Source organism: Euwallacea fornicatus, chromosome 10 (genome assembly GCF_040115645.1).
Source record: "Euwallacea fornicatus isolate EFF26 chromosome 10, ASM4011564v1, whole genome shotgun sequence".
Lineage (NCBI taxonomy): Eukaryota > Metazoa > Arthropoda > Insecta > Coleoptera > Curculionidae > Euwallacea > Euwallacea fornicatus.
In genome coordinates this window covers 11221-83309 of record NC_089550.1, presented here as the reverse complement: position 1 = coordinate 83309, position 72089 = coordinate 11221, and the positions used below count along the sequence as shown (strand labels likewise).

The 72089-nt window shown below is 33.2% G+C and overlaps 2 protein-coding genes and 1 long non-coding RNA gene across 5 annotated transcripts; 2 read left to right on the top strand and 1 right to left on the bottom strand.

The window, feature by feature from the left end:
• Positions 1-23219: 23219 nt before the first annotated feature.
• Positions 23220-41510, bottom strand: LOC136341559 (uncharacterized). Of its 3 annotated transcripts, XM_066286680.1 has the most exons (5): positions 41401-41510; positions 26659-26911; positions 23653-23852; positions 23467-23580; positions 23220-23407 (listed from the first exon to the last, which is right to left on the bottom strand). In XM_066286680.1, exons 2-5 carry the CDS (start codon positions 26725-26727, stop codon positions 23242-23244), a joined length of 549 nt encoding a protein of 182 aa, XP_066142777.1. In that variant the 5' UTR covers positions 26728-26911; positions 41401-41510; the 3' UTR covers positions 23220-23241. The 3 variants fall into 3 exon arrangements, with proteins under 3 accessions (XP_066142777.1, XP_066142778.1, XP_066142776.1); XM_066286681.1 differs by lacking the exons at positions 26659-26911; positions 41401-41510 and adding an exon at positions 24618-25101; XM_066286679.1 differs by lacking the exons at positions 26659-26911; positions 41401-41510 and adding an exon at positions 23900-24594.
• A 15928-nt stretch (positions 41511-57438) lies between these two features.
• LOC136341354 (kappaPI-actitoxin-Avd3a-like) lies at positions 57439-60656 on the top strand. The gene is made up of 2 exons (XM_066286232.1): positions 57439-57761; positions 60072-60656. Exons 1-2 carry the CDS (start codon positions 57659-57661, stop codon positions 60248-60250), a joined length of 282 nt encoding a protein of 93 aa, XP_066142329.1. The 5' UTR covers positions 57439-57658; the 3' UTR covers positions 60251-60656.
• A 6184-nt stretch (positions 60657-66840) lies between these two features.
• On the top strand, positions 66841-68191 carry LOC136341468 (uncharacterized). The gene is made up of 2 exons (XR_010732504.1): positions 66841-67434; positions 67513-68191. It is a non-coding gene; the product is annotated as an uncharacterized lncRNA (long non-coding RNA).
• Positions 68192-72089: the final 3898 nt, after the last annotated feature.

The following is a 72089-nucleotide window of genomic DNA, read 5'->3' as shown; positions in this document are numbered from 1 at the left end:
ATCCCTAAAAGTCAAAATACATTGGCAAAGCCTCTTCAAAATTTATTCTTCCGTTAATAAATCTTCTTCCTTTGTCGACTTAGGTGGCCTCTAGGTGCGATATTCAGTTGCTTGTACGTATTGTCATCGAAGGTGACTCCCCCGCAGTGGTCTCGGTAACTTTTTTCTTGTCATTGTGAATGACCGAAACGTTTCATGACCCTGTATGGTACAGGTTAAAGCAAGGTAGTTCTGGCGTTTAGGAATTAGATTTATCGTGCGATTGGTGCGAATTGGCGCATAGTAAATTGGATTATTCACTTGATTTTGTGGTGTTTTTTCATTCAATTTATAGCATGTTAATCCTTGTTTCAAGAGCGTGTTTTGACAGATAGGATCGAGGCTGCTTCGTCATTAAGTGAACTATCAATCATTCAGAAAATGCATGCAGTAGGATAAGATAATTTCATGGTAGTTAATGCGTAAATGAATTTTTATACTCGGCCTGCAGTTTTATAAAAATGGTTAAGTTTTTTCTAAAAATGTAATGTACTTTGATGCGTGACATGCCTGCCTAAGAAATAGTGTAAAGAGGTGCATATAGAAGTAAATAAATATATCGAGGGTTATTCAAGCAAATGTTCTCAAATTCATTTCCTAATTTTACATATTACCTTCTTTTCCAATAAAACATGATTTAAACATCCCTGGCAAAAATACTAGAGATGTTATTATGGTGCATGATGAAGAACTATGATAAAATTTCGGACCTAACTCTTGCAGAGAAAATTGAACTATTCATACACTACTTTCAAACATTTTTGATTACAAATATTTTCTATTTATTAACGGAAATGGGGGTCAAGGAAATGATTGAGGTGGGTTTACAATTAATTATTTAATGAGGCGAACACTTGTTAGAAAATTATGAATGATAATTAAAGACAAGGAAATATCTGCCGGGGCACTGACCGATGATGCAAATAATAATGCATGTTTCTAAGATTAATAGAATGAGAACCAAGATTCACATTCACATAAGTTGGGCAGAAGTATATTTCGAATAAATCGATCGTAGGATGGGCTATATTAAAGATCCGGGTCCCTAAAAGATTTTCGAATTCTGTTGACCTTGTAATGTAAAACTATTAACACCAAATTTTACTAAGAAAATTCAAATAAGAATTTTGCGAAACATTTCCTTTGAATAAATTTCTTGCGAACCTCTGAAATTATATAACAATTTAGTTCTGCTTTTGCAGTGTTGGTTCTGTTAAGTCATGTGAATGTTAAGCAAAATCGAACATTAAACTCAACAAAAATTAGTGGCGCACTAGGTTATTATTTGAAATATAAACATCATCAGAAGCATTAAAAAAGTTCGTATAAAGGATTTGAAGAGTTATTTTAAAAGAATTCTTAGCAGGCCTTTGAAATTGGTTGAAATTGTAGTTCTAAGTGATTTACCGTAATGTGCAATTGTGAATAATTTCATTTTCGGCCTGATGATGTTTTTTTATGCCAAAACCTATTTTGCCTTTTCATTAAAATACTTTCATAAAACTACTAACTTTAAGAACATTCTTTCTGATTGTGATTTAAGCAATCGAATCGAGAGAAAAAATGGGCAGCTAGAATGAAGGAAACCACCGGATTTGACTAAATTCTGGCCCGAAGTAAAATAATACATTATAAACACAACGACCTCAATTAAAATCTTTATAAAATATTTTTTAATCTTAATTATTAGAAGAAAATCGTTGCATACAGCTGAAATTTTCCTATATGTTTATCTTCTAACTGTACCAAATTACATCAAGTGGTTTTTGAGTATATTGCGAAATTCCATATTTCCCGGGCATTACATGAAAATGGGATTTGTTCGGTGCCACTGCAGAGAGCAAACTTGGTTTCGTAGGTCATTTAGACGTCATTTGTGGAAAGTGGTCTTCAATCTAGATTCGACCATCTGGCTCCAAATTTTTAAATATTTTCTTAATATTCTTTATCCACTAATTAAGTGTATCTCGTTAACTTATAACATTGTCATTTTTATTCTATCCATTTCCCTTTTTTTGTTGATGTGTTACAAATAGACTGAAATATCCAAATATAACAAAATCCATTGAATATAGACAGTAATTGTTTTTCAGATTTAAAGGCAGTTGTCATCAGGTTTTTGGTGTGACGATAAGTTTGAGTGATATAATATGTCTATTATGTTCTGCGCACGTGTCGAAAAGTTGTTACCTTATTTGAAAGTTCAACATCCCATCAATACTCCTTAATAAATCAACGATCTCTTGTATTTCATAAATCCAACAATTACTTATTCAGATAAGATCACCCCTCGTGAGCTATCATTCTCAATACAAATAATTGATATTTGCAAGCTTTATTTCTTCCTGAAAAAGCGAATATGTTTACAAGCTAATATTATGACATTGTAAGTGAATCAATTTACATTATTATCAAACAATTGAATTGCGCAATGTTACAATACAAATTTTATTATTTATGAAAAATTAATGAACATCATGTGCTTATTTCATATAATTACCTCATTATTAATAGCATCTCCGAAAAATTACTTCTACGTATAAGAAAAATTATAATTAAAATGAAACAGAAATCCATGACATAGCATTCGCCGGTCGAACATACAGATTTAGATGTCTCATACAAATTCAATTCATCTAGCGCCATCTACCGATCACACCTCAAACGCGTGCCCACCAAGGTGATCAAAGAGCAAGAGGGGCCCACAACGTGTGTGGTCTTCTCAGCGCGAGCCGATTACCGAACCGCCGCTCTATCGATACGCGATGCTGATGATGATGATCCCGAGATGAAATGAGAAGGCAGGACCGGATTTGGACAGACAGCTAATTATCTTAAATTCCTTTTACGAGTGCGTGGTTTGTATGTTCAGTTTTTTTAGGGCTGCGGGCTAAATTTGGTTCGCAGTAACTAACCATCGATGGAATGTTGTCTCTTATCTGTACGCATGTACTCTTATTTGGACTGATAGATGATTTTTTGTTGACAAAGTTGACGGTTTATAATTACGTAATTAAGCTTAAATGTACGAGGATCTAAAGATTTATGGAGCTGATGGCAAATGTTAAATCAACGCCCATGTCCATGGCAATATACAAAACAATTTATATAAAGAAGCGCCGTCTAGTACATCACTACAATTTACACAGCTTCATTGCAACACCATTATTTCCTTATTTATCTACATTAGCAACATTAAAAAAAAATCGCCTCATAAATTTAAAAGGTTAGTGAAGATTTCCATTTTGCCTTAATGGTTTCTTCAAAACAGTTGCAACAAATGCAATTTGTTACTCAAACACCATATTTACACAATCTTCATCACCGAGATTTCAATAAAACAGCCTCAATTAGACCAATTTGCGCACATAAAACATCATTACCGTCCAAACAGAGTAATATCGGCGCGAATTCCTGCAATATACGTCGACCTGTTCGCATAGTTAAGCAGAATTACTCGACCAATAAAGGCATCTCTTTAATGGCCAATATAAAATTTCTAAGTTTTTCCCATATTTACGCTGCAATTATGGCACAATTATGCAGCACACGGTATAATTAAGAAGACATCTTGAATTATGTTGCCCATATTAATGCGAATATTTCCTCTACTTTCGCGTCCGAATAATTGAAGCTTGTAGAAATAGCTGAGATACTTATGATTCTTGAATAGAGACAATATGCTTGCTCTGTGCATCTAGGTAATATACAGAATTATGATTTACTTAGTTTTTTATTACATTCAACAGATATAAAAACAGATTGTCAACGGCTCTCCATAGTAATGGACAGCGTCTTTCTATATTTCATAGTTTTTCCAGGTCTTTTAGCACCGGTAGCTCTCTGGCTACCCGTAAGATTCCATTGCTCATATTTTTATACCAAGTGATTCTGGAAATTCTTGACTTTATTCTTTACCCTCCCAAATATCCAAATCGCCAATGATGTTAATTTTTTTCCTTCTAAATTTTCGTCACACTCATTTTATATTTAGAAGAGCTGACACGTTATGTGATCTCTAATCGTGTTCATGAGTTTTAAGAACATCTTTTTCATGACAGCAATTGTTTAGATTGAATGTATTTAAAATATACAATGTTAGAACGTATTACTTTAATGAAATATGTATGTATGTATGTAGATAATTATCACACTCAGGAAAACGATTAGATATAGTACAGCAAAATAAACTACAAAGAGAATCCCTAATAAATATAGCAACAATTTATATAAACTTTTTTGTGCTTCGATGGTCTTGATATCTCTTATTTGTTCTAATACAGGATTAAGGATCCGCATCAAAGACACTTGATATTTTTCCATTTTAAAATTTTTCTGGGGCCAGTAATAAATGAGATATCTATTCACTGACACATCTACAATCACTCTGTAATCAATGGCTTGATAAATTTAATAATAATTAGCAGAAAACAAAAACCTGATTGAAATTCCTCCAGGCAGTCCGCAAGTGAATAGCTGGGAGCCACAGAAGATTATTCTGAAATAGATTTCAGTGCATGAGACGTTGAACGACTATACTGCTTATATTGAGAGACTATAGCTGACTGAAGACTTAACATCAGGGTTATCTAATTCATGAGTCTTCATTGATAAGGTTTACAACGAGTTCGAAGAGACTAATGAAATGGAGAAAAATCAATGAAATAGTTACCAGCTATTCGAAATAACTTGCGTCGTTCCAGACAACATGCTTACGAGAAGTCATGAGTGAATCTACATTTCATTGTCTGGGCTTATTTGCTGAGGAGGCCTTCAATTTTAGAAATTGGAAAGAATGTTCAAATTGGGATAGTTTCAGCTCAAGAGTGCAAGTTCTTCTATTTTTGTTACTTTAACTCTATACTGGTATTACAAGCATAACTGTACTAGAAGAGAAAAAATTCTCATAATTAGCCCTTCGCTCTATTTAAGAATGTTCTGTTGTATCTATTTCATACCTCTCAATAACAAATTTGGAACCTACATTACTAAGAATCTTGTTCGGTTTTATTTCGTTCTATCATCCAGATCCAGAGAGCACTAAACATGTCCTGATAGCTAAAACTAATGATGAGAATTGTATCTGCATTTTACATGACTTTGTTGTTATTTTTCATTGTTCAATTTGAAATTCAGGTTTCTTTGTTAGGTTTCCTTGAAATTGTTACTCATTGTCAACGATTTCTGTACATTCTTTATCCATGTCTTTGGTCAAATAGGACCACTTTCTTGAAACCCGCGGGAGATTGTTGGAAAATCATGATTCTTCTTAATAATATTCTTTTTTGATATTCGATTCAGTGCATCATGCTTCATTAGTTATGTGAGATTAAAAACATATAATCTCCTTTCCCATTATCCACGTCCTCTATGTGTAGTATGTATTAATAATACAGCCTCCAAGCTTGAGGAAGCTGACATGCATGTCATTGTAGTATATGCTTATATCTTTCTCAATTGAGTATTGATCAAAACGATTACTTCAATTGCGATCATATCAAATTTACCTCATGATGGAATTTAGTGTTATCGATGCAGAAACTAATTTATGAGACTATGGAAAACATTCTTCCTAGGAGAATTTTATCGATCGACCTAAGTAATATGAAGTTTAAATTTCTTGAAAGAATAACTCATACTTATAATGTGCCCACTATTGTTGCACATGTAGACATATTATTATGATTAATTTAATTAAAACTCTCATTTTAAACATCTCTTTGTCACGAGAGTGTGAGCTCCAATGCCGATAGAGCACGATCTTCATATTAGGGATATATTGATGAGCAAATGGGGGCAAACATACTCCTCTATCTGGCTTTCGAATATTGCGTTATCATATAGTTTCCGGAGAAGATGATGAAGTGTAACATTTAGTGATCACTGTGGCAACAGGGTCGGGTTAGACAACGAATTCACATTGTACCAATAGTTAGTAAAAACTATTAAGTGCCATTGTTAATTGGTGAGAGAGATATTCAACAGAATTCTCAGATTAAAGAATGAAGAGAAAGATTAATTTCATCTTTATGGGTCAATTCTTGGAAAGTTTTCTCGTGGAAATAGCCGTGTATACTCATTTATTCACGTAATTTCTTGAAAAATTACGTAAATAGTTGCTACGTTTTTCTTCTTGTATCATCTTTTAGACGAAACCCTAGATAAAATCTTAGAGCAAAATCGAAATAATAACTACCTTTTATTGATCACAACAAAGTTGAAAGTTAATTATCTAGCTAAAGAGGTAAATTCAACGTTTAATAGCCCAAATAACATTATTTTATAGTTGCACTTATAATTTTATTTTATTTCATAGTCTTTACGTACAAAGTCAAAAATAATGAGCATCATCAATAAGTAAATTGCCATAGAGCAATAATTCCCTAAGCCATTAACTTTGTTCCTCAATACCGCGGCTTGTTTAGCCAAGAGTATCATCATACATTACCTACGCGCATAATGCATGGACTGTATCTAATTCGAGAGATGGAACAACAATGGTACCTAATGGGTACGTCAGGAAGATGGCTAAATAATGTGCATTCTAATTCCATAACAGTTTAAGCCGGAGGGATATGGTTAATGGTAATGAAACCGTAATGGTCGCACTCTGAGTGTATCGTTGACAGGTCGCAAATGCGCGTGTAAAACACATTGGCTGTTTTATAGTCTTGAGATAAATTGGTGTAATCAGCACTGACGAACGGGTCGGAAATATTCTCTCAGGATTGTCAGTAAAATGAGAGGCTCACATTATAAGCTTATTATATTACACTTTACGGCCTTTGGCCTTAAAATTATTTTATGTTACCTCAATTACAGTTCAGGCAGGTGTATACTGGAAATGCATGTAGAAACTGTGGATTATCTGGATTAGTTAATGTGATTGCATTAACGAACAATTTGTCCAAAAAAATATTTAGACTAAAGAAAAAGAGAGGGATAATCACTTTCGAAAGATTCTTTTACAAAAGGGAAACCGGATGTATTCATTCAAAAACTCAAAACTGGCAAGTGTATAATTTTATTTGCTCAATCTATAAAATTTTCAGTAATTTTAAAAAGCGATCGGAAGATTTTTTACATATCCCATAATAAATCACCACTTTGTATACGAGTTAAAAGGTTGAACCTCTTAAGTAGAAGTACCTCCCAACTCTAATTTCAACAATACTTGGATCTGCAGTTGATACGCGATACAGTCTTAATATCTTAATGTTCTGCAATAAAAGTTCCAAGAAAAGTAGATAATTCTCAGTTTGGAGACAGGAATACAGGACGTGAATACTAAAAGAAAAGTGTGACTGCGAAAAATCTATGTTAATTCTTCAAGAGATAAAGACGAGGGGGCCATAATTGAAAAACACTTAATATTTGCAAAAGAGGTGGATCAATCATTCAATACAAGAAGAGTAATAAAATGTAAGAAGCTTAAGATGAAAGTTAAGGCATGGGTTTGATATAAAAAATGAGACTAAATGTTATAATATTGGAAAAAAGCAGATTGAAACTAAACACAACGTATACCTATAAAAACCTATTTCTTAAATGAAATCTTTAGTATTGCATTATAGTTCACCTGATTCTTGTTGCTCTTTCTGCTTTTCAGCATTTGCAAGAATCTCTTAATTCACACTAACCCGAACAACTTCAAACTTAAACTCTATTTGCCCGGTCTATCCATACCATAAGACACCTATACCAGCAAGGAAGGCATATCAAGAGATTGATAAAATAGTGCCCACTTGAAACACGTCTCGCTGTAAGATAAGAGAAAGCATGGAGGCGAGTTAGATGGTACCCACTTAAGTGGGAGCCTATTTATTAAAAGGTTTTTCACTGAGAAACGGTTACGGCCTCCATTTAGGCCTATCTAAAATTCTAATTCGAAAAATAAATTAGAAACCGCCATTTGTTTTGTGGTTGTGATTGGCCCTACGCCTCCCGATGCTACCTAAAAATTCTTTATGCGTTTCTTGCTAATTAAAAGTCGGTCTATTTTTATCGCGTTGTTTATTTAGTGTTTACAAAATTGGTCAAACCAATATGCTAAACAAGGTTAATGGCCGAGCCTATTGTAAGTAATATCGTATCTTGTGGGCTACAATGTGTTTAAATTTATGCCAGAAACAACATATCTATCCATCAACTTATTAATTACCATAATTCCCCACTAACATTTAAATTAAAATAGACCAAACAATAAATCTCTAAATATTTATGAGCTGTCAAGTTGAAAATGGCTCCACCCAAAAAATTAAATTTTAGTTCCATAACAAATCAACTAGGCAGGTGGAATGTTTTGTTGTTCCCAGCGAAACATAGTTGTGGTGTATTTTAAGGTGATTGGTTTATTTTCATTATGGATTCACCTGTTTTTTCGTAATGGGATTCAAAGGAAATAAGGAGCTGTCAAACTGAAAAGAATTATCGCTGTGGTAGGACTTTGGCTTTTCTGGTCGGCAGGGAATGGCGGTTAATGACCGAGTTTTACATAAAATGGTTCTGAGCGATTTTATCTCTTATTCAGCCGTAAATTTCTCAGTTATATTTTCAATAATTTCATAAAATTTAGGTAATAGGTTCAAGAACTTAAGAATAATATTAAAATTTGCTAGCGGGATACGAGTAAATTTTTCTAAAGAAATGCATGAAGCAAGACCTAAAAATATACTGCCCTCTATACTAGTTGAAAGCAATTTACACTCGTATTAAGTAGTATCTATTACGCATATAAAGTTTGAAAAGTCTCTACTTTGTAAATATATGCAGAACATTAAATTGAATTTTTCTCAAAAACGGTGACAGAGACATTGTTCAAGAGTACCTTTTTTGAATAAAAAAATTCTAAGTTTACATATTTTTAGCAAAGATATATAAAATTTGCATCTACTAAAAAAAATGGCAGTTTTTGTAACAAAAACCCTCGCAATTACTGGTCTATGATTCACAATTAACTACTTTAATGAAATATTTGAATTAAGCGTGTCAAAATGATGAAAATACCGAAATTTCGTACATTTATGTTTAGTAGATTCGAAGTTATAGAGTAAAAGTAATCTCATTAGAAACACCTTCAAGGGGCTGTATTTCCGTTAAGCGGTACGTCAGGATATACATATGTTCATTTACCGATTTGGTATAATCTTTGCACATACATTACGCTATTTAAGGATTAGCACCTAATTATGGGACATCCTATATATTTTGACGTCATTCCGCGATATTGTACTACGCTACACTACTGCAGATTCAGGAATCTGGCTCCAGAAAAGCTGTAAGAAAATCTTTAAAATAATAGCATGCAAAGAACGGCAACGTTTTAGTGGTAGCGAAAACTAACCTGCAATGATAAACGAATCATATTAAAGTGCTGGTGATTTTCGAAGAAGTCGACCACCTATCTGTGTCCATATTTGTAGACAATTTTGTTCTAGTTTCAATTTTAGGAACCGAATTATTAGTCATTTATTATTACTTTTTTGAATAAGTAAAGGACCGACATATTGTTAACGAAGTCGGTCACTAGTCCCTAAAAGTAGGTTTTATTAATAAGTGGTTTACGGTGCTAATACTGCGAAGTCAATACAAGTAAACCCATATCTGAGTTGGTTTCCATTAGCACCTATTGTTTTATTAGTTGAACGGGTACTCCTTTTTAATTTGAGCCCAGTTGCCAAACGGCTGTTGTAATATTACTCAAATAATTTTCTTTCCAAATTAACACTTTTTGACTGGCTTCCGTCATTTATCTTCCCATTCGGTCTCAGTAAAATCTCCAACAAACGATGGGAATCACTGTTAAAAACTACGACTTTCCCAACTAAGACATCTGAAAGTGGTACTACATTCCTCAATCTGAATCTAGGAATACATTTAACTGCTAATAAAACCAAGAACTCGACTTAACAATTTTACTATAAACAGTCCGTACTAAAGTAGAAGCAATCTGAGTTCCTGAGAACCCTGCCTGCTGAAACAAACGCCGATCGCGGCCACCTAATCGCTCCAGCGATGCTCAGCTGTTTTTACCTCTTCGCGCCCAATGAGAGGCGCGATCACGCGCTCAACTTGGGTGGTCTGCGATGCCGTTTTGTTTTATGGCCGTTCGCGACGATCCTCGTTTGTTTCTTGTTCCATGATGCCGACCGACCGCGGCGGCGAGATGAAGGGTTGGCCTTGGTTTTCGGAATGACCGCAGGAATCGGTTCTCAGCACTCGGTGATAAGCGCTGGCATTAAAATTAACATTACAATTTCGAGCAGCATTAATTTCAGACATTACAATCGCCGAGGTGGAATTGAGATCGAATTATATTGAGAAATGACTTCGAGACTAGCAGTGACGTTCATGACTCAGTACTTAATGAGTTAATATCATTTTGAGAATAGGTGTATTTGCAAAAAACTTCTTTGTAACGTGGTACGGTTTAATGGTGACGTCGATTGATACACTTACAATAGTATTATTATTATTATAATTATTCCTAGGGGAAATTTAACCCATTCGTGATTCGGAGTTTCGTTCATGGTAGATTCCATTCACGAAATGCACCACAATGGGTTAATAAAATGAAACACAGTGGGGATCGAGTTCACATAAATTTTTTATCAACTTTTTGCTTGTGGTCAATATTCGCAGTAAATAGGTGTCTGATAAATTAATTGTCGACGCTCTCTAGTTTCATTCCACGTAAGGCCTAATCTGGAAACTTGAAAACCAATCAGTAAAATGTGTATATTTGTAGAATTCCTCCCATAAATGTAAATCAAAAGGAGTACGTAGGTGTCCTTTCGGCACTGCTGACTTATAGTTACAGGGCTTTCTAACCATAGTTTAATAATAGGCCAGGGTTAATATCTCCAGTTATTTTGCCTTTATTTGAAATGCATCGCTCCTGTTTCCACGCCAAAAACCGCCTCCCCAACACAACGACTTCCTAATTTTAAACAGATAAACTGCTTAATATACGTAGCAGAAAAAAAAACTTTATTCTCAAATCATCAAAGAATTTTATTATTAGGAATAGATGAAAAAGTTCTTCAACGAACTGATTTTGAGCAAAAATTCTTAGTGTGAATGGCAGAAAATCATCCGGAAATGAATCTTAAACGGTTATCAGGACGAAATGATTTCCTCTGGCCATCTACCGCCCACCATTCAAATTAGTTTTTACTAGGCGTTTCAGAAAGGTTAGACCCCCATTTGTTGTATATTTTTATTTTGTAGATACATAGTGAGAAAAATGTAGTCCGTGTAACATTTTCTTTCAATATTTTTTGTTTGAAATTGAAATTCTCCTATTTCTCAAAATTATTTATATGAGCTTTTAGAAATTGTTCCAAATTCAGAGAAAATTCCGCATTAACAAGAATTAGTTCCCTACATATGATTATCTAGCGACACTATGTTCAAAGTTAATAATAATTTAAGACTGTAGTGAGTTTAGACGATTACGGCATGCCTTAGGATTTAGAATGCTTTAATGAAACACTAATATTAAAGCCCAGCATCACAAGGCTGCATCATTGGAATTGTAATAAATATGACATCATGGCTGGAAGCCAGTCAATGCGTCAGGGATTTCTTAATATAATTTATAATCTAATGAAAATACATAAAGCAAGTTATTATAAACTAATTTGAACACTGTAAGAAGGATATAAGAGGTAATTGGAAAATAAGCAAAAAAGAAAAGATAGGAATATTAAAACAAAGTGGAAAGTATAACAAAACCTGAAATTTAGCTGATAACCGATATAGTCATAGATTAGAGCAATTGAAGTGTTTAATAGCAAGACATTATAAAATGTTAGGACATGTAGATCTTCACACTTGAGTTGAAATCCCACTAGCTAAGCACAAACACTTAATTTTTTTATCCTCATTATGGGGACAATTTTAGCAGAATAAGTTATTGCAAAACATTTATTTTAGTTTACCGTTGTATTCATCAATTTTAATTGTTTAAAGACAGTGTTTACCAGGAAAAGAAGCAATAACATCCTTCGCCAAACACCGATTCCAATCCCCGTATCCATTCCATTCCTTGACGAGCAAGTTCAATTAAAAACAGCAATTTCATTACCTGCACCTGACAAATGAGCGAAGATGTGCGATTTTATAACCACTAATTACCCGTTCCATCCTTTGTCGTCTGCTGGTTGGTATACGCTATGGGCAGAAACAAAATGGTTTATGAAATCCCAGACGTGTACTTTCAAGCCATACATTCCGTACGCCTCTATTTCTTTAATGTCAACGCTAGCACCTTCCCATCCATTAGATAAACATGGTAGTGTCGATTAAGTCCATCGGGTCGGTTTGCATGTGCGACTGATGTGACATGAGTTGTTAGTATTGACCATATAGGAATCAAATAGATGTTTTCTTGTTTTTCTTAGAGAGCGGTTCAGTAGAATTGCTTCAGTTGGTTGAAGATTAAAGTGAAAAAGTTGGTGAAAAAAATGCACAATTTCTGCAAGTTGAAGAAAATTCTAGTATTTCAAAAAACAAGAGAATTGATAAAATGTTTGATTTTTTTTTCGCAGAAAAGTTGAGATTTATTTTAAAGTAACCTTCCAAAGTTTCATCTTAACCCATCTGGAAAGATGGTTTTACGAGCGGTCCGAAAATATGCACTTTGTATCCAATATTTCTATAATCGAATATAAAGTTTTGCCTACATTTATCATCACTTTATGGTTTTATAACGTAAATAAATATTGTATTATTCGTATGATATTGTGAAACTTCCTTGAGGCTAGTGGGCGGATCGGGCTCTTTCCTATCCTTTATATAGGGTGTGCCATAAATAACAGTAATAATGAGTATACACTGCCAGAAGATAAAAGTAATTAACTACATTACGAAAGTAAATTAACTATATGCAAAAGACCAATATTGTCGCCAAAATGCAGATCCATAGGCATGTGTCTTGAAATGCTTAATCCTACGCCAATGATCTCAGCAGCAATTTAACAAATGTTTGAAATGGTTCCACCGAATTATGTCGGGACCCGAGGCACCCAAGGCTGTCTCAAAAAAATAAAGGAGACCCGTAGGTAATCAGGTCCCAAAAACACATTTCAGATCCTACCATTTTTTCGTCGTTTTTTAATGAGAAAAAGGTAATCAGCCATCTTGCATGGGGCAGATGTTCGGTTGTTCTCTAAATTATGATTGGACGGCGGAATAAATTAAAATGTCAGATGGAACATGGGTCTATTAATTATGGAATATCTTTCTGGGGCCCATAGGGCGGTTAATGGACACATCAAATTTATGGGGGAACCGTGAAATTATTGTACAATTGTTTTCATATTTTTTTTATAGCCAGGAGATGATGTGCCTGATGAAAAAGCCCAAGTTCTGATCAGTGTCAAGTTGCTTTAGGAAGCGCCATCTTATTTTCTTACCTGAGAAGCGCAGAGGCAGCTGTGGAATGTCTTATTAGCATAAATTACCGCCCTATCTTCCAAATAATTATAAACGTTTATCAGCGGCTATTAAAAGGAAAGCCTACCCAATAAAACATGAACTTTACATCTTATAAACGCGAGTAGGGCTGGTTGGTGTCTGGTTCTTAATTGAAATCACTCCGGAGGATCTGCGACGAAATCTGGTTGTGCCATTTAGCTATCTGACTATGGCAAAACTACGTGATTTCAGAGACGATACTCACTGATACTTTTCATAACAGGTGCTGACAGTACTAATTAGTACATGAAGTGTTTTTAGCTAAGGAGTGTCTCCGAAGACCCTGAGAGCCTATTTATAAATACTTTCCCCGGTTTTAATCTTTCGGATCAAAACTGTTAATAGCCTACTAAAAGCCAAAATGGCTCAGCATTTTTCCTTGTTTTATAGTCCACCACATGCGGTGGAACGTAGTCAAGTCCTCAGCGGTCTTTTTTTAGTATTTCGAGACATAAAAATGTTATCTATTACGTTACGAGGAATTTAATAAAGGTAATTTGACCTTATCTACTTACCGTGCGTTGCCAGACTATATAGGAGTAAGTTATGAGGATTGGGTCTAATTTCGAGTTAATCAGTTAATAGGATCGAGACCACAGTTCGACCAATGTCTAGTGTCAATGTATCGCCTTTAAGGCTAACTTATAATCCGGAGAAAAAACAGATAATTTTAGTGTTTATTAAAGAAACTATTCGTAATTTGTTTAAGGCCACATGTAAGATCCCATCAAACTTTGGTTGCAGACTAAATGATTAGATGAAATTCTGGTTCATAAGATGCCTGAAATTTCAGAGAATCGTCAGAGAAAAATCATTTATAAAGTAAAAAGAAAACATATTAACATTCAGAAATAAGATAATGTGTTAACTAAATCCAGGTCTACTTTATTAATTATTAGTAGAATCAACTTGATTAGACAACCACAGAGACTCGTTAGAGAAATGATTAACTCACTGGAAACCAAATCCATAGAAGAGCATTGAAATAAGATAAAATTGACAAGATGGATTGAAGGTCAAACTCAAAAATATTAAAATTAAAAATTATCTTTATATTGTATACTCATAGAAATGTAACGAGAAGCGAAGACATAAACAAAGTCATCATAAAATGTGCTCCGGAAACATGTAAAAAATTCAATATGTTTAAATATTGTTACAGATTCTCTTAATAACGTACGAACCGACGGTCTCGAAATACGTAAACAACCGAGCCCTTCATGTCAGAATTCTTGAAAGTGCAAAAATTCCATATCTTTAAAAAAAGTGTGGAAAATTATATGGTTCCGATATCTTGCAATAGCATGCGAGTGCTGAAATGTTTGAGAATCATATCGGAAATGTGTATGCAAAATTGCAATGTGATTTAAGCTGAAATCCTAGAAAGCAAAAATTTAAGAAATAATGAAAAACTAGAAATTTTTAACATTTAGTAATATTTTTAATATTATTAAGAGAATCTAAGTATCCTATAAAAGGAAATGGCGTTCCCTACAATTTTCATAATTTTTGAGAACTTTCTAAGCAATGAGCATTTTCTCAGTTTTTCAGATATCCTTGTTTGGATAAAGGAACAAAGTATTAATTTTAGTTCTTTAGTAAATTTATTTTTTATTGATTTTACATTTGGATTAGATTTATTATTGGTGGAAAAATTGAAGTTTTTCCACGTCATTGGCGATAAGCCGTAATCTTTTATTCCATAACGTTCTTTGATTAAATTATGGATTTCCAAAGATGCTACACAGTTAAAGGTAAGGAGGTAGGCAGGAGGATTTTGAAAAGAATAAAAAAAACGATTTTGATTAAATTGTTTTTTTTTTTTGGCTGAATTGAAACTACTTGTAGAAGAATGATGAATTGGAATAAATGTGGGTGAACTAGATGCTGAATAGAATAATGGTATGTGGGGTAAATGTGGAGTAGAATACTCTTCTTCACAACGCAGGCGGCACGTTCTGCGAAAAAAAAGAAAACTCCTATGAAGTGAAAAGGAGCAGATTACTACTACCTATATTGCTGGATCGATGGCACTATGTGGCATCGAAAAGAAGAATTGCACTAGAAAAGTTTGCCGTATAAAAAATATTTTAGGATATATTTTGTTATCATGGAATGGGCACCACCACTATTTGGTTAGTATAATACGTAAGACGACCTTGAATTAGATTCGTGTCTTTTATGCAAAGTTGATGGCCTTTAAAATTTTTTTTACAAAGTATGTTTATAGGAATATGAAGATAATTACCTTCCACTTCACTTTTTGAAGCTACCCAAAGCTACGTTGACTCAAAAGAACTGTTTGGAATCAGAATGACACTACTGATAGGTTATATGAGTAATGTAAGAAAACTGACACAGATGAAGCTCGAGAGTGAATTACTAAGGGAGGTTATTGGGACCTAATACCATCACTAAGATTAGTAAAATAGAGAAAGAAATATGTAAAACTAATTTTTAATAAAAACATGTGAATATCGCAACATAAGGTCTGTCATATAACATCTTAGGATGGAGGACATTTTCCTATTTTTTTTGGAGATTTTAAATTTGAATTTTATCAAAAGCGTAACTGAAAACTACAATATTTCCATATTTCTTGATAACAAAAATATTAACAAGGAAGAAAAAGGCAGCAAAGGTTATATAATAAACTATATTATCACAGAAAATTTTACTCCTTCATGTCTTAAAATCAAGATAATTTTGTAATCTGTGCAAGAAGAAATTACTCCTTCATGCAGTATCGCTTTCATCTTCGAGCAAACTCCAATCTGGTTAGATATTTTCTTTTCTCCGCCACTGCAACTGATGGCCATCTCACCAGTCCGATAACAGGTATACGAGTAGAACAACAAAAGAAAAACAAAAACGAACAAGATCACATCCAGTCCTGTAATGGCTTCTTTATAATTTACAGTTCGCCAAGGTATTATATTACCTGGGTCCGGTCGATAGCGCTGCTTTTATAGCAGAAGCCACTCTTATTAAGTTTTTATTTGTTGACATTACTTCGAATGAATTAGAACCAGTTCTGCGGACCGAGGTGGACTTGTTGGACATTTTAAGTTCTTTAGGAAAAAACACACGACCCTGTGTAGGTACCACGAGTGAGGACATTTAAATGTTTTGGATCCCTTGTAACTTTAATGTTTTTCAAGCTAAAAATAATGTATAGGGAACAGCTGTAATAAATAAGCCTATAGACAGTTGTTTATGTGGACTTACATCTAATTAATTAATAGGTATTGATAAACAATAGTATTATATTTTAATTTTAATAAAGTGAAAACCTGATGATTGTAGAATACTAGCTTTCATTCCCATATTGAACTTATATATGTGGAAGATGGAAATTAATGATAATAATGCAGTCGGTAACCTATCAAGTACCAGCAGCTATAAAGGCAAATCTTTACTTCACTAAGCTTGCCTAATATAGTAATGCCAATAGCATTACTTAAAACTCACATCTTCTGGAATACAGTATCTTAGCATCCTGAGAACATTTTCACATGGACTGATAAATTGAGAAAATTTTGCATTCCCGCAATTAACTTTAAGCCTCTTACTATTACCGAGATTTATGTTGAAATGGATTTTCTCAAATTACACAAAGGAAATTTTTTTTATCTTCTTTCTAATAAACGGAATTGTTTAGGGTCAGTAAACATAAATGTGTGTAACTAGCAAATCTGCAAAATGAGTAGTGTTCCAGTAGAAATGGAAAGAGTATGGTAGGCAATGGCATTAGACAAAGACGGAGATAAGCAGGTGAGGCTACAATGAGTTGAATTGATGCCTGCTTGTGGTTTACAATTTTTTCCACGTCCGTTTTTTCCAGGCTGTACCCGCAATAAATAAATAATAACATGTGTAAACGGGTTACCCAACACCCTTTTTCCATTTATACTTAAATGCTCTACTCCTTTGCAGATTTATCATTTCTACATTTATATTAAACCTTTCCATTGTTGAACATTCCTGGCCGATGGTGATGAGCTAATACTTCTTCATGATAACTTCTTTTTTCCATTCCATCCTTTTCAGGTTGTCCAGGTCTTCTGACATTCGTAACATGATGCGTCTGTGCTTCCTTATTTTCTTGCCATAAATTTTTCCTACATTTATTTTCAATTTTATAGAAATACTCAGGCCCAATCACCAATCCAATCCGTAATGAATTCTTCACTAAACCCTTATTAAGCAATCGATTTACTTCTCCTAATTGATGATAATATCTCATAGATTAATTATAACGCTCATTTTGTCGACTGATTGAATATAAATTAATTGCACCGGTTTCGATGATTTCAATGGTTTTTAAATGGCAAAGATGCGGATTGGGCGCGCGAAAAGAAGTTGTGGTTTTCTTTTAGAGGATACAAGGTTTGGTCAAGCATTACTGATGGTTTGATTAATTTATTATTTGTTTTTGTCTTTATATGAAAAAAGGTTAATTCAGTGTTTATATTCTTATAAATAAAGGTTTTTAATAATGTTGCAGGAATTTTGATTGTTATAATATTTCCAATTATATTTGATTTTTTATTTGAAAAATGATTGGTGGTTGTAAAAGATATGTTTATTTACTTAATGTTCTGATAAAAAAAAAAATATTTACCTAAGAAGTGTGGAAAGTGATACTTTACCCCACGCTTATTACAGTTGACTGAATGGCGCAAAGGCGAAATTCGGTAAGCTATCAAAAAAGACAGTTTCGTAGGTATCAAGTACAATATTTTTCCTACGAACAAATGATGTAGTGTTTGATAATGTGTCACACGAGTCAATAGTTAAAACACATGTATTTTAACTGTATTGACTTCTATAAGTTCAATAAAATAATAATATAAATTAAATAATAAAATTAATATGCTGTAAAATCTTTGGCCAATCAAATAAAGTAAAATACAAGTTTCTGTTCTCAAATGTTTGCGGTAAAGCCATTTTATCGCACATTTGCAGGAGAAAAATTTCTTTCAAGATAATGTAGGCGATGCAATTCTCCACTACATCTCATTAATATGCAAAGTAAGGATGGTTTACCGAGATATGAAATGATAAAAAGCCTCAAATACCTAGGATATATAGGAATATTAGGGGATATATAAGGTATAATCTAAGGAATTTTTCTGTAGGTATCCAGTGCATCTACCCTTCCATTTTCCTAGAAGGGTTCTAGTAAATAGTTTTATATCTGTTTGATTACCACCTCTATTACATTTTTCATTAAATAAACTATCTTTTTGATTGAATTGGCATAAAGGCATACGTATGTCCACATATTCAGCAATTCTAAATTGGCCGATAAATGTTGCACCCCCGGACTACTAACCTATTAACCAATAGTTAGTAATAGTTATTTTCCCCATTGAGTGTTCAGTTTTTTTACGACACTGACAGCAATGCCATTTTCTCTTTCTGAATGCGATCAGCTTTACTTTTAGGTACTCATTTGAAAAGATTAAAACGCTCATTTAGGTAAAAAACAATTACATATTTAATTTGTCAATTAAAAATATCAAAAAGTTATGATTAAATAATGTCTTTTTTTAGTAGATTTTGCCGAATTCAATATAAGTTAGCATTGGATTGAAAAATGTAATACTTAACAGATATTGTTTTTCTGCCTTCAACTAATCAGCGGCAGCATCGAATGAGAACTTATCACTTCCTATACTTGTTAGATAATGGTATATTAAGGAACAAGTTTCATAAATCCGAGTTCCCAATCCGACTTTGCAAAACGAGGCGCGAAGAGACCGGTTTTGCATTTTGGAACGGCACAACAATCCGCCCCATTAATTCTATACTTTTTTTTCTGTTTTTTATTTGTATTTGCAATAACAAGTGGGAACGTCAATAAATTTAGTTCCAAAATTTTGAAACTTGAAGTTTCGAGCATCATTTCGATATCGTTTTGATCTAAAAGCAATTCAGTAAAGTACAATATCAAATTTTAATAATATAAATTTAATATCACATTCTAATAATTTAATTTAATATTAATACATAATATTAAAAACTAAAAACATTCCAACGCTGGCTGCATTCCAATTAAATTACTTCAAGGTTATTGACACTTTCTCAACAATATCACTCGTAATTTGTTAATCGCACCATTAAGAAGTTATTTTGCTTTTCCTTTGAAAACAAAACGTGCATTGTTAATTGAATTCTGAGCTCACAGCGGTGAAACTAGACCCAGAAAACCACGCACATGTTAAATTACTCGAGTGTAATTGACACTTTGGGAATAAAATTAAATGGCTTTTAATAAATAATGGAAGTTTTATGATAGTTTAATGTCCGCACAATACCACCAGACAGGAAATAACTTTTTATAAAAACAGTCGTTGCATGGCGCTTTTTTAAGAAGTCCATTATTTTCTGTGGGCAATGTTGCTGAAAATTAAGAAAATATATTTTGTCAAAGAAAAATTAAAAAGGTATTTTGATTTGGTACATCATCATTTTGCATCTACACAATCGGTGCATACCGTGGCATAGCTAACAGCATACTGGCATGTCTCAGAGCGGTGTTAATAATCTCATTATAACTATATTGAAGAAATAAATAATCGTGATGGTAATAAAAATGTTACTCTTAATAAGACTATATATCCATTTTATCAATGTCATGCTTTTGGTACGACAAGCTAGAACATATATATTATACAAGATGAAGATGACTTTCGTAATCGCTGAATTGAGGAGTTAAAATTACCACCAAGGTTGAAACATGAAGCAAAACAAATTACTCGATTTGTTTGCAAAAATGTCCCCTTACTTAAATATACATATAAATACATTAATTTCTTAACACGGATAGTCACAGTAGATACTTTATTGAACACAATACGAATATTTTTATAGAACACTTGATTATGCAATGTTAAGACGTGATGAACAGTGTTTAATAAATTACTCTGTTTTTCGAAGCATGGCACGGTCATTAGTGGCCCATCGAGGGGCATGAGAGTGCCGTAAGGCAGGGCCCCTCCATTGGGAAACCACGCCCACGAACGCCATATGTGGTATATGACCAGGTAAAAAATTCAAAGATGAAGAAGCCCAAGAGAATAATAATGTTGTTTCAAAATTCATATACAGGTAGAAACAATGATCCTAAATTAAAATTGTTAATGATTCCGTTGTAGAATCTTTGCCACAAACCTGGCAAAAGTGCTTTATATTTTATGCATTAATTTACAGCTTCAATGAAATACAAAGAATTTCTTAATATAAACAAACATAACAAGGTATTGCTTGCAAAATGGATCGAGCTATCGATTGCTATCGTTCTCATAATGGGAACAAAAAGTGATTAAAGTAATGGCCACCATAAAAGGCATGAAAAGCTGTTTACATGAAAATTTATGATAGATAAGTCGGTTATAACTCACTCCAGTTCGATGGCGAATAATTTTATTAATGTCTTACACGCACTAGTCGTTGACTTATTGACCACTTGGGTACGGTCAACATGGTCGATTATGACTTTTTACGGTCACATACTGTATTTCATTTCAAGACCATTTAAGGCAATTTACTTAGACTCACAATACGTAGTACTAACTGTCGAGAATAATATCCGGTGCATAAAGTAGATGTACTTCAAAACAATAACATCAAAATTTATGTTGCCTACAATTTAATACGTGTATTCAATGTAGAAGGAGCACCTTTCGTAACACTACCTGAAGACATAAAGAAACATTTTATACGGAAAATATGAATACAATGAAATATTCCATTTGTGTATGTGTGAGTGTTAAAACTGAAAACTTCACGAAATTTTTATTCATGAATGTTTCCACCTCAATTTATTTTTCAAAAAATACCCTTTGTTTTTCACTGTTGGCTCAGCTATTCACATTGTAGGTATATACCAATAATTATTCAAGACGTAGTAAACATACCCGATAATTAGCCACCATAAAAGTGTAACCATTTTTTAAATGATTTACAGTAGGTAAGAATTCATCTCGAGTTAATTTTCCCGAAACTCATAACATCATCAACCATCGCCCATCTTCCTAAGAATCCTTGTTACATGCGACTGACAGGCGGAAATTTATATCCGCCATGTTTACATGCGTATAATTTACGGACGATCTCTTCGAAGTCAATTACGAAAAAGACCGAGATTGATGGGCCTGGTGCCCAACCTGAGAGCGGCAGCTGCTCTCAGAGAGCACTAAGAAAAGCCTGACAACACAAAACTCGTGTTTGGAGCTAACATCTTTCGAACAGCACATCACTTAGCTTTCTTGCTGATCATCCTTCACAAATTACTTTTGGGGCGTGTTCCCTTTTATGCAATCTTTCTAGTTTATCCACATAATGCGCCGGTAACTTGGAAAAATTTGCACCTACATATAATGCTCACTCAAGTATCGTCCCTTCTACAGCATCATAATTCCTTTGTGCATTTGCCTTCGGCTGTAAGTAAAATAAGGTGAGAAATAAAGGAGTATACGCACCAAAGAACTACTATTATGAAAGTTTTTTTGTACGCATGCCTGTCAAAATTAAGTAGATTCTTATAATTAAATGGACAAATCAACATAACTTTTTCCTCATCGCATGCCCTGTAAGGAGTCCTAATGGCCGCGGATACTTAGTTTTATAGCGATTACAATACGTAAAGGTATACTTATGTAATTTATTTAAAAACTGGCATGGAACTCGTCAAAGCGAAATGAGCCGTTTACACCGCGATATAGCTCTATAATTATAATCTCATTTATACGAGAACAGCCTATTTTCAGCATTAATCAATTTCAAGCACCTTGCTTTCTTATGAGGTCTTAGCTAACAGAATTATGAAAGACGAATATTTCCTTTGTGTATATCAGTAGGGATAGTTCACTTCTGTGAAATATTATAAAATAAAATTAATGTCACATCTAAAGGTAAAAATGGTTATCGTCTTTCTGCCCTTATCACAAAAAGTGATTGAAGGCCACAAGAAGCGCTACTGTTTTATTTGTCTTGTAAGGCAAAGAGGGTTCAAAGTAGACCAGTTATGACGATTAACTTTCCATCTTCCCAGAATTTGTTACAGTTTTTTTGTTATTCTTAGCATGCTTATGCATTTGTAGAGTAATTGGTTAGGTGTCTTATATTTGCAATCAGTCTTGGTGGAATACATTTATCATGGATCATATGTTGTTGATCTTGTAAGAAACAGGAAAAAAATATTTTAACATTTGCGAGGGAAAAAAACCATTATAAATGTAGATACTTATAAGTATTAGTGCGTCATGCATAGTTCAATAATAACATATTAGCACAATACGAACTATTCCTGGCTAATATTTAATAATTGACGCAATTTGCAATTACTAGGAGCGTTGTTAACGTCGAATCTCAATACGATGATGTTAACAGGGACAATCCTCACCCAAAGATATGCTTAATGATATCCCAAAATAATTCCTATCCCTTAAATAACGTAGATACTGAGGCCTCTTATGACTACTTTTTGTGTAGAACTTTCTTCACCCTTTGCGTTTCGTTTTTAGATTGATCATGTGTGAAAAATATAGTCTAGTGAATTTATTTTTTTATTTCTGGGTATTTTTTATTAAATTTTTTTTATCGAAAACTTCATAAATTTACATCATAATTTCATTCGCCACCTAACTGTTAGATTTCTTTCTGGAGGTTATTATCCATCAGAGAAAGTAGTGTTTAATTAAAAGGTCTTTATGTTCAGTCTTCAAATACATGATCTAATAAATTTGCAAACACACTAATATAATCTAGAAAATTTGTTGAACACTTTTTCGTGTACTTCTTGCAGTGTTTGTTCTTGTTTCCATAAGCCTCTGCCTGAGAGTATTCCAATGGCAAATTTGAGTTTACGGATGAACTGGGACTAAAAATTCAAAAGAATGTTGTCTATGCACATTCAACACTTCACCAAATATAATTTACCTTAAAAGGATATGTAGTAAATCCCCTAGAACATCAGTATCTTTAGTCGAATATAAGGTCATTTCACATATGATCCTCAACAGACAATTTCTGCCTTCATGGATTTTGGTGAAGCTAAAAACAAAAGACCAACAGAATGAGGTGCAGATAAAAAAAGACGTTTATAGCGTTAGCATAAATTCTTACGATTTCAGTTTGGTCTCCACCAGTTTATACAAAACAGCCCGATCAAAAATGCCTACCATTCTCGAGCTGTCGACAGGTATAATAGGTGGATAACTGTATTCAGTATCGTTCATTGGGAGCAAATAATTAGCTTCGACACTCCAAGCCATGTCTACGCTTAATTGTGTAGGTACCAATTTTATGTCAAATGCCACTATAAGCTGAAGTTAAAATAAGAAGCATTGTTAGTACTTAGTATCAAACTTACCCCCATAAATGGGCTAAAATTCTTAGAATACGGAAATCTGATTGCGTTTATAAAAGTGTATCCCCCATTTGTAACTTGACACCCAAAGAAATGCACAATTATCGAAATATGTAAGAAACACAGAATAGATTTTAAGTTCATGTTCTTATCTTGTCAAGAGGCCGTTAACACTAAGATTTCACACTACGAAATGTTTAGATATATGATTAGTAGGACGTAAAGATTTTGGCTTTAGCTTTCTAATTACTTGAATATTCGTTTGTTTTATAACTTACTTTATGTATCTCAAAAATACTGAGGTATTTTAAAGTGTGAAGGTTATAATTGTTTACAGCTATCCAGCAACACACAGTAAGTTATAAATACTTCAATATTTCGAGAAAATAACTGGTGTTGATAGTGGGTAGTTACCGGCAGCGTCGAAAGTTGAATTTTGTTAACGCTAATTTTGCCAAATTTGATGTATAAAATATGTAGGATAAAGTTTAACGCTTAAGTGATCGGATATAAAAGACAAAAACGGCTAAGGAAGGTACTATCTAATTTGTGTATTTGTCCCAATTTGGTTATGTTTTGTGCATTTTGTGTAAGAACTTTTGTTTTGAGATGCTTGAAAAATGTACTCAATTAAGTGAATATATCTTATAATTCACGAATCATGGCTATAATTTCTGACAAATCCCCAACGTAAAATTCAAAATTGTTTTTATTATGTTACCTCTCATCATGTTTTCGTTATGTTACCGAATATCCAATTAACTAATATAAAAGTTAACTCTTGTATTTATTATCTGCCCACTTCCGAAAATTGTCTTATTTAGACGTTAGTTACACGAAAACTGTTTAGAAGAATATGACTTCCTCCAGTAGTTCTTGCCCTCCAATCAGGCGTGAAACCTTATTCCCAAGGACGTTCTTCGTTTCCCTTCACTTTTCCATCGAAAACAGAACTCCGATTTTCAACTAATTCATTTGTTATATTCTCTACAGTTATAATTAGAGTCATTATAACGGGTGATCATTAAAACAACTCGCAGAAGGCGGGGAACCGTAAACGTAGGGTGTTGATTAAGCCATTTGCAATTTACCATTAAACAACTGACGAATAGATAACAGTTGATGAATTTATCTAAAACATGCCACTTATGTTTTAATACCTACTCGAGTTCTTTTTTAATGATCACCCATTATAAAATCATTGAGTATTTTCCACCAAAATAATATGGAACCTGGATATACGTGCCTTAAACTGAATAATAGAACTACGTCTTACCTATTTACAGAGGCTTCTCATTTTTTTTTATATTTAGTTTGAGCTCAAACTCTCGAACTAATTGAATCTAAACAGGTATTTTTTTTAAATGCATAGTTCGTAGCTGCATATCTGAAAATTGCATTCTATTCTATGAATATAAATTTTTTGAAGGGTTTGAAATTATGGCTAACGGCTATTTTATAATATCTCTATTAATATCTTTCATGGTGACCTAGTTACCCCAAATTGGGTTCAATTACTTTTTCTAAGAGTGATTGATACTACATGAGATTGAATGAATTTCTGATACGAGTTGGCTGTCTTGGGTCTTGGCTCTGATTAATTGATCAAAGGGTAATATAATTGAAGTATTTCCACACCAGATTAATTAAATTTCTTTATTGTCAAATAACATAAAATACCTATATATTTGTTAGCGCAGAGTACAGTAGATAATCACATTATAATGAACTGACCGAACTAATGACAATTTTCCCCTGCGACCATTTGTTGTGGCAAAAAATATAGAAGAAAGAAAAAAATTTAGAATTATAACATATATCAAATTATTTATTGTAATATATTCGGTCAAAAACAGAAATGAAATAAAATGATAAACTTAAATATTTCGCAATGGGTGGATTTACGCAAAAGAATTTATGCATTTTTTTGTATAGTGCCGTATTCTAAAATCTTATAATTGCTATGGTTTGGTGAAAAGATTATGATGAAGAAGGGATGAAAGTCCAAAAAAAAAGGATTTCAATTTTATCTGAATATTTATTTAAGATTGATACCTACTGTGAAGTGAACTTTATTGGCACATGAGAATTATAATTTAGTTTTTAATATGCTTTTTTATTATAATTTAAATTGCTATTTTACTGAAACAAAAAATTGCTATTTATACTGTCCTCAGGACAAGATTTCGGATAATCGGTGTTCTTGAGCAAAAATTTACGGAAGCCCTTAAGTCCTATGTAAATTTGCCTTCGTTTTCATTATCAAAGTATATGCGATATAAGAGCTTTGTTTCTACATTTATTGTAAACATGGACATATGGCGGTACCTTAATAATATATTGGGATACCGATCGAATATCGTAAGTATTACTCTGGTTATTATTCTTCAACTAGAAATAGAACGATTAGCTGCCCTTACTTGATAGGACGAACAGTCATTATACAGAAGAATTTTATATAAACTGCTTACAGAATATGAATTGTTTGTAATTCTTCAATTCATAATATATAAAATAATTAGAAAAGAGCGGAAATGTTGCACTTTGGAGGTGTAAAAATTGAGATGTTTATCAGACAATATTTCATTCCCAACTTCAAGGTAAAAATTGGAAAAGTAATAAGAAATTGCGTTGAATCAATCCTGGCAAATAGAAAAGCGGAAAGTTGAGTTAATTCAAAATATCACGTTCTTCATGAAGCTAGCCATAAATGAACCTGCCAAGTGGTAAAAATGCGTGAACGAAATGCAATAGATACCCACTTTACTCATATCACAAAGAAGAACCAATTGAGGACCAACCGTCTGGACATGCCGCAATGCAAACAACATTATAATTCAAAATTTTCTGATTGCAAGATACAATCGTAAGTTATTTCAGAATGACAGCCAACAACGGAGTATTATATATTTATGTTTCTGACCGAATGTGTTCAGTGATTTGTCGTGCTTCGTCTCGTTCTCTATCTTGATCGCACGTCGTAGGCTCTCGCTTTGTGCGAGCGAACTAGACAACCTGAAAGAAGAAGAAGAAATTATAAAAGTTATCTTATTTTCATATCAGTATCAATGATTTGTCTCAACGCACAACAATGACGTGGATACCACTGACACATGAAAATCAAACTCATGCTTTGGAGATGACCAAGTTTTCGTGAACCAACGTTACAACATCTTTCACTATTAAAGGTTAATCACAACTTGCAATGACCTCCTCCAAGTCACACGCAACAAACTAGTACCTAAATAAAACTTTCGATTGTTCCAAGCCCGCGTATAGTTTTCTGATTGGCAGGTACAATAAAGAGACAGATTATTTCAAAGAGATACAATCGTCATGCATTATTTATGAGTTATTGTGGCTCTTGACAAGTGATGACGTAAAGATATGGGTGTATATCTCCTCCCCCGTCTTGGGTGGTCAAATATTATTGCGCCTAGAACGCCTCAATCAGATTGAATTGATGTGGCAATAGATAAGGAACTTATAATGAGGAGGTATTCGCCCCTATGACCTCCACTAAGCTCAACTCAATGAGATTCAGGTCAGTATTAAATCTAATATTCGTTGCACTATCGTCCAGATTTCTTTACTCTTTTTGATGTAGATTCAATTCGATGATAAAAAAAAACTTGTTGCCAGACTTGAATATATCAACAGACAACAGAGAACAGCCAGAAGAGAAAATGACCTAGCATTACTGTCATTACATAGTAAACGTTATTAATGACGACGAATCAATGTTTGAAAACGTCTATGGAGTATAATAAACATTATAATGGCGGTGCAGGACGTTATTGTTAATATCTTTGCCAACAATCAATTGTTTTTACGGTCTTTTACTGGCCTTAAGTGTGGTGTACTTCGTCAAATTACTGGTTTGGAGACAAATAGAGAGGATGGTAATTGTAGTCATTGATGGAACTATTAATGATTTGAACAACGCTCTATAGAGTGCCTGTTCAATATGATTTGAAAATAATGAGTGGTTGTATATCGTATATTGCTTTTAAAGATTAGTAATTATCGAGGTTTTGTTATGCGTTGTCGTGAAAATTTTCCGCTCAGGAAAACTACAATGACAAGAAAAAATGAGTTTTATATTATTCCGAGCTGATAAGGAATTAATAGCTGAGTTGGTTGTAAATGTACTCTTTTCAACTTCAAAGGACAATGTATCAAAGGCTTGGTTTAGCTCAACCCGACAGTCATATATGTATAGTAATCATACAAGATCCGATATCATATCCAGGTTAATTTTCACCTAAATGCATTTCTTATGGATCTCAAAGTATACAAGGGTGTGGCGTAATTTGAATGTAGTTAGATATTGAATTATAATGGTGCAAATAAACCTTGAAGTCATAAGTTTACTTTGATACACAATTCACTATCACATCTAATTTTTCATGCAATCATACGATCATCTTACAACAAAATATTTTTATGGCACGCCTTTATGAATTTGGAGTCGCACCTTACCTCATATTAACAGTAAACTTTTTTTGCACGTAGATAAAAGTGATATGTGCCAAAACTTTTATTGAGTATTAGATACTTGTGCAATAAATTTTTTTGCCGCACGCTAATGTTTAATAGAATTTACAGAAATTAAAACTCATGTACTCATTTCAAAAATGTTGCATCTAACACATACAAAGGTATTTTTATCGTACTTAATTCCTTCAAACAACAACCGATGAAATATCGTTTTTAGTTTGTTTTCTGGAAATTTACTAATTTGCTTATCTCTTCAACTTTAATCTGTCCAGTATACAAAAATTTTATTTCATTTTCCAAACTCGCAAATCAATATTAAAAATTTTACTCCTACCTTAAGTCCTTGTTACTTATTTTACTCTGGAAGTTCAAGAATAGTTTATTTTACCATTAGAAAAATTTCATCTGTAAAAATAAAATTAATTTAAAGTCGACTCGTCTACTTTTGATAACATCATGACGTCAAGAATTCCTATGTGAAGACCCAGAAGACGGTGTTGGTAGATCGGTCGGCAAAAGACGCACCGTATGCCATTACGGCCTTATTTCAGCATATCGCTGGGACCGGTTGTTACCTGGGCCGGCGGCGGCCATTTTGAATTTTTCCCGGGTCGAATAAATAAGCCATAGAATTTCGTGCAGATTGTCAAGCGTTAAGCATTCACAATGAAGTAATTATTATCAGTACAGAGCGTGCTCGGTTCCGAAAGTAATTTATTCAGTTTTGTATGTAAGTTATTGGCGCGAGTGTTCTGGATTGGGATTTATCGCTTTATTTCGTTAAAAGGCATTATTGTGCCGTATCTGTGAGATTAAAAACTTCCTTATTTAAAGCGGAGTAGTACCGGTACGCGATATTTCAGTAAGAGAAAAACGAGACCGGAAGCTTTAAGAGGTCATCAACTAAAGTCTACTTATTGTGGAAAGTAGTGATTCAGATGTCACAAAATAACGTACTAATGGATACAAAATATACCAAATGAACCAGAGTTAGCTAACGATGTTTTGGAGGAGACATTTACGTTTTGACGCCATGCTGTGTGTCTGATTATTTGCAACCGTAGGCGTTTTTTGATCGTGTTTTGGCTATGCTTTTTCAAAACGCTCAAAATACAGTTTCTTTAATTGCTTTCTGGGGGTTTCAATACTGTAAAGGATTTTAAATAATTTCTAGTATTGTTTCTACCATATAATATATACTATATAAATACATTTCCGATGATATTTTTAAGGTTTTTTATTTTCCAAAATACATGTTTAGAGTATTGATAAAGTACTATTTCTTTTACTTTTTGATAAGAAACTAACGTTGTTTTATAAATTAATGATGTTTTTTTATCAATGTCAACTAAAAATGATAAATGGCAGATATCAAATCAAAGTAGCATATTTTACTACGAATCCCAAAAATAAGGTTTTCCCGTGCGCGCGTGACAATTTTCCATATGAGGCAAAGCCAAACATGGGAAATCGGATAAAGAAAGATACATATCGAAAAGTAACAAAATACATGTCGAACGTACAATGAACTATATTTATCATAAGACGTTATTATTAACAATAAGACTTTGACTTAAACCATTTGCCCCAGAAGTGCGATTGTTTTGATTTGTCAACAGCTACAAAATACTAGCTGTTTTGGTTTATCTCGCTATTATATTTCATACTTATACCATGAATTGACTCTATAATGCAAAAAGTTTCAGTTTAGTGCAATTTAATTTAGTTCAAGTTATTTCAGAGAATATCTATTTGCGGATAATCAAGGATTGCAAAGAACTCTATTTGTAACAGTTCCGTACTTTACAAAACTATATAATAAATTACTGGATTTTACTGTATCAATTAAAAATGTTTGCAATAAAATTCAAATTTCTATTATAATTATAAATTCTTCACTCTACTTGAATAGATTTTTTTCTTATAATTTAGAAGTTTTTAAAAAATATAAAGTTTGAAAATATAGAAAAGATAAAAAATAAGACTATATATATTTTTTGCGAGTTTCAGTATAGACCACAAACAACGAAAATAGGACCACGAAATGGGTAGTTCTTTTAAGAGTTTGAAGGGGGAAAAGGGGTGAAATAAAGAAAGAAGCGAACTTTTTAACTTAAGTGGTGCAGAATTGTTAGCCTTTTACGCCTAAAAACTTGCAATACATATGAAGCAACTAATAAAATAAAATTAAAATCCGCAAGCATATTTGCATTCCTACTATTCCGTTCATTTTAATTGATTGTTAAAGGTATATAGAAATTGAAAATGAACCTCAAAAATAGCTTCAAAATAAAGCAAATACTATGTAAGTATTGAAATTGTAAAATCACTGCTTGCGGGTGCCTAATTAGGCTTGTTTCGTCACTAACTTTTTTTAAAAACTAAATTTGAATAATAGATAAAAAGAAAATTTAAAAAAAAAGAAAAAGGAAAGGGGGAAGAAAAAGATAGAAGGACGTCAGCCACTGGCGAACTAGGCGTATTACGCAAAAAGTAATTTTACAGTCAGCCTATTTAAAAGTAAGTGTTTCATACATCTATACGATATATTGGCTTTGGTTCGGTTTTGAAAAAGTAAATTTCATTCTTTACTTTTCATCAATAATCTATTTTATATTCTTTCTATTTATGATCGATCACCTTCTTTCTCTATTTCTTTGTAATAACAATTGCTATCACTGAGATAACCGCTCATCGCAAAATAGATTTACCTGCAAATTTCCGTTTATGATTTTATTGCTTATTTTATATTCATTGTATTTCATAGGCTAATACTTCATATCAGTATTTGCAATTGCCAACGTCAGCTTTCAGGAATAAATAAAACAATTCACTATAATGATGTATATAATAGAGGTCATGCTATGATCTGTTTCATGTTTTATATGGGGTCTATATCTGGCATTGCATACACTCACACATCCATTCTGTAATAATGGTATAGCAAGAAAAGAATGCTATTCTGTATCGTGATTCTTCATGCGAACTCTCCGCTATATCATTAAGCTTGCTTTGCCTGTCAACTCGAAACTATTACTCCTCATCATCCTTGAAAGAATACAAAATAAACTCGTTTTACTAACGAGAACATGATAATTAAAGTTGTTATTATAAATATTAATATGGATTAGCGTTACTGAGTATTACTCTGGCAGAAATGAGCGTTCCTTAATAACTTTTTTGTAATAAGAAAGAGCGTTAATCGATTTAGTCGAACCAGCCTTTCTTGCGTAATGAACTTCTGGAAAACCTGTTCCCTACGACTTCATCATTAATCTATTAATATCAGCATTTTTATTGCTCCATAAACTAGAGAGTAGTTATTCGTTTATTTTTCTTTAAGGACCTTTAAGCAAATCTCAAAGAATTCAATTAAATCTCTTTCTACTCAAGTAACTATTTAGGCATTTAGGAATTTCTAAAATATGTTAATATCGGAATAACATATGTATAAACATAATGCATAATATAACGGTTATCGTCTTGATCGGGTGCATAATTCACACACGACCGACACCACATGCTACACGTAGGTTTCTCCAAAAGAAATATTCGTTTTTTAATCTGCTCCAGCAATATCACTGAAATCGAAACAAGTGAAATATAATTAAAATACCAGCGTGGAGGGCAATAAGAGACCAAATGCAAATTGTGCGTGCTAAAGTGGAATTTAGCTCATAAAAATATTTATATTATGAGAAGAGTTCTTTCGGGCCTACCGTAATGGGGATCGTTAGTTGAGTTAGTTTGTTGTTGATTGGCTTTTTTTGCATGGCAGTTGCCTGGTTCCAAAGGAATATAAATTTTATGTCTTCAGATGAAAATGTATAGGAAATAGTTATTTGTCATTTCAGATTGATTTAAATCAGTCTAGAATACTGCAAATATTCTATTCCTTTGATCACTTCGAGTTGATTCAAAATTCATATACGTTTCTAATTTTTCGCTCAGAGGAGTTCCAGATAGTTAAGGTTTCATATTTGATGATTCGGATTAGTCAACAGTTTGTTCTAGAACAGTCGAAAGTTTGAGGCTGGTGGTAGAAACTTTGTCTTAATCTATCGAATTCTACTGTAGTACATTATTCTTCATTACTTCTTATCTTGTGTACTATTTCTTAGTTATGAAAATCTCGAACTTGTAATGCAATCTAAGAAAATAACTGAATAATGTTAGATATTAACAACCACAATAACCTAATTTTAATCTGCGTTATTATTTACATTTTGTCCTTGTTTTCTTTTAGGTGAATTCACAAAACAAAATTAACCGATTACAATTCAAATTATTGTATTAAAATTAACTTTATATATTAACCTTATAAAAAAACTTCAGTCACAATATGGTTTTCTTTTTATTTAAATCTAACTATGGTATAACTTTTTAAAAATAACTAATAAATCAAAATTAATTTTCTAGACTTATTTGCATCATGAAACTACTCCTTCGAATGTGCATATTTCCACCCTCTTAAACCAAGTCTGTATGTATCATCGTCCGATACAAGATCCGCATAATAAATATCCTTATCTTAGCCATATTGTATTGTTAATTCAAACCAATTGTGTCCAAAATAAGAACGTCTTTAAAATGTGAATAATCGAAAAATCCAACATTGCGTCAATGAAAAGGCAGTCCTCTTTGAATCTAGCTATCCCGGGCCAAAAAAAAGAAAAAATACTAAAAGTCAATTCGAAAAATAATGGTACATGTACCGCCAAAGCACGAGAAGACATTTATTTCGGTGGTGACAGTGAGGCCCCCTTTCGGGGCCAAGAATACCACACAGCTCGCCCAGCGGGGTCGCTTTATGTTCCACAAATTATTCCCGGCTCGTTTTCTCTATCTATTTTGACACTAAAAGCAGGTATTTACCAAATATACAGGTGAGGCTAAGTCACAACATTTATACCAGTTCGCTTTAATAAACGCCGACCTATTGTGACCGATTTCGGAGATATTTTGGGTAATTTCGAAGGATTCTTATCTGATTTTTCGGACTTTGGGAAATTCTTTCTGAGAGACGTTTTGCTGTCGCTTGGATGATTAATTTAAAGTTTGTTTTAGTGCACGAATGACATTTCAATTTCTGTTTTTTTTTTTCAGGGTGAATAGTTATCAGCATTTGTATCTACGTAAAATTGTATGTATCTATTTAATTTGTGTGCAATACGATTTTTGACAAATTTGAAGCGAGATTTACCTTAACGTTGTTTAGTTTGATTTGCAGAAAGCTTTTGATTGTGTGCCTTATTCTAATTTAATTGCTAAACTTTGATTTTTTAATTTTTTTAGTATTTAAATAATTGTAAACTTTTGCTTTCATATTTGAAATATGGGATGAGACTGCAACGATTAGGGATACATAACATGGAATTCGGCAAGATTCGGTACTAGCGCAACTCCTTTCTTTCAACCTTACTAATGGTATTCAGGTGTGGGTTCTAGGTATCTCCACTGTATTGTCTGAGATAATATAGCTTTCATAACACTTCAGAATATCATGGCATCAAAGGCAATTGCAAGACCTGCTCTTTCGAACGTTGAATATATAGTCTGGCGTGTCTGTTCTCTTAAAAAATTTGTCTCTAAATAAAGAAAAAAAAAATGATCTTCAGTAAGTGTAAAATGGATTCATCAGATAATATAGAATATATTAGATGCTTGACAGTAACATATTAACGTTCTCATATTGACGTCTATATACTCTTATATATTTTAAAGACTTTACGTCATGTTGACTAAAAATAACGTGATATACCAGAAAAATCAAGATTTCTACCGTTACCCTACTCGAAGAGTGGGCAATGTTAAAGGTAAATATCTTAGACCACTTTCGGTGAAGATACTACCTCGAGACATTTACTTTTAGAATTTCAAAAATTACTTCTGAGAAACGCCGATTACCATGTTGGTATTTGAGAATCACCACATTTCATTCAATTTAAAAACGTCTTGAGGTTGTAACTTTTTAACTTGAAATTGTTCTTGTCACTACTATTTTTTATGTATTTTAGAATGCCTTTATATTAATTGCTTTCGCAAAAATATTTTTTTATTAGGTTATCGATGAAAAATTGTCTATAAAGGGTAACCCAATTTTAACTAGCCAAATTTTAAATTTAGATTCTACTAATCAAAGAAAACAAATTTAATTCTATAAACTTTAATTCAATTCTTTATCGATTCCAAGATATTGATATTCAAAAAATTATTTTTAAGAAGTTGCTAATAAGATTTTTTTCTTGTTTCAAAAAATATAATTTTTTCCGTCAGTTTTGTTGTTTTTAATGTTTTTATTTCGCCCTTTGTGTAGCTTTATATTACCGAGAGAACCCTTCAAAGAGGGCTCCATTGTGTGCTACGCAACTTCGACATCTTCGAAGTACCGAACGCGTTGCAGCTGCTATCTGACATAGTGTTATTAGTTCATAGGAAGCTCAGATTGAAGCAATTAGATCTTCTCTTGTTCCAGGATAATTTTGTAAACCAGAGCTTTTAAAGTTAGTATAGCATTGTAAAGCCAACGCTCAGCATAATTGTTGTTTACATAGTTTCGAACGAGTCGACTGCGATGAACAAAACACCTATCTAATTGAAATCAGTGACGCCGTCTTATATTTATGCCATACAATATCAAATCACAACTAAACTTATTAATTTTAAATGAAACAGAAAAAGAATAAATCTTTTTTGAAGTAAAAACTTTTCTCAGTCAGGCTAATAAGAATCCTATTTTTATTTTGAAGGCGAAAATTTCAATGAAATAAATACTTCAAGAAATGTTATCGTACTTCACTCACTAAATCACATTAAAAAAAATTATGTGCTTTGAAATAAGAAAAAATTTTATTTCTAACTTCTTAAAAATGATTGCAGCGTGGATAAATTAGTGGTTTTTTGAACATTAATATCTTGGAACTGGTAAAGAATATAATTAAAATTTATAGAATTAAATTTATTTGTATCGACCAGTAGAATCTAAATTTTAAATTGGATAAAACTGGAATACCTTTTATATTATATTAACATAAATCATCAATAAATAATCAATAATCATAAATTAAAAATATCATATTAAAAACATCACTTAATAAGTACACATTACCAACACATAATCAAAATGCAAAAATTTAAGAAACCTTGACAATCAATAAATTGTGAATAATTGTTAGAATTTATTATTTAAAAACCGACATCATATATTTTACTTGCATCTAAAATATTCATATGTTAATTCTATCCAATATAGACCATCCTGTACATTGACACAAATTCACCTGATCTTTCTTATAAACACTAACAGAAATGATTGTATTTGCAAAGTTTCATAATTCCGGGTTATTTTTGTTTCAAATATCCTATACCGAGAAAAATCACTTGGTTAAACAACCGAATACGTCCTTGATGACTCGACTACCTGTACTTTTGCCTCCCACACCAACGCAGCAATTTTATTTAATGTAGTATGCTACCACTAATATCAGTAAGCGGACGAAATTGTGAATACACCTGGGTTTTCCAGGATTTTTCAACATTGCTTTAATCTAACTAAATCAAGGTGTTTCGTCTGAGAAAGCTTTCCTTGAGAAATATATATTAAGTGGTCTTAGCTATTATTATTTTTACTGGAGCAAGTGTGAAAATCATGTGCGAGATATCAAAGTGGTGGGTACTTTGTCCAGTTCTGTAGAATGCCTTCCCTCTTGCAGTCCAACATGTCGAGGTTCGGGACTAAAATTGGAGCATCTAGAACTAAAGATAATATCTAGTAAAACCGAAATGAAGTGTTAGTAAAAAGAAAAAAAGTTAAAAAACTAAAAATTTTTGCATTCACTGGAGCTTATGCTAATTACGAAATAGATCGTAGTTAGCCGATCTAACCATGAGATTATATTTGGACAAGGAACATGAAGATATTAACGCACACCTAGAATACAACGGTATAAACATGGATAACAATGTAAACAGCCGATAATAATTGAAAGCCAGTAGGAGAATACCGGTATTAACATGGTAGTTTCACAATAGAGATTTATAATGTCTCTATAAAGCTAGAAGGAGTAAAAAGTGAACCGCACCTCGAAAAATGGTAAGAGTAGCAAATAAAAGATCCCTGATGATAACATCGACGTCAAATCAGTTTTAATGGAGATAATAGAGGTGTATACTCGCGTCTCACCAGTAGACCTGGCAGTGAAGAACAGAAACATACAGTTAGGCACAAAACCAAGAAATAGCCTAACACCACAGATTAAAGAATAGTGCATGTATAAGACTTTAAGAGACGGAATTCTACATGATCCCAAAAATGTAGTTTTTATCTCGATATACAGGGAAGATGGAAGGTCTCTTTTTTTCTGTCAGGCTGTCCAAGGTAACACACCAGAAAAGGCGGCAGACTTTTCTGATCCGCGTTTTTTAGAAGGTTAGAGGCGAGGTAATTAAAAGTTTTGCTCAGAGAGTCAAACTAACTACGGTTGGTCCTATCTGTCACCATACTGACACATTTGAAACAAGAAATATTTCATTTTATTATATTTAGAAATAGAAAGGGTAGAAGAAACTATTTAGATTGAAAATTATCAAAGAGAATATCGAGTTTTTCTATGAATGAGAAGAATTAACGTGGAAACTGTGTTGTCGATGCTAAAGTTTATCGTGAAGGATAAAATCGAAGAAGACATAAGGAGAAAGAACCTGCAAGTTAAATTGTGGCGATAATCAACACAACCATGAAGTAATGTTTCGGAAAGACTGAGAAGAAAGTGTGGTGAATAATAACACTGATTTTAGCTTCAAATAATCAATACAGTTCAGATTTCTTATGTTTTCTCGATAGCTACAATATCCTTAAAAAAATTCACACAAAAACGTCAGATATGATTTCGGAGCGTGCGTGACCCAAAAAAAAATAACCTCGACATATTTCCTTCTTCTGCTGCGTATGTTATCTTAATTGTTAGTAATAAAATTCTCACGACATTTAATAAATATTATCACGTATACCGCCCAGACCTCGAAAGGGATTTCCTGCGACAAACCTCAGTTAAAAAAATCTTTAAAACGTCGGTGAGCGTGGACAATATTATTATTTAAAGCCGAGGGTACAACGTGAGGGGTGTTTCGTCACGCTCGATCTACAGAATTTAATAGCTTATTTATTCAGAACGCGAAAATTCAAAATGGCCGCTAGCGGGCAGGTAACCGGTCGAGAGCCTTTGAAAACGGTGTTAATACGGGTCTTTCTTGTGGCTTTAGATGGGTTTATTATAAGATGATAACCTGTTTTCGGTGAGTAGATAATTGAAACTTTCGAATAACTGCGCGTCTCAGGCAACAACTGTTGCAGGGAGTTTCAGTTTGTTCTCATGACTGGAGGAATGCGCTTAAACACTCCTCGGCTTTCATGTTTTTCTTGCCTCTTTTAGGTTAAGCGTATGTTTCACAGGTTTTCACATTTCTTTTAATAATAATTTATATGTCTGCATAAAGTTGCATGGTTAAGTATATATTTTTAAATTTAGTTTATAAAAGTACAATTTAAAAAATCGTAGCTACCTTTAGATACCGTTACAAAAATAATTATATTCTGAGTTTAAAGAACTGTTTCAAATCGAAAATTTAGAGAACGAAATATTCGGTCTCTTTAAAAATCCGTTATTACTGATGAAAACTTAATCTTTCTAAACATTACAATTAGACATATTAATCTGTTTGAAATTTTAGACCAATTCCAAGTTTGGATACTGAGATCGAAGAATAAATTTAAGCAATTGTTTAAGCACTGGTATAGGTCCTTAGAATTATAAAAACAAATTTCAATCCCGAAAACTCATGTAATAACATATTAATTAGTTAATAGTAACATACCATTAAAACTTAATAAGAAACAGTTTATTGCGTTCAGGAAAAATATCATATGTCAAGACGCATAGACATTTTGTACTTTGTGCTTATTTTAAACCTATATGGTTAAATATGTTACCTGTCACCCCTTTTCAGATATACAAACGAATATGAGGCAAATACTTTATATACTCACTTCGTCATTATACCGTTCTATGCTTTGTTACTAAGTAATAACACTAAGTTTTCTGATAAGGTGGGTTTTGCTCATGAGTAATTAATAAGTAGCAAAATTAATTATTGTTAATTTCAGGGGATAGAAACGAAGTCTTTATATTGACTTCAGTTCCTAAGTTTTCAAACAGGAACATAATAATGTTGAACAAAAAGGTCCTCATTGTTACTTTGGTGAATAGACACTTTGAAACATTTTGTTCAATTTTCCTGCCTTTCTGAGAACGCTACTGATTTTCACATCGGAATTCATACGAGAACTTTCGGAGTTTCAAACATCTAATAAAGTCAGTGACATAAAAAATAATAAAGTGTAGAATTGCAAGGTTTTCTTAAGTTTTTATCAGTTTCCAAACTAATTATTTTAATGTGAACTAGTAAAACTTTTCAAATTCTTGCTGAGATGAGTGGTGTACTTGTTAAGTTTATATTGGGTGAACATTGGTAAGTACAGGTTTTTGAATAGTCTGTATTGATAACTTGTTCGAATTTTCGTTCTTTTCATATATTATTAGTTCCCATGAATAGAAGCTTCTTGAAGCACAAAAACGTGTACTGTGTATGTTGACAATTTGAGGAAGTTTGAAATCGCTTACAGTGGTAAAGATGCTTCCAAAATGTTTTTATGAAAATTTTTTAATAGTTTCAAAAGTATGTGAATCCTTTATGTTGCCACACATCGATAAATTTCTTTCCCTTCTTAGATATTTATTTTTTAACTGACTTCTTTAGTTCGGTTAACTAAAACCAAAATCAATCTAAATCAAATCTAAAAACAAATAACGTCTATAAACCTTTGAATTGTAGTATCGGCCTTATTTCCTCTCATCAAAGCTTGAAGTTAAATATACTTCAATAACTTATTGATTATTCGGTTAATCTAATTGAAATTCTTCATTAATGGCGGCATGGTTGCACCAATGTGTCGCCACATTATGTAAGCAAAGAGCAATTGTATGTAAAAGTTAAGTTCTCAGCATTAGAGATGAGTTCATTGAAATGCAGCACGACTCTCTACCAGCATTGCAATATCCATAATAGGCGAATTTGTCTTTAGGTGTACAGGTAATAATACTTTGTAACTGCAAAAGAGGTGTTCTAAAAGAGCATTACATTACACTTACAATTGAACACTATTCAATTGGCATCGCTTAACGTTTTATCACCAACACTCTGGCAATGTAATGAGGTTCGTGCTATTTGTGTCCAGTAAATAAGGCTTTTCTCTAATGTTATGCCAGTGATTCACGCATAATTGTTACTTTCTGGTCAAAACGACTGGCTCATTACCATTAACGCGCAGTTCTCACGTATCTGAATTGGTCTAATGGATTTAACCTGTTGGATACCTACTCAAAGATGTGTGATCTAATCACCGACTCCTGGGATTTACTGTTTTTATGAAATAAAAAATATCGTCGATTACAGAACCAATAAAAGGACACAAGCAGTACATCAGCCTCTTTCAGATAATCTGTCCACCTCTGTAAAAAATAGCGGCCCTTTTGAGAAAGGCATTTGTGTGCGACACGAAGGTCACATTATAGGCATTGTGTTGAAATTCGGGTAGCCATATTTTTGTTTCGAAAACAAAGGACCCAACGCGACAGTTGTGAGATTTTTTGCTTGTTTCTGCGATTCTTAATTGTTTAAGGACAAAATTAGTTATATTATCTCTTCCAGCGCATCTCTATCTTGAACCCTAATTTGTTACCGGTGACAATATACGGACTGCTGGTACCGAGCGGGGTATTGATTCTGTTCCAGTGAACAAGGAGATTCATAATGGACTTGAGCGAATCGTGTATAATTGCGAAAGACAATTTTGAAAATGCATGCGAACTTATTAAATTTACTACATTTTTTTCAGTAGTAACTAAGTTGAACTCCAAGATATCCGAGAGTTTTCTATAGTTTAGTGATATTTTTCCTCGATAGTTTTTACAGTTTTTGGGATATGTACATATGTAGCAAAAGTTTTGAGTATGAATATTCACAAAATAAACCAGATAATTAAAAAAGTTAAATAAAAAATTGGCATTGGTTTACAATATACGTCAACCCCAACATATGGAATAAATTGATAAAAAACAACTTCTCTAATTTTGGAGACAGTGATTGTAAAATCACTTTCTACACTGCTATTTTATCAGTTCCCGCTCTTTTACTAAATTTGAATAATACAATTTTAAATTATATTGGATATTGATTACCTTTCAGAACTATTAAAGTTATCATAGGAAGAATGTATGAATTGAATATGAAGGAAATACAAAATGGAAACTTGCAAGTAAATCTGTTGAACGACCATTCGATCAATTGTAACAAAAGATGGGACTGAACTAATTTGAGCACACAAACAAAAGCAACTTGGAGACATATTAGACCAACCGATATTGAAGGACACTGCCTGGATCAGTAAATCATTTATAAAAATTACCTATCTCGCGCCATATATGCAGCTTAATTGAATAGAAAATGTGTTTTCTACGAGAAATGGTTACGTTTCGAATTTTTAGTGTATTACGTAGAAATAGGCACAATGAATATGAAGTGACTGATAAAACTAGGTCAGGGAAATTTGCAAGAAAAAAATATTCTTGAAAATATCCAAGTTACATTACTAATCGTAGTCGCAAAGTGTAAGAAAAATGTTACTTCAAAGGAAATATCTTGAAGTGATCCTAAAATGTCCGAAAGACATATTTCTTAAAATTCTACAATACGAATCTGACATATTTTTGACCCATCGCATGCAAGACGACAAAAGTGAGTCGTCCTTCAAATAAAATGCATGTTGTAATGATTTGAAGACAACTCAACCATAAAGAACACGTTTAGTCACCGCTACACCAAAGTATGCAGACTCTTGTAACATTCAGTTAATCATTTTCAGAAAAACAAAATGGCGGTTAACGTACCTGATTAGAAGGCACATGTAAATCCTGTTGGCTTTAAATCATTAATACTCCGAAAACATTACTTTTCGACATTCAATCCCCAACAAGCACGTATAAGATCCCACAACGGACTATAACTACTCCATAAATAATTACCGAGAATCCATAATTACCTCGTAGATCATCATGGCGGTGGAAAATGTGCGCCTGGGGAGCCAAATTAATTGGGTAAGCGCGTCCGCATTGCTGCGCGTTAATTCATTTGTTTCATGTTTAACGTATTATGCCTCCTTTAGTGATTACGTGCCGTATTAGCAGTGCGTGGGTGGCACCCTTTACGACTCTAATTAAGTCGATAAATTCATGGGAAAATATTATGCTAATTAATTTTTCAGGTGTCAGCTTAATGTTTCTTCAGTCTTGAAACAAATTGCTTTTGCTTTCTTTCCCATAGGGAAAATTTAAATAAATATATTGATTTCAAACAAGGTCTGGTGCTAATAAAAATGATTACTACCAAAACAAGCGGTCGTAACCAAAGATGCATAAACCTTAAAGAGATCTCGTTACATCTGTTTTTAAAGCTCTAAAATTGCAATATAAGTGTCAAGGTGGGTGGCACTTACGCAGTAACGTTTTGTTCTGCATTTTAAATCCGAAATATGTCTTAATTATCGTGCAGCATAAGTGACTGCGTGGTCGTTTTACGTGGGAAGACAATAGGAGTAAAAGGCATAAAATTAAATGTCGTATTTGTGAGTTTTAAATCAGATGAGATTTTGTGAAGACACAGTGCCACATAATAAAACAATTATTATTAAAAATTTAGTCCACTATCGTCATTATCATCATTATCAAATGCATTGTAATAGAAGTTAATCAAACTCATTTTTGATATGTTTTCTTTTACAAAAACTAAGAATACTCCCGCAAACAGGAAAAAAATTTTGCTACCACATGTGAATTTCCAGAGGAATTTTGAATATTTCAGAACAAGTTTGCACATACATTTACTGGAAAGCATTTTGTTGAGAAAATCTTTCTAAAGTAGCAAAAATCTTATCTTTTTTCAGTTTCTAAAGAACTTAAACCGGCCTAAAAAAATATTTTCGTATAGCGAAAATAATCGTGAAAATGAGTATTTCCCCATTAGTAGACTGTAGTGAAAATTCACCTTTTCCGTAAGAGCACAGAGAAATACATTTTTTTCTGTAAACATACGAAATAATGCTGTTTTCCAGATTCCTAATAGAATTAAAAATATAATAATGAAAAGCATAATTCATTACACGGTCCGAAATGCAACCGGCAGCTTGTATTTCAGCCAGTGTCACTGCAATTTTTGTCAGTTTCACATCTATGCATCCTTATAGAATTTTCTCATTGTTTTCAAATCTGTTGTTGAGTTTCAAAATTTGAGAAAATTCCTGAAGATATTCTTCAAGTGTGACATTGTTACATTAGAGAAAGATATATAAACCTAGTAGTTTCTTCAAATTTAGCAAATATTCTTAAGCATGGTACTTTCAAAAGTGTGGAAATATCCTATTCTGTTCAGATCAGGTTATCTTACAAATTCCCAGAAATCCTCGTTTATGAGTTCAATTCTCCAAACTTAAACGAGTTACGCACTGCTCACTATTCAATAACAAAAGTTTTAAAGAATTCAGACTTACCGTAATTCAGATTGTATGAACGTTTCCTAAAGTTTCCATTTGGATAGCTTTAAAATCCCAGTGAGTAAGTGTTAAATTAATTGCGGTTAATCAAAATTTGATAAATTTTATCGGTTTCAGAGCATTTTATGCAAGAAAGGTTAAAGTTCAAAATTCATACCTACAATTTAATGTTTAATTGCAGTAATTACGACACATTTAACGATTTTTGTGGTAATTACCACAATAAACTAAAGATTTATGAGGAATATAATGAATTTTTCAATATTTACATGGGAAATTACACATTTTTATATATGTTTTTATAACCCACTTCCCTTGAAAACATTAAGCTTTGTTTTCCTTTTTAGGTTAATATGTATGGTTTACTCGACACTCTAAATAGATATTAATAGTTATTTATAAAAGTGAATCAAACTAGTGCTCACTGACAAAAAAAAACAATTAGACTCAGATAACAATTAGGTTAGCGAGTAGCCTAAGTTCTTCCAATGAAAAAAAAACACGTTAAATTCGAAAGTTTTACCCAAAATTTGATGAAATTTTGAACATATTTGTTAAAATAAATAAAAATTCTATTCTAATAAATGTTATGAATGTTACTCTACACTGTCAGTGGTATCAATAGATTAAATTTCTTAAAATCACTAAGAAAAAAGACATTTAACACGGTGATATGCGTTGAATAATTGATTTCTAATATATTAAATTTGAATGAAATATTATTATGGAACAGGTTTAGACCGAATCCCACCCAAAAGCCGCCCATTTCATCTTCAAACGCCCAACTGGAAATAATGTTCCCAACATCGAACACAATAGATATTATAATTTGGCCTATAAAAAGACGTTTTATTTTTGTTATTGTTAGCCTCTAGGTTACGCTGGTCTGAAGTTTTAACATTCTATTATAATTATGGTAAAATTTCATAATTTTTCAGAACATCAAAAAATTTCAGAGCAAGCTCATGAGTTATTAAATTCCATATTCAATAACCAATCAAAAAAAGTAGTAATTACCAGAGCCGCCACTCTGAAAAGATATCAAATTACGATATGGCAAACTGACCTGTAACAAAAGGGCATTTCATTACCCGCTGCGTTTTCATTGAAGATTGACTTTTAATGACTGTAAAAAGTGTAAACACTTGCCTGCAACTTTAGATTGCTGTTGGTTTGATGTCGCTACTTTATTTCGACTTTAAATAGGTAACGTTTTCAATATTTATTGCCTACCAAATGATTCTGTTTTTGCCTTTTAATGTGATCCGTAAAGAGATAGGTATGTGAGAATGGCTACAATACTCATTACCAGGAATAATAAGTATTGTAACAGTAGATAATCTGTGTTTTTGGAACATCAAAAACTCAATAAGCTTTTCGCTTTGTTTTTCTCTTTGGGCCTGCTGGCGACTGAAGAAGCGCAGGATCTGGATTTTACTACTGCAGCATGGCCTCTCAAGTGCTCTTTTTTTGTTAGACATTAAAAACTATTTAAATCAACACAAATTTAATAGATAAACAGCAGTAAAAGTTTTTTTTTCTGCTTTTACAGTCAAACTAAAAAATTCTAAATACAAAAAGAATTATTTAAAAATGAAAAGATTTTAGTCTATTTCAATCGGAACAAAAATTATGTTTTTTACTCGGCCAAAATATAAATGATCTGTTTCAGCGTCTTTCATACCCTTGACTTTGCCTGAAATAAATAATTATTTCCTCCTGAAAAATTGTATAATAAATCAATACATAATTACTTAATTTTAAAAAATGTAATTGCAGAGGTACTAATACACTTCCGTAGCATCGCCGCCTCCCTTAGTCGTTGTTTTTTTAATATGAAAATCCTGTTTCTTCTTAACTTTGCCTTATCTTAGCAATACTAAAAATATTACTTTTTGGTCTAAATTTGGCGGTCTTCACATTCAAAATACTATATAGACGCCATTTTACGTAACGTAACCGTTAACATATCGAAAACCAAACATCTCTCTAGCACATTATTTGTAAAAAACTATTTTTTCGTCACGAGCCAAATTTTCAAATTCACCAGCACTGGTCTTTTGGCTGCCAGATAGTATGGCATTCGCAAAAGCCGCTACTTACTAAAAACTTCGAGTTGAAGGGACCTTCTCCAACTCTGGAATTGTCCCTGAGGGATACACGTAACGTCAATGTCGAAGAGGTCTGTGATTTGTTACTATTTAGTCAACTCATCTGCTGTCAGTTACTTCATTGTAGCTGGAATCACTTCAATCAACTGCAATCAAATATATATTTTTTTAGGTTCTCAAATTATGCCTCTTTAAAATTGGTGGATAAATTAATATCGTGCAGTTAAATTACCGAGCAGTTTATTTGTCAATCACTTTAATTTTTTGTTCTTTACTCTGTGATTTACCCAATAACACACGCAATCATCTCACCTTACAATTGACGAAAACTCTACCAGTTTGACTAACATATTTCTTTCACTTCACCTAATCACGGTATTTGCAGCTAAGTACCCACTGAAATTACTCAAACACCACGTTTCATTGGTCAAAGTCATTTATTTTCAGCCCATTACTTAGCAAAGTCACAACTTTGACGAGACAATATAATTACTACTCACATATTCTGACGTACCAAATGAGGGAGACCTTTTTCAGCCTTAACATGACCATGTAGGTAATTTTTGCACACCCTTAACGGCATGTTGGAAGCATGATATTCAAACTCCACTCGATTCATATGTTCACAGTTCCAACAATAAATGTTCGGAAGTAGTAATAAATGTGTACATAAGACTGTGATCCTGAATGGGTGTAATTAAGCTGATTGTTGGTTTGCGTGCTACTGTCTAACTTGGGTCTTTAAATTCCTTAATGTTCTTTCATTCCCGGCTGACCAAAAACATGGCCTCATATTTTGGATGTTTGAAAGAGCATAATTAGTTAACTTTAGCTGACTCTTATAAATGGAATCATTCCGCGCATAGTGTGGGTTGAAGAAAATTTATCTGAAATAGTATAATAAGTGCTTTGAAAATTATTGATAATTTTGGGGAAGTTTAACCGAATCAAGTTTTAATTAGCTTGTATTGTGTCTATATAAAGTTGTCAAGAATTATAGATTTACTTTCATAGCACAAATTGTATTTAAGACAATAATTTCATGAACCACATCCTCGAAGAATATTGTACTAAGATTGGAATATTTCTGTTTGTTACAACATTACCAGACAAATCATCGCCATAAATACACAACTGTAAATTAGAGCCGAAATCTGCCAGCGATTGGTTCAGATTATCAATGATAATCCAAAACTGCATTGTTGAAATATGAAATTTGACAAACGTATGAAATTCTCTATGATATTGAAATTTAGGAAAAAATTCTTATACAGGGTGTTAAAAAAGTATAGAAATAGATGAATATTTGCTTAAATGATACGTATTTGTCAAAACATCGAAATATCTAAACCTTTAAAAATATTTAATATACCTTTAATGACTATTTAATGCTAACGGAATTTATTAAATACTATACATATATTACTTACTTGAACCACGATTGTGTTCTGCCATGGACATCGATGGGAATCGGAAATGTTCAGAATTTGAATAAAACCGATGGTGAATTTCCATGCGTTGGAAATCTAAGAGCGGAAAGAAATATCAAACATCTAGCAAGCCAAATTTGGTCAAGTTTGTTGCTGTTCCTCTTCATCCAACAGTTAGTTTATGTGATCTCTAATCGTTTTAAGATAGGTTCCATAGAAATAGTGTAACACCGAGATGTGACGTAATGGTTTCAATAAGCTATAAGTCAAAAACATATATTTATAAACCTAAAAGGATTTGCTAAAAATTACTATTAACTTAATATATTATAGATAAACTCAGCATTTTATTGCAAAAGCAATTAACATTAATCACGAAAGTATACTAAAAGATAGAAACCTTCACCTGCACAATTTCCATTCTTGCATACGAATCTGCGTATTCAAGTGGGTACAGTTACAAACGTAGGGGAAAATGAATGTAACTTTCTAAACCAAGGATCAGTGGCGTAACCTGAGACTTCAAAAACGAACCAAGAACTTTTTGTAGTAAGCGAAAAAGTGCATCAAATGGAAAAGAGGGCAAATTTAATATAGTTTGAATAAGGAAAACATCTTATGAAAAGTGACATGAACCTCTTATTAGAAATTTTTTTTATAATATAGTTGTTACTTTTTCTGTTTCTACAAAGGTACTATAGATATTTTAAACCCAGATATTGTCTTTTTGTGTAAATAATACCTGAAGTTTCAGTATCCACTATTATAACTTAAGCTTAGTTTAGCCAAGTATAGTTGAAAATGCGTGTTATCTATACGTATGCTAGAAATAAATTGTTATCTTAAGAAAGGAAGAAAAAAAGAGAATTGAATCTAATATTATAACTGAATCCAAGACACATTTTGAAATATTTCGTGCCTTCATCAAGTTTTAGGAACTTTTTCTAATAAAATTTCATTGCTGATGTCCATTGCACGTCTCTGATTTTATACTACCAACACATCTAAATCACGCTTTAATTCAGCGAATAGGGGTAACCCTTTACCCTGCTAAAATACAATAACGAAGCGACCAGCTATTTGAACCCATAAAACAAGCTTATCGCTAGAGCGCGACTAGGCATTCATTACGGAGAGCACATAGAGCTTAAATAGAGTTTCTGTGATTATGTTTATGTTCTGCGGATTAAGCTCGGTTCATTTGTATTTAAAGCTCTATATCATTCCGAGTTGAAACCGCATCACCATAAAGGGCGTATGCGGAATTGTTAGCTATGTCATCCATTTACCATTGGTAAAATAGTGCTTTTCCAACAAAGAATCACGAAGACCCCAACAAAATAATAAACACGATATGCCTACCCTATTGTCATAAACAGAGAAATAATATCATTAAAGACTGTATTGTGACTGTTAGTGCTCTCAGACAGCCGTAGGAACATGCCAAATGGGGTATCTCACAGATTTACTAAACTATCTTGTCTGTTTAGCCACTGAATTGGCCATGGGGATGAATGAGGGCTATTTTTCTATTAGGGTAGCTTTATTATATCCAGGATAATAGGGAAAAATTTCGTTTTCTATTAAACCAAACGCGTATGTGTATAGGTTTAAACGGATGAACCTGGAACTGAACAATGGAATCCAACGAGATGGTTTGTGAAATATATAATGAATTTGGAATATGTTTAATGGGACTGTATGAAATAACAGAGTTTTCCTTCTTTTTATTACGTTAATGTTTTTGTATGGTTTCAATGCTATATATCAATTTACAATTTTCTCTATACAAGGTGTTTCAGAAAAAATAGTACAAATGAACATTAGGTACAAGATGGTAAAAAGTAGAGCGATTTGGCTAAATTTGCCTTATGAAAAACTGCTTGTTTTTATTTTACAGGATGTTAAAATAGATTTTTCATCTTGTGGAATTCAACCGCTCTGAAAAAAAATTGGGTTTTCCAGAACGCAATGGGTTCAGAACGTAATTGAAAAAGGCTACAAACTCATTTCAACAATATTAACACTATTAACACGCATTATATGATGATATGACCAGATAAAAAAGATAATCAGAATACCTTATTTATTATCGGTTGAAATTAATCCAGAATAAAAGTAATGTGTTAGATTTTTGCTAATAAATATATAGAGGGCATATCAAAAAATTAAATATTTTTTTATAGAAAAAAAGTTTCCAAGCAATTATAATACACCGTAGAACCATAAATTCTAAATCTTTTATGAAGTTTCACTATTAAATCGCATTATTAAGTACTTTGCATACTGTGGTTTCTTTTTCTCAAGTTCATTCTATAATAATACACCTATGTTTTTCTCGTTAAATCTAATGATCCGTTAGCTACCTTACTCAAATTCAGAATTATTCGTTCACTAGTTGAATCAAAACAAACTAAACATTACGTTTCTCATTCCACGTACATCTCTTGCGCGCTACATAATTTTTCTAAAGCAAAATCATACTTTCACATTTTACTTTTAATTCATTTCAATAATAGTTCGTTTCATCGGCATAACAATAACTTAATGCTGGCTTAAAATCCTTATATGACTAATGTCAAAAACTACAGAATATGTATAAGAAAACTGTTACATTAATCTCCCACAAATCAGAAGCAATTATTATTTAATTACATGTAGCAAAAATGTGGATAAGAATATAACTGACATGTGTGACAAGCGGAGTGAGCGGTAAGATCCGCGTAACAGAGACACCGACATTGAAATTCTTAATAAAATCTAAAATACGCACATTGCTGTTTGGTTATTTATGGCAATAAATTAACTATTCTCTATAGTTTTTGTTAGATAACCTCTGAGCTTTGATAAATAAATTTTATAGATGATGATAGAAATTTGACAACTAATAATATCCCTTATGCAGCAATTACTGCCCTACTGCCTAATTAATCTTCAGTATGCGAGCATATAATGCACGTATTTGTTTAGAACGTGGTTACGTTCCCACGGAGTTAAAGAAAGGATGGCAGCCCACGCCCAGCAAACATTGATTAGCAAAAACAGTCCCCAAAAGCCTAATTGCTGGATTTTGTCCCTGTACATTTTTTACTATCATTCCTACTAGGTTTCGATACAGATACGCGGGCCTGATAAAAATGTAATATCAAATTCGAATATTAATACACATTAATTGCAACTTCGTTCCCTCGTCTTTTTTCAAAGAGATAAAAAACTCAAATTTGTATTTATTTGGGGCATAAATGTTTTAAAACTATAAATAACAAAAATTATGTTTATTTGAGAGATACAAAATGTGACTCACTTAGTACAATTTTTTGAAAAAAATTAATGCTTACGTGATTTTTTCCAAAATTGCGAATACGACATCATGAACGTTCGAGTTAAGAAGTTGATGAATTAATAAGAGAACGGCGAGCACCAAGAAAGTGTATTTACCATATATGTACATGGTGTCCGTGTCTGTAGCTAAATTTTTTATTTTTCCATTGAGATTTTTAAAATATTGGACAATTCCAAAATTACACTAGCTAGTAAATGCCGTAAGTTGGAATATATCCATTTTTCAGTACAATCATTTTAGCCTATATATGTTTAAAAAAAAAAGCTTTTATTCGAGATCAATCTGTAAGCCTGATTCTAAAGGAAAAAACTTTTAAAATATCTTTAATTTATGAATTTCAACTAAGACTTTGTCGTGATACATACCCTCAAAAATGACGAATAATTTTCCGTGAATAGTTTATATTCGAAAACCGTTTCATTACCGATTTGCAAAATGTCAAATTTTCTCATTTAAAAAATATTTCATAGCAACTTCGAGCTTTAAAATATCAAGTTGAAATTTTATACTTGCACTACTTTTTAAAAGCTACATAATTAAAATTCTCAAATCGTTAACGACATACACCAAGATGTTTTTTCAGCAGTCAAGATCCCTTTTACCACCCCCCTATTTTTTGTCAGATTTCATCGGTCACTTCCTTATTCACTCTAAATCCTCTGTTCAATTTAGAATATTTTTCACCCCTTTCCAAGTTTGTAACTGTGTTTCAGTTATCTAACAATCTACGTGAAAGCACACAAACTGCAATTGAGATGAAAAATGCCCTGTTATTGAATAGAGAAATATATCTAATCTACTTAAGGATTCTCTTTCATGCGCATTACCGTCTCGCGTGGCACGTATTCATCACGTCAAGTGCCCTTTGAATAAACAAGTGAAGACTTGGTGGACAGGCGAATATCGAGTTGGCCGACATGGCTTATCGTCGCTAATGACAGTTGAACAAATGGTTCTCCCTCCAATCAGGACGGCCGAAGAAAACATCTGCCGATCCCTTCGCTCTCTTCAATTTCATGGCCTTCTGCGCGATTTGACTTTAAATTATGTTATCGTGATTTGTTCCTGTACGTTACAGATTTTTTTTATGCATTAACTGACAAGTGATGCCTAGATTGAAGTAAATACATTAGCCTCCCCAGAAATCTGTAACCGTGGCTGTAACAGATTATCCGCACTAATGCGTAAACGACAAAATGACGACAACCACCGCTATGATCCCATTCTGAAAAATGTCCCCTGGGAAAGGCGTCACGTGTAAGAGACATTCGGGATCATTAGGAACGGTGTAAGCATCGCTTTCAATGAAACTCGCTCCACGGGGCTCAGCGAAATGGGTTTTTGACGCAACGCCCTCTTCATATTGTCAAATTGTGAGAATCATCGGGGATAAATTTATAATTCCCCAATGGTTTTGTACTGGATAAGAGCAGATAATTATTAGGCACTAATGTTAAGTTTTTTAGCACTAAAGAAATATGCAAAAATGTCTGATAACGTATGTTCTGCATTGCGGTTCAGCCATTCCCTACGTTTCATTACATCGGACAAAATGAGGCCGCCACGGGGCTTTTTGTCAGAATTATGGTCAGGCCAAAATTCACCTTCCATCTGTTACCAGACCGCATCGGCCATTAAAGACGCGAAACAGCCGTGAAAAAGTGTTGTAATTTTCTGCTTTCCCCTAAAAAACCGCAGTTAAGACTTCGGGGGATACGGTTTTTTTTGTTATTGTACATGCTGTATTTTGGGGTTCGGTGTTAATAAATGGGTGTATAGTAAGCATAACAAAGTCGCAAAAGAAGTATTTAAAGAAGAGCGATCATAAAACATATTGGAATATAGGCACCCTCCTAACGAACACGTGTATTAAAAGATTCTTCGACAAAATTGGTAAAATTTCTAAACACAATTTGAATATCGAAACTCAATTCATCACCTGTAGGCGAAATGTATCAAAATCAAGATTGAATTTCAAAATGAACTTATATACGATACGTATGCAGTAAAAAGCATTTATTTCAAAGCATCCTTGGTCGGGGAATTTTTTGATACACCTTTTCCACAAGGGCTTCCATCACCAGTGTTGTTTAAATACACTCTATTCTTTAAGATAATATTTTTATTGTCGTAGGAAATACACGGGAGGAACACAAAACCGACTAATTAAATCATGAACTGAAGAAATCTTAACTTTCGGTCACGGGAGATAGAAATAAACATTTTAAACTACCAAGCTGTCCATCATTTTTATTAGCTTCATTGAGGGTGTTGGTTTTTACGAAAAAAGGCAGATAAACAAGAAACTTGAAGAGCATTACTACTTGCATCAAAATACAAACTGACAAAACACGTTAAAATTTAAATGAATATAATAATAATCTATTAAAAATTTGAAATCTTAAAATTTATTAAAACATTGACATATTATAAAAGAGAAGAGTTTGGTTTTGGTAAAATAAAATTGAGGATGACAATGACAATGAAATCTTATAAACTGTGGATGTTTCTTCTTTTAGATCAATCTTCCTTAAAGCTTTCAAAATGTAAACAGAATAGATAGAACTGGAATATCACTTTCATTTAATACAGAAAACTGACAAAATTCTATTTCTTTATTAATGATTCCAAGTTGTGTTGACCTGAACTGCAAACTTTTTTTTTATTTGTCCTCGTTTTTTACACTCTCCTTCAGGTCATCTTTATTTTTCTTAATTATTATAACAAAAATGCCTATTTGCAAAATTCGATTTATTATTGAATTAAAAGAGAACTTCAGTTCCATATTAGTTAATTTATTGTCTGACAATAGTATTTTTCCATTCCTTTTATCGTAAAGAAATAATTTTTTAGAGAAATATTTAGCTGAACTGTTATATATTTTATTATATATGGTTTTCTTAATCATATTCGTTGTTTCTAGGTCACCCTGTAGAAAATATCCTCTTTTCTACCCTCAACAGAATACCACTTCAGTTCAAACTGGAACAAGTCCACTTAACATTATTTCCTTCCAATAAATCATATCCTAGAAAGATATACTTCTTCCTTTTCATCTACCGCAGTTCGGCTCCCTTTACCTACATTTTCGGATCCTTTTATGGACCTTAGACCACAAAAAAGCCACAGAATTACCAGACCCCCGGGCCAACCGAATATGGCAGACCGCTCACGCCTCTCGTGATTGGTCCATGCGAATGAACAGCTGCAACTATTATTAAGAAGGGCCGATAATGGAGACCGGTCCTATGTAGGTAGCCCTTTTAGGGTTCGTGATTATGGGATTTGCTTTTCACTGAAATATAAACCGTTTATTTATATACTTATCCAGTGGTGCAATTATATATAGAAACTCTAGGAATCAACGGTATGTTTAGATTAAAATAAGAACAAGTTTGACGTTTCATTTATGGTAATTTAAAGAATGGCAATTGAAGGACGTTTAGTTACAACATCGAAACAGGCTTCCATCGTTCTGGTTTTTTTCATTTTAATAGTTCCACAATTCAACAATTACGCTCCATATCCGTGAGAAACAAGTCTTGCGAAACAAAAACCTTCAACTGCGGTTTCTCTATCTGGCCTCTGCTTTTGATCTGTCACTAAATCTTCTAAATGTTTATATCCCATCTCATTTTTTCAATTTCCTTGAAAACTCTATCGTCATTACAAGCAACCCAGCAATTAGCTCTTTGGACCGTTCATTTTCTTATATCAATTCATTCGAAGATAGTCGAGCGTGACTGATTCGAAGATTGAGTGAAATGAAGCGAAACAGATTATTCTGTTATTATTTGATATTCACGTCAAGTGATTTTTTTTCGATTAATATCAGGGGCGGAGAGTACGTTAAACCTAATGGGTTTCACTGTGTACTTTATGATTTCTTGATTTCACGAAACCAAATTGGAAGGCCAGTGTTGATTAACAAAAACGTGTCTAACGATAAAATTTATTTTCCACTATTAAGTTTAATTATTAAAGACTAAGAATCTTGTGGGCAGTATTTAGTAAATAAATAAAATTTTGCTACCTTCAGTAGAACTTAGGAGTAACCAGAAAGTGCATGTTTGTAACTAGACCGTAACGAAGATGATACTCAAGCGTATTATGCAGTTAATACTGAATGTAAAAGTTTAGTTCGGATGAACATAAATGTAGAAGAGTTTAATGGTAAGTCCACAAAAGGAATAGAGCGTTGAAGTAGAAATGGAAAGAGAATGTTGAGCAACACAAAGACACGCGTTTCTACTTACTAACCTGATCACATTTAACAACAGTGTCCCTACTCTAACTATTCATATAACCTTTCTCGTTCGCCTTTATAGGAAATTTCAAAATAACCTATAAATCTAAATCCTTTTCTCTCTACCTTGACCATCAACCTAATAATTGTAGCATGACAGAGCAATTTATGAGAGGTACCACCCGCGTGATGGTTCGTTCACGCACTTCAAAACCACGTATTTTGACTTTTTAGCGATAGGTAAGCGGTCCTTTTGTCGGTAAACTTGAAAATAAGGATAAACCTCCGGTTACCTGACGTGTTTTGTATCGGGCCGTTTAAGTCGCACTCTTTAATTTATTTATTTTGAAAGTTATCCGGTCAGAAACGACCATTAGGCCCTTTGTGGCCTGCGAGATGTCAAAACACGACTCGAAAGCTGTTATTTATTTCGAATCTTTCGGTCCGGTAAAATTATCGGTCTAAATTTGAATAATTATGTACAGGAAAGAGTTTAATTACTACGTGGTACGTCAGGATTATTTTCTTCGTATACTCACTTTGGAACAAAGCAATAAATCTAGAGAAATAGTAAAATTTAGTTCTCCCCCATCTTCCCACCGCACATATAAACGATATAAATCACAAAACATGCCAGCCCATTACTCACACCCGTCTCGATGTAATAAAGGGAAAAGTTTCCAATAACTCGTGAAATTGTGCGGGATATATAGGAAAATATAAGAAAATATAAGTAAAATTTGCACGAAATGTGCAGAACCATCTCCTGGACCGCCCTATCTTGTCCATGCCACAGATGCGGATAAGTGGCCCCATAAATCTTAGACCGAATCGTCGCCCGGTGTCGGTAATTCCTGTTTCGAAATAAAATATTGAAGATGGGAGATTTTATATTTTTGGAAAGTGGAACACTTTTATTGGTTAGGATCTCGGCGTTGGCATTGGTCCATATATGAGAGAGCAAATTGTATGAGAATTTGCAATTTCAGAGCCTGCGTTTTGTAACATAAATTTTCACCCAGGATATTTTTTCTACAATAATTTCTCTTGGGGCGTTTGCTCCTAAGCAGGGAATTTTCTTAACTACATATTAAATGAAGCTTTTCCAATCGGGACTTCATTCGGTACCTACCATGGGCATCACGAAATGGTACGGTTTCGTTTAAATGGATTCGTACAAATTTTCAAACGAAAATAACAATGGATTTTTCCTATGAATAAATAATACATTACATTTACCTCAATTGAGCCAATATCCGACATTTAAAATAGTATGTCCTTCATTCTAGTATAACGTTTGTCAATGTTAAGTGTAATTGTCACTATAGCGTAATGTTCATTATATAATATCTGTGCCATACCATAGCCATATCAAACACCTTTTAAGACTGAATCATCTTCGAAAAGAACTATGAAAAAAAAATAGAAAAAAATTTAGTTAGTTCTTTATGAGCGAATCTAAAAAAAAATTGATTAAAACAGGAAAAATGAAAAAATTATGAGGTAACACTTTTTAAACCAAGAAAAAAAATAATAAGTAATCACTGAAGCTTATTTTCTTTATAGAAGATCAGTAGATATACATATTGTGTAGAATGTTGAAAATTATTGAAAAAATTCCAATTCACTTAGGTTAATTAAATATAATAAAAGATCAGTTAAATGATATATTTGAAAATATTGAAAATGTTCGAGTCAGTTTAAGCTATCTCAGGCCGTACTATAGTGTGTTTACACTGCAAAAAAGAATTTAAAAAAATCTAGTTTTGGTAAGATCGAATCATTGGGAAATCACAATATAAAAGTTGAGTTCATGTACTGATCAAATGCTGATCCATAAACGAAAATTTCCTCGAAATATTTATTTTAATTGACAAATCGAATATTCCTGTTGCCATCATCACAAAAAGTTGATTTGTGCATACAATAATTCAACACGAAAATTAAGCACAAAAGTGGAAACGATGCGAAGAAAAAAAAGAGGAACATATATCTTCAAAACATGTATAGACATTTGCAGATATTGATATTGTAGATAAGAAATATGGAGGTTTACTTTTGGAGTAGGTTTCAGCCGAAAAGGAGCATGACGCTTTTCTCCTCCAAGTGTTGCTCCTTGCCCAAAATGTATCAAATTTCCCTTATCGGTGCAGATATTATATGTACATGATTGTTTGTGAAACGATGAAAATTTTGTTCTGTAGGTTTTTGCAAACTTGTTTCCAAAACGCTTCGACTCCATTCCAGTGAAAAAAATCTTTATAGGTTTATCAAACCGATGTAAGGTGTAGAATACATTCTCCATAGTTTCGAAACCATTACCGGCCATTTGCTATTGCTACTTGCCTTATTGCTTTAAAATTTAACTTTCATACCTAAGACAAGTTTTATTCCCATAATAAGCACACCCATTTCCCATATTAATCGTTTATTGAAACATGGCAGTTCCAAGATAAACCCATTAAAAACGTAATAACTGTCATTAAAACTCCATTTGGCGGGCAGACTAATAAAGAGGTTGAGTATGTATACCTTCGTGATCTTGCGCAGAGCACGCTATGTTACTTGGCTAATAATAATTCCCAAATTGGTTTATCATCACGATGCCCGGCTTTCTCGGTTTTGGGAGACATCGTCTTGAATGTATTATATAGGAGGATGGAGGTAATTTTAGCCCCATTAAGACCGAGGTACTTTAAAATGCATTATAATTGTTGAATATTTAAAGGAAGCATTTGGGTTAGTTTTAATGGGTGCAATTCCCAAAGATTATTCTATGAATTTTTCAGTTTACAGAGTTTATTATTTGTTAGTGAGGACTGAAACAAAACAAAGAGCATCTATTCCCTTGCTTCATTTAAATGCGCGAGTGTTGTTTTTCTCTTTTAGTAAATGATTTAGAACAAACGAAAATCAATAGTAAGTGCCAAAGAATTTCACTAAGTCAATAGAGTCACCATCTACTTACACAATAGTGGATTCGTCTAAAGCGAGCAATCAGTCGACGACATGGAATATATGTCCTGAGCTAACATACATGCCCTCATAATTTGCGCAAAAACAGATAATTCCTTATTAAATTAACATTGAATGCAAATTTGCAATCAGAACATAAAATCCTCGGAGGGTGATTAAAGAGGCCCACTATCATGAAGTATTGCTAATTTTATACATATTTTTTTAAATCCTAACTTTTCCTTTCAGAATACTATTTATATTGTTGTATGTACGCATGTTATCTCACATATTGCTCGGTAGCCCAAATAAATTCAAGATAGTATGTTCTGTAATTAACATTAGAAGCTACTATAATTTGCAATGCATATTTCATGTTGGTTGATAAGTTTAAATTTAAATTTATAATTCCAAAATTAAAGCATAACGCGTACCTCATATATTGCTAGCATTGGCAATAACTGGTCTATAACCTCAGTAATTCTAAGCCAGAAGATTGTGTTTGTAACTTGACGATGTTTTTTAAGTTTGTGGCAGTTCTTTTGGTTGTATTATGCCATCTTCTTCCTACCCAAGGAGCAGTTACAGTAGCTGAAATACAACCTTTTCGAGAGACAGGTAAGACTTCAAAATATATGTACATGATATCAAGTCTCCTTAAAGTCTAAATTTGATGTTCTTAGTTTTAACTTTACAGAGGAAATTGATCTCTATTTTGTCTCAAAATTGTTCATAAATAGCTTTAAGAAATTGATTTTAAAAAACTGGAAATTTGTCCAACAAAACGAGTTAACAAAGTGGATAAGATAGCTCCTTCCAAAAAATTTTTAGGACACCAACGATATTTGAATGTAGTATAAAGAGTGAACATTAAAAAAAAACTTGAGTAGCTGTTAAAATATCAGACATATCCTATATAGATTCATCGATTATCTATTTTAGTTGTCAGATGTTTCACGTTAATAATAAATGGATGATGCACGGTAAATAGTAAATGGCATCACCTACTGAAAAGTATTTTTAATAATCAGTGGTTACACCAAATTTATTTGTGATTATACTTTATTAATTTACTAGTTCTTTTTAAATAAAATATATACCACTCTACTCAACTTCTTGTGCAAAGGCGAACGACTTTACAACTAGAAAATTCTGTAAATATCCCAATAATTTGGAAGATGACCATGCTTCTCGTTTCTTACTGTATAATTATAGAAAATTCTTTAAATCACTCCAATTAATATGATTGTTTATGTTGTTGTCCTTGGTACTATTTCATCGATTGATTTTTAACATTTCATATCAGAACATGGTGAATGAAAACAAAACCAAAATACGTATTAATATTGACAAATAAAAATGATAAGTACTATTTTCCTTTGACCCAAATCTTGACCGTATATAGATTAAATGGTGGTTATATTATTGAAATTTATTATCATAATGTTAATTTGAGAACATCTATAAAAATTGTTACATTATAAGAAACGTTATAGCGTCGTAGAGGTAGATCTTCGAGATATTATGAGACCCCTTGGTATAATTGAGAGGAGTTCCATCCACCTTGTATCACTAATTTCGAAGGCATAGAAGGTTTATCAAAAATTAATTATTTTGAGCAATATTAAAAACCATTTTTGCACATACATTTGTAGAATAGAGTGACAATGATAGAATATTCGTGTAGAAACTGTAATATGTAGCACATGGTTTTTATAAAATTTGTGAAATATCTTATTTTTTCCTAACCAGCTGAAGTCACGCTAACTCCTAGGACAAAACACAAATATTACTCAATCAAGCTAATTACAACTAAACTTGCCAGAATTTCAATGTAAATTATAACCTATTTAGCAAAAACTGAATCAATTTATAAATTTTTAACAAAAAATAATTTGATAGCGTTAAAAAGGCCCTATTCATTCTCTTGTTATCAGAGAAGATTTCGAACTTCATATTCAGTTCGCGAGGTGTTTGAAAGGAGTTACATATATTTTCGAAATGAATTATGATTTTTTATACCTGTTTTTACTACAAATTGATCATAAAAAATTTTGTTCTTTTGAAAAAGAAAAATTAAATCTAATAATCGAGTGAGTTAATAATACAGGGCTCCCGCATTAAAAAGTATTAATCAGGAAAATGTAACTAAACTGAAAATTATTGTTACCTGAGAATCACCAAACAGCGATCCAGTTATTCAATGAAAATATGCGATTCTTTATAATCTCATCAACTGTCCTAGCAAAATTGAAAAGTTTGATAAATAGGCCAATGAAGACAAATTTTAAAAAGAAGCACTTGAAAATGAAGTTCAAGACTAATTTAATCGTAATGCTTAAGTAATACAAGGAGGTTCTTATCTAGATAGAGAAATTCACATATCCATTATACGGATCGAAAGAGATGTAATCTCTTCCTCAAGTTCACTGAAGAACTTTCATTCAGTTCGTTTAGAATGAAAGTTCTTAAAATGAATAAACAACTCTTCTTTAGTTTAAATAGAGTGGCCTAGAGTTTTTAGGCACATAAATGCCTATTATGTGGTAAGGAATGCACATGATAGAGCTCTGAATTATAATAGCTTTATTTAAACGTAAAGCAGTAAAATATTGCTGAGGCTTATATGTATTTAAAACATCATCTTCTTAAGTCTCGAGAGCTGACCGTAAGCTTAGTAGGACCATGGCATTATAATCTGATTTATCTAGAGATCAGAACTGTAACTTATAATTCAAACAAATGAAATAAATATAAACCCACCAAAGAAACTTCATTATATAAATATTAGGAATAATGTTCTATTGCAATATTCGACGAATAGATAAATAAAACTGTATAATATTAATTTTGGCAATAATAAGCACTATTTTTGAGATCGTGATTAAAAATTAAAAAATTACCAATATTTTTCAAATTTTGTTTCAGATTGCGATCAACCTCATACATGGGGCCCAATAAACTGCCAGGCCTACATTGAAATCTATCATTGGAACAACTCGGTTAAAAGATGTGAAAAGGCCGTGTATGGTGGATGTAGAGCAACAGCCAACAATTTCGAGAATCTGCAAACTTGCGAAAATACCGCTCATCGTATATGCTCATAATGTCTCATAATATTTTAACTTCTAATAATGATATTTTAAATGACTATTAATAATTAACTTTAAATTAACCTAATTTTTGAAGAAAGCACGAAATCGATGTGCATCAATACAAAAATAAAATCGAAATTTCAATGATAAATTGGGTGATGTTATTGCTCCGCGATCGTCAGGCCACGACCATTCATTCATTAATTTCTTTTGAGTTCAATGAAGTTCCGACAAAGAACCGTGACACAAAAAAGTCTCGCACTTGATTAAAACACTGTAAATTCAAAATAATTAGTCAAAAGTTCTCAACCGCAAGTTATCACTTCGATTCCATTGATGTTGTTCCGATCAATGAAAAAGTCATCACTCCATTTCATGTCCAAAATGATACTAGAAATACATTTTGTTTTTAAAATAATTCATCAGATTTTTTGTTTGATTACGTTGTAGCCTTTAATTTACGCGATGTTGCATACATTCGTGTCGATTTTTCTTCTTTTAGGTAGATCCAAGTGTTATTATCGGAATCAATGAAAAAAAAAAGAAAAAATTGGCTAAATCCTTTGTTTCCATAAGAAATATGCATTGTGTAAAATCAGGAGTATGTTGACGTACTGATCCTAAGGCTCAGTTTTTGAAATTGCTGGTAACGGCAAGATCATTTCTATAGAATCGACGAATTTTGTCATTTCATAGAAATCATTTTGCCGGCAAAGTTATCAGACAGTTTATGGAGTTAACATTACTAAGGGTCAAATGATTAATGCTTTATCAAGTTGAATACCAAATAAATTTTCATAGAAATCAAAAGTCTGGTCAATATCCAGGCTCAAGTTTATGGCGATTGATTAGTAACATTTACGATTTGACCATTAATCTGAATTTTATAATTTTACTTCGTGATTTAAAAGGATACACATTTCGAAATTCTCTATAGAAACACAAATTTCGAGTGCAAGATATCAAAAGTTTCTAAATTTGGTCTATCAAAATTGGGAATTTTGAGGGTATATTTCGTGGCCAAAAATTTAGCGGTCTAAGAACAAAAAATTATAAGTATCCGGACAAGAAAATAAATTCCGAGATTTAAATTGAAGATGCAAAATTCCAGAAAATTCAAATAAAAATATAATTGCTTTGTCTATATTTCTGGGATTCATTATAATCCTAGAGAATATTTTCATTTTAAAACTATTATAGTTGCCCAACCTAGCCGCCACTGTACTGAAATTGGATATGTTACAGTTTCCGAGATATCAACGGTGTCGCTCAAACTTGAACCATCTTATAACTATAAATTTCTGATGGAGAACTTTCAAATTATTTTCAACTCATTGGCGATCCAAACGTTAAGAGGTTGGCTGAGAAATTGTTCGATTTTAAAGGAATCGTTTTTGCATATTAAATTTCATTGAACTTATCCAATTGCCTAATTCGCCCGTATTCACCGAATTTATATACAATATACTATGAGTATGCTTATTTAATAATAGCAAATAGTGGCGAAACCTAAGGGGATAAATCTCACTTTTCTAAATATAATAGATCCCAAATCAAAACGGACCACCAAGCCACAAAGGCCAGCGGCTGTATTTACCAACGACTTTTAAAAAGTTAAAACGATTAGTCCGCTTTGACAACTTGCGGTAAACAAGGTTACACGATTGTAATGGTACCGATGTAAACATATATCACCTTTTTGTATTGCGACTTACGTCCAGGTATACCCTACAAAGGGCTCAGACCCCCTGTAGGGGCGGCGAGCGACCTCAAAAGATGCAAAGAAACCATCTGGGAAGACCTTGGACTGTGTTGACGGTGACATGAATTTGTGATACCTTCGAGTTTGCCTAAATCATAGAACCCGGAAACTCATAGAACCAATAAGGGGCAACTGATGTAAGTTCTGGCAAGGTTATCTGTAAGAGACATTTCCTGGTAACAGAAAGACTAGCGAATGATTTCCGTAGAAATTATTCTTTTGGTATCATTTAATTTAAGACGATATTATGAACTTGATACATTCTTTAACAGCAAGTTAGTTTCCACAGAAATCTGCTTTAGTGCTTCTTAGAAATTCCCTTGCAGTTTAACAACACACAATACATAACCACCATTCCTTCAGAACCTAAAAGATAAAAAACACTTTCTTCTACTAATGTGGAAAAGAAGTTAAGGCGTTACTTTCGCACGCATTGTTTTATATATATAAAGTGGCAATGATATTTATTCCCTCGCGGTGAATATTTTTGACATCTGCTCACCAAAAAGAATACCTCACGTCGCAAAATACTCGTACATATTGTTTCTCACTTTTGCGGAAAGTGTCTTTCTGCAAACTTCTTCTACTGTTTCCGCTAGCATTTACGTAGTGTTTTACTTTGCAATAACGCACTCACGCAAAAGCAAATATAATAAATTTGTATGTGAATGTGATTGAAAATTTGATAAGAAAAAAGGAGTAATCACGAATCTCTGCTAGTCCGTGAATTATCGCTATGGATCACCCTGTATATTAAAATCAACTCATTGACTTGTGAGAAATCTAACTTTGGTATTGAACAAAATTTTCGTGGTGTGTCAATTTTAACTTCAAGTACCCTCTAGTCATATTATTCTAAATTTCAGAATTCCCGATTGTCTAGTAACAAAATTTTAGCGATAAATTATATCTTGAAAAGTTAACTTGAAATTATTTATTATGTGATAATATCCAAATAATACTTGTTTCAATCACTTTACTTAAAACTTACTGTTGAAGAGGAAGTTAGAAAGACTAAACAAAGTTCGTGGAAAGATCGTACATAGGGGCACAATCCTAATCAGGCAATTAATCAATATGAAATATAATAAAACAGTCTCAAGTAACGACAACTAAATTTGAAGAATTCAGTCCCCAGTACCACCAATACCTCATTACGGTGAAACTTTAGAATGTTAACAATTGAGTAGCTACATTATTTAGGGTGTTCTCACAAAACTTGACAATTTTTTAACTTACAAGCACTAACAATTTAATTTATTAAATTAGGCATTCAAAATATTTTCTATTGCATCTTAAAAAACAAATCAATTCAAGAAATAGTTGCTGCTCTGCTGATGGTGAGACATAATTCCCATTCGGGTTTCCCAAGTAAGTTTTGTGCAGAACTTCCAAAGTCGTGCTAAAAAATTGACCACAAATAAAATTGAATGAGAGGAAATTCACAAACGAAGTAAAGGGCAAATGGATGTTAAAAAAGGGATGATTCTCCGTGGATGAACTATCAAGGGCCTCCTAAAAAGAACAAACAAGCGATTTCTGCGCAATGATACTACTGGTGCATTCGGAAATCTATAAATAGTATCATAACGTGAGTGTATGAAAACAACCTTTATAGCACGGGCGACATATTAACTGTACACCGCGCTTTGTAAGGCGCAAGAATATTAAAGGCTCCCCTTTACATGAATATTATACATATTATTTTTTCTTACAAATGCATGATAATACAAATAATTAAAGCTCTTCTGCGTCAAGAAGTATTTTCAATTTGTCAAAGTATTACATCGTAAAGACCGTTCTATGCTCGCTGTAACGTGCCGTAATCGTCGATTATGATACATGCATAACAAAATATATTATTAATTTGGCAAGCTTTTTTTTTCACACGTCAGCATTACTAAGCTTTCCAGGACCGTAATTTAAAAAGTTCTCGAGTTCTCAGACGTAATAATTGCAGGTTTTATAACAATTTTTCATGTTTATCCTTTTTTGTGTCCACAGTCGATCAGATAAGTTTTAGATTTCGGTAATCTGGTATTGAGTATGAGGAGTTTTCAAATTTTATTTTTCTTGAGACAAGTCAAGTCTCAACAGTCAAATTCTTTATTCAACTATTGTAATATTTTTCAATCGCACAACCAACGATTAACCTTGGATATTTATAGGAAGCTGGCGGTCCTAGGGAAGTTCAAATAAAAAAAACCGGGAGTTCTTTCAAAGAGTATAAGTAAAATGGGAACTCACGTGATCGTTTTAAAACTGTTGATCTAGTAAACAATTAGTCCTTTCATAATTGCAAGTTGAAATGAAAAAGTATTTCAAAAGTAAGTTACGTCCTCTAACTATTATGTAATCTATAACTTTTTCTATGTCAAATTTAATCCTCGAGTTATCCCGGACTATCATGATCGTGCTGCGCTAGTCCTCGTGAAGAATTAAACTACACTGGTTGATTGTTTTGCCAATTTGCAGAAGAGACCACCCAAGTGGAACGCATATTTGCGACATCGACGCTAAATTATATCATTAAACTGAATCCAAAGCTTTTCCTAAATGCCGTTTCGGTACGACCACTTTATATATGAATGTTGGAATTATCGTAAGTCATCATTCGCGAACATCATTTATTAAACCATGCACAAAGTGATCAATAAACATAACATACAGCTGGTTAAAGCAGCATTTTTTAAAATTTGTTCTTACTGAAATTTTTTTTAACCGTTTAGAAACTTCAAATTCATTGAAGTGTAGGTGTAGAGTTCATCTTTAAAGGAAGTCTAAGTAGTTGCTATGATTTTTTATAGGCAATAATAAATGACTCGGAATTAGTCAAAGTTTCTCTTTCCTCTTTAGTGTTTTCTGTCGACTCAATCTTATTCTTCAATCTCTTATAACATTCAATTGCCCCTACCCCAACACTTCCTCAGCCACCATTTGCGTTAACCGATTTTTTATTCAACAGTTCATCTTTTTGCCTCCCTCATTTATAATATTTACCTACTAACCTAGTTTATTAACGCATCATTAACTTTAAAGCCAAACTAGTTTCCATAAAGACAAATAATCATACATGAACAACGTTTCTATAGAAATTAGCATCGAGTTAAAGTTAACAGCGCATTAGTAAGGGAGTCCTACTCCGGTTTTTAAATCTCGGAAGACTGGATATTTGGAATTGAAGAAAAGTCATCTCGGTATAAAAAAAGGCACAATGCATTAAATATTTGATTATCCTCTTTAGATTTTAAGATTTATTTAACGCTTGAAAAATTACAAACTAGATAAATTATTAGGTTTAATTCCATTTTCACCCTTCTCGGCATGTCTCAATTGTTTCTAGACAATTTGGTGAAGTAGACGTCCTTGCAGTGTAGACACATAATATTTAGGTAGAGAGTAATTTTAGCTTCATTATATGCACATACATTAATTTTAAAAAATTTTCACATTTCAAATTTTGAATCATGATAACTCGAGCAGACGTGAGGTAAGTGTCTCGAAAAAGAGCTCAAATTAATCGACTTAAACAATTATATAAAACGTCGAAAACCGCTTATCAATATTTTTAAAATATCTGAAATACAGTACCATATTGGTCCTAAATCTTCGCGATTTTTTGGTATCGAAAATAACGGTTCGAAAAAAGTGCCTTTCTAAAGCTCCACAATCTCAATGGTGATATACGACATCAGTATAGGTATCAGATTTTTTTATTGTAATTCAGGAAATAAAATTCGACGTTGTTACATTCCAAGTGTTAACTATCTGTACCTTTTGGTTTAAGCCTAAACAATTTGTCAATTTTAACATTTCCAAAGGCAACTTTAGGGATGTCTAAGATTTTTAAAAATGAAATGTTATGTACATTACAAACGTATAATTAATAAAAATTTAAAATTCTGGATAATTTGATGGAGAACAATAAATGTATTAGATCACATATGAAATGTCAAGATTGATAAAAGTGTAATTTCCATTATACATACTAATTATAAACATGACGTATGAAATTTTAAGTGAGTATTACTACTAGAATAGCTTCGGCTTCGTTTTGGATTAATTTCTCTTGATATAAAAAATATATTTATTTTCGTGATCCTTGTTTCTTTTAGTATTATCCTCTACATTTAAATGATATTAATTGGTTTTACCTGGAAGTACTGAAATTCTTTTTTGTGAAAAAGTAGTATTGCATTTTATTACATTAATTGTTCTTTTTAATAATTGTTATTACAATTATAAGATTTCTTTAATAGTGATCGTTTAGTAACGAGCAATACGTCGTCTCATTTAATTTATTTATCAATAAAGAAGCATAAGACATTATTGACAGTCGCCTCTCAATATTAGCAGTTTTGAGAAACTTTTACATTACAGGTGCATTAAAGAAGACCTCGAGTTGTTAAAATTTCGTACTTCTGAATTAACTCATTGTGCATATGTTTCATTATGAAATTAAGCAACGAAAATTTCTAACTAGATATTAACTTTTTCAGCCTGTTGCCATCTATGAACTCCACTTCTAAACATTAGCAAAGTTACTTACTTTTATGTATCGCTATCTATGAACTCGGTTTCTAACTGTTAGCAAAGTTATATACTTTTATGCAGAGCCATCTATGAACTCTATACCTAAACATTAACAAAGTAACATACTTTTCTGTAGCGCTACGTATGAACTCCATCCCAAACTGTTAGCAAAGTTACTTTTTTTTGTGTTCCTAGTACCCTCTGTGAACCCTTCTTGTGAACACCACCAGAGTTATTTTCACGTTAACTGTCCAAATAAATCGAATGACAATTATGACATTTGCATGTCAGTAATCGGACCGCGAAAATTCGTCATTTGTTTTTATTATCAGAAAAGTGGAAATTGACTTCACTTTTAGATCTGAAATAAAAATATAATTTAATTTAAAACTGAAAAGTAAAAATTAAGAAAAGGAATCATCCTTGTCGATTAAAAGAATATCTAAAGAACCAAGAAAGAGGAAGTAAGAAAAAAAAAGGAAACTCATTCCTAGAGAATCTTTCAACGATTCCTCGTTTGCAAAAAGTAAACTCCTGTATTCCCGAAATATGTGAACTAATAATAAAATTTCCCTTCCTCCCAACGCAATTAAAACTTATCACTGATGTTGTACTAAAGTAAAAGACCTTTCGTAGAGGACTACATTATTTTCATCGACTGTTCCCTTGCAATTGGAATTTACCCAAAACTATTCCTCTGTTTTTAGTACAGAAACCACAGTCAAAACATGTGCAACTGAAGCGTTCCACCCCAACGAAGTGAAAAGAATTCTACTATCCACTAGAGCAAGCAACTATCATTATTCTTCAGAGTCTTCGAGATATAGCATTGGATGGGTGCTCAATTTCTTGGATGGTGGAGGAAGTAGGGCTTTTCCACGGCTTCACGGTCTTTACCAAGGTACGTACAGTCAACTTTGGTCCATCATTTTTAATTGTAATTTAGGATAAGTAAAATTGGACTTTCTTGCGTTTCAAGCGTCAACCGTGAGCACCTCCGAGTTGAGGAGCCAAAACCATTTGTAAATATTGGCTCTTACGTAGGCAACGCCAGCGGTTTCTAACATTTGTTTTTTTGTGTAAGTGTAGAGTACATTAAGCAAAAGCACGTTATTAATAACAATCACGAAATCTTGACAATTGGCGGAGTAGGATTTGTTCGGGAAAGATGGTGACACCACAGTAAGGTGGACAGTGGCTTTGTCGTCGTCATCATCATCATTACAAATATCAATGACTATCAGAACGTAATAAATTCTACACGATCGTTTTTTCGTCAAAACTCCGACTTCTTTTCCGATCGATTTGTTCTTATTTTTAAAATAGCAAACGTATTTGTCGAGTCCTTACCGGTGGTATAGTGTTTCGGCCTGGAAGCACCGAAAGTTTATTTGGGCGAGGACAATATTATAATTTACCAAATAGCACTTTCTAAACCGAAACGCGGAAATTTCTTTAAAATGTACATTTCAAAACGAAAACGTTTTGTCGTTAATTACAATTGAAAAGCGTTCATCTCGTGCCAGTCGTCGACAGAGAGAATATAATACTCTTAACTAGGAGAAGGTGAAAAAGAAAACAAAAATCCATTGCCATTTGAATTTCTAGCGATGTCTCGTCATCGGTTATTTTGAGAGTTTATTAAATTTTTATGCTGGGTAGTTTGTTTCATTTCTAAAACGAACAATTGATATTTTTCCTTTATCTAAGAGTAATCGATTTTTTTTTTTCGTGTGGCGCCATCTATTAACTTCGATTTCTACTCCAACCAAATTACAGTTTCCTTCCTTATTTCACACCCGCCATCTACCGTCTAGTGGCAGAATCTTTTATAGATTTCTTACCGTCAAAATTACAGTTCCCTTCCTTGTTCTACATGCGCCATCTACCGTGCAGGGGAAGAACCTTTTACAGATTTCTTCCCATTCAAATTACAGGTTCCTTCCATGTGCTACATGCGCCATCTACCGTCCAGGGACGGAATCTTTTACAGATTTCTTCTCATTCAAATTACAGTTCCCTTCCTTGTTCTACATGCGCCATCTACCGTGCAGGGGAAGAACCTTTTACAGATTTCTTCCCATTCAAATTACAGGTTCCTTCCTTGTTCTACATGCGCCATCTACCGTCCAGGGGAAGAACCTTTTACAGATTTCTTCCCATTCAAATTACAGGTTCCTTCCATGTGCTACATGCGCCATCTACCGTCCAGGGACGGAATCTTTTACAGATTTCTTCCCCGCCCAATTACAATTTTCCCCACTTGATTTTTCACCTTTATACCTATAGGCGTAGGAGGCGCATTTAAGACGGCCGGCGCCCCTTCAAAACCATCCCCCATCACCCCAAAAACAGGCATACGGAAGGATTGATTTGGAAAAAACACCTATGAACTACACCACTAAACACTCTAGAACATATCGAATGACAATTAAGACATTCCTTGTCAACAATCGAACCGCGAAAGTTCGTTTTGTGTTTTCATTAACAGAAAAGTGGGAATTAACTTAAAGTTTTAAATTTGAAATAGAAATATAATCTCATTTAAAATTGAGAAGCAATAAATAAGAAAAGGTATCATCCCTGTGGATTGAAAGACCATCTACGGAACCAAGAAAGAAGAGGTAAGAAAAAAAAAAGAAGCCCGTTCCTAGAGGATCTTACAAAAAGTCCTGTTTTGCAAAGTATAGGTTCCTCTATTCCCGAAATATGAGAACTAAGAATAAAATTTCCCCTCCTTCAAACGCAATCAAAACTTATCGTTGACATTGTGCCAAAGTAGTATTCCTTTCGTAGAGGACCACATTATGTTCATCGACTGTTCCCTTGCAATTGGAATTTACCCAAAACTATTCCTGTGTTTTTAACAGATACAGAAACCGAAGCGTTCCACCCCGACGAAGCGAAAAGAATTCTACCATCCACTAGAGCAAGCAACTATCATTATTCTTCAGAGTCTTCGAGATATAGCATCTGTTGGGTCTTCAATTTCTGAGATGGTCGAGAAAGTAGGGCTTTTCCACGGCTCCACGGCTTTCACCAAGGTAGGTACAGTCAGCTTTGGTCTATCATTTTCAATTGCAATTTAGAAAAAGTAAAATTGGACTTTCCTGCGTTTCAAGTGTGAATGGGGCGCGCGCCTGCCTTTTCGGTGATTCAAGCCCTAATCATTTGTCAATTTTGGCTCTTTCGAAAGCAACCACTTACTCTATACTTTCAAAGGTTCTCACATATTTAGCATTTATCTGGAGAAATTTGCTTATTTCATCTTAGGGTATTGTTCTATTAACAATGTGAGAAATGTTTATGGGAAGGTACTATTTATTTTAGCAAAATTACAATAATTTTTGTTTAAATTTCCATTATAGTAAATTAGTTGATACATCTTTATCACGGTTCTCATTTATGTGGCTACCACAATGTATCAACAACGTGTCTTTGAAATAATCCACCAACCCTTTGTTGGTAGTTTAATAATTGAAAATTGTAACATAACAACACATTTTAAATAGTGGCATAAAAAATAACAGTCATAGATAAAGAAACAGTGTTAATTAATGTACATATAATTATTTTCAGAATTTCATCCAATGGTTTTCTTTAAAAATTGCCATTTAAAGAAATCCATCATAGGTGAATAACAAACACTTAAACATTCGGGGAATTCTTCCTATGAATCGTCATTACCTCGCTTTGTATCCGCTGTGGCGGCGACGTTGCCATTTTCGTCTCTCTCCGAAAATTGCAATAATTTTATAATTTTCACCTTCTTTCGTTATAACAAACGTTTACTTTATTTATACGAGATGTTTTTGGTATTAGAAAGTTATAACTTGCCATTGGGGAAAGATAGAAAAGATAGATTCCTCAATATTGTTCGTTTCCCATTTTTTAAAGCGATAAGTGCTTTAAACTCATTACACAGGGATACATACGAATATGATTTTGAAGTTGTTAAAACTAAAATTACTGTTAATAATTGGAGTAGTTATCTAGCACTGGTTTAATGGAATTTGTTTATGTAAATTAATCGATTACAGGTAAAAATTATAACAAAAGAAGGTGAATGAGAGAGATGGTACAAAGGGTACAAAGGGGGTAATGAGGGGATGTTGAAGGGTTAATTTGCATTATTCGTTAATGCAAATTGACCCTCCAACATCCACAATGATGAAAATTATTGAGGAAACCCAATAATTTTCAGAAAAGCATTCATTGGAAGAATTCCCTTATTTTTTTGATTTCTTGCACAATCCGGCAACACTGTACGACACCGGGCCCAAAGAGGGCCCGGCAGAGAAACGGACGCAACGCAAAGATACGTGGAGAAGAAACCCTCCAGGTACCTTGACGAGGAGTCGGCCTCTCGACCGACCCCTCTTTGGGGGTCTTAACCCAATTGTTAGATCCGGCAGAACAACAACGACCACAAGCCGGAGTCGCCCCCCGGTGAACGGGCAAACGGAGGAATCATCAATGGGGCCAGCACCGATGAGGCCTTCGTTCACGACGCCCCCCGAAGAGGTGCAGCAACAAGTGCCGCTGTCGTTAACTGGTCCAGATCCCGAGGGAAAAGACGGCGACAGCCACCGAAAACTTTACTAGTCTAAGTTCTAGGATTTTGCGAGGAGACGGTTTTTTACCGGTGGTTCCATCTGCGGCCACGATAGGAATCGAACGGTACCGAAGGGCCATCTCAGAGGGAGCTGGTGCTGATCGTCACAAGTCGGAAAGTCAGCGAAAGGGAAGGTCCCAGACGGCAATTCGTTGCAATTCAATTCGACGCAATCGTCGGGAACCACCCGTTCTATCCTCACAACGTAACGAACAAAGGATTAATTCCTTGTTCTTGAATCAAAAACGGATCAATCCACTTATTTCAAGAGGAACGATCCAGATTCAAACGTTTAGAGGGAATAAAGATGACAAAAACGTCGTCGACAGAACGGGGGGTTCAAAATGGGATGGGGGGCAAAATGGGGGCCGAGACGGAGGATCGGAAAAAGGGCGTTAAGGTACATCAGGTAAGAACCCAAATTAAAACTAACAGAGCAGAGAAGAGGAAAATTTGGTTCAGGTTAGCAGCAGCAGCAGCAGCAAGGGGGCACACCATTGGAAAGTGGCTCGATATGGTTATCGAGGCTGCAGGTAGTGAGGGTGTCACCTACACACGGTAGGGGGCGACTCGCTAAAATAGGTAAAACGTAGGGTTCACAGGGCGCAGCACCTCAAATCCTGAGGACCGAGAAAGAAGATTGCACCACCAACTTCAAGTTTAAGGTTCTCGAAGAACCTTAACGAGCAAGTAAGCAAGGGGTACAGGTAAATTTTGGGCAAAAATTTCCACATTTGCCTAAATTCGCTCCTCATCAATCAATTCACACATCTAGCTTTTACAAAAGACACACTTTAACACATTTTCAGTAGGTAGGTAGGTTTAGCTCGACCAGAACTTTGACTCGAAAGAGTCTGAGTGACTAAAGAAGAGGCAGGATGTCATCGTTTGCCCCCTTTAGCAAACACGTCACAAGGAACACGTTTTATACACGGGTTCAC

Coding starts and splice junctions, on each gene's coding strand:
- LOC136341559 (XM_066286679.1), bottom strand. CDS start 24,040: ATGAACTTAAAATCTATTCTGTGTTTCTTACATATTTCGATAATTGTG. Junction 23,853..23,899: donor ATTTTAGCCCATTTATGGGG/GTAAGTTTGATA, acceptor TTTTAACTTCAG/CTTATAGTGGCATTTGACAT. Junction 23,408..23,466: donor TTACTACATATCCTTTTAAG/GTAAATTATATT, acceptor TTGAATTTTTAG/TCCCAGTTCATCCGTAAACT.
- LOC136341354 (XM_066286232.1), top strand. CDS start 57,659: ATGTTTTTTAAGTTTGTGGCAGTTCTTTTGGTTGTATTATGCCATCTT. Junction 57,762..60,071: donor ACAACCTTTTCGAGAGACAG/GTAAGACTTCAA, acceptor ATTTTGTTTCAG/ATTGCGATCAACCTCATACA.